Source organism: Ascaphus truei, chromosome 4 (genome assembly GCF_040206685.1).
Source record: "Ascaphus truei isolate aAscTru1 chromosome 4, aAscTru1.hap1, whole genome shotgun sequence".
Taxonomy (NCBI): domain Eukaryota; kingdom Metazoa; phylum Chordata; class Amphibia; order Anura; family Ascaphidae; genus Ascaphus; species Ascaphus truei.
In genome coordinates this window covers 192822744-192894832 of record NC_134486.1, presented here as the reverse complement: position 1 = coordinate 192894832, position 72089 = coordinate 192822744, and the positions used below count along the sequence as shown (strand labels likewise).

The following is a 72089-nucleotide window of genomic DNA, read 5'->3' as shown; positions in this document are numbered from 1 at the left end:
TCGGATCGTTGTCCTGGTAGAAACGGTGACCATCCGGGAACTCACGTGTGATGTATTCAACAATCTCAGGCACAATTTTCTCTTGGAAGAAAGCTTTATTCATGATTCCTACAGTATAACAAGAAAAGAAAAGTGCGTAAGGCACAAGCGTGTGACATACATTTTACTGTACCTTGACGATGCATCCTGGTGCACGCCTAGAGATGGCACCCCACACATGCATCTTCACTGAGTGTTTTGGACGCGGCTTCATAGATATGTGACCTTTTTTGTGGAATGCAAAGGTGGCAAATCTCTCCAGCAAACCAGTAGACTCGTCAATGAAGATGAAATCCTGGAAAGTTTCTCCACTGTCGATCCATGCCTGGGCCTGGACCACTCTCTTGATTTTGTTAACGTCCCTTATCATAGGGTACGCTCTGTAATGACAAGGAATAATTAATTTTAGAGGTACAGTACAGTTTCTTAAACAACACTTTTACCTCTTGTACTGTCCAGTACTAACCTCACACGTCCATATTTCCATCCAATTCTGCGTCTCATCTTCTTTATGCTGGTCTCGGATACAGTCAGATTGTGATTTTGCTGCAGAGTGTATTTGACCCTTAATGCACTCTTCTCATCATTCTCCTCACTTATTTTGTCGACCAGAAGATTTGTCTCCATACAAAGTACAGAAAAACATTCCGGAAAGTTACAGTACAGTAGGCCACAAGCACAGCACATCCTTTGGTGTAAAAATAGTATACAATGAGATATTGTTCTATTAATATGCAGCAATATAAAAAATATACATATACTGTTGTTATATAAATATACCGAAATAACTAAAATATTAGATACAGTTGATCTACAGTTCACAATATATAGTTCTATTAATATGCAGCAATATAAATAATATATATACTGTAGTTATATAAATATACCGAAATAACTATAAAATTAGAGAGATCTACACAATATATAGTTCTATTAATATGCAGCAATATAAACAATATATATATACTGTAGTTATATAAATATACCGAAATAACTATAAAATTAGAGAGATCTACACAATATATAGTTCTATTAATATGCAGCAATATAAACAATATATATACTGTAGTTATATAAATATACCGAAATAATTATAAAATTAGAGAGATCTACACAATATATAATTCTATTAATATGCAGCAATATATTATATATTATTGTATTACTGTATATAGTTATATTAATATACTTACGCGTTAGTTACCGTTGGTGTCCTCGTGCGTTGTCTGGTTTTTCCGTGTGCATGATAGCAGACGGTGACACATCGAGGCCAGAAGCAGCTAACCAGCGTTGGATATCTGCAATTCGGTATCCGCTCGTGTACATCTCCTTAATTCTCATGCTGAGATCCCTTGAAATCTTTTTTAACAGGCATTGCTGCGAGTAGAAAGAAATACAAACACAAGAATGTATATTTGATGTTTAGTCGATGTGTATTCAATGTGCAGTGAATCCACAAAATGTATGGTGTATTTATACGTTAATGACTCACATTAGAGTACGCCCACTTTTAACACCTGTACCTCGTCGCCATGCATAAAAGGAAAGAGCAGTGTAATAAGCGCTTATGCGGTGACTGTGAAAAAAGATACAAAATAAGTGACAGTATTATATACAATATGCTTTACATTTAAAGTGAGGGCTGCCTAGGTAAAAGGTTAACACAAACCAGTGCAAATAATACAAATAAAGGGGGAGAACCGGCACCTCTAAAATATAAAATCTGACCAAATATAAAGTCCAACAAGAATGAAGAGGAGTCCTGGGAGGAATCTTCAATGAAGTCTCAATCGGGACAGACAAACATATAAGACAAAGATAAAAAACACAAAAGAAAAAAGATCATAGTGTAACTTACAAAACAAACAAAAAGCACTGAAAGGATTGATGAAAGGATTATTACAAATTTAATACAATGTAAAATAAATGAAACAACATACACATGTATGTGGGCTAGAGACACTAATAAGGCTGTAACATCCGGTAGGGGTAAAATTGGAAACCTACTTACAGCAATGCTGAAAAGTAAAAGCCCGTAGAGCAACTTGTCTTTAAATTCGGACCAAATCCTCTGCAAAGGTGGAAACTGCAGCCTTCAGGGATCCACACCGCTGGAACAACCGCTGCTAAACCACACACAGACCTTGGAGTGAGTAGGATGTATCGCAGAGGGGAACCGGAGCTGCACGCTGTGGAGGGATCGCCTGGCACCAAGCACACAGACCATCAGGTCGCGCGATGTGTGGGTGACGTCACACCTCAGCGTGAGAGCAGGGGGAACACCCAGGAAGGCAGAAAAGCTCAGAGGAGCTGAGGCAAAGTCTGAGAGGACAGTGCGCACACGGGGGGGGGGGGGGGGGGGGGGGATGATACAAATCTAAGCCAGATAAAAAACCACCCTATATGTTTCGTGACGTCAGTCACTTCATCAGGGGCTTGATGGGAATAGGAAGTGTGAGCATATTTATACCAAAACACCAATAAAAGCAATTGTCAATACAATTACATAATAATGCAAAAATCAATGAGAATCAATCTAAACAGTGATAACATACTACATAAAACAAATAATATTAAGACATGATGATAAAAAACAAATAAAATTGAGACCTCATGGAGCCAACCAGGGCTCAATACCCCTATCTTAAAGGCACAGTATTAAATGTACATATATAGATCCAATGCTCTGAGCATAAAGAAAACACTACTAAATAGCACAAACTATCAAGACGGCCAGTACCAACAAGCGGCAAAATAAATTACATACTTATATACAAAGCAAATATCAGTCAAGAATATATATAATTGACGTTTACTTTGCCAGGAAGGCTGAAAGGTCAAATTCAATATTAAGACCATTGGGAGATAACGTTTTAAGTTCACATATCCAATATGACTCGCGTTTGCTGATACCATTAATTTTATCTCCTCCCCTCCAATTACCTGGATACATTTCTATCGCTTGGCTTTTAAGGCCCTTAGGATTTTGCTGATGGTAAATAAGGAAATGATGTGACACGCTATGTGTGGTTAGCCCTTTCCTTATATTATACACATGTTCGTAAATGCGTCTCTGATAGGCCCTCCCTGTGCGGCAAACATATTGTAGCCCACAGGGGCATTGTAATAGATAAATGACAAACACAGAGTGACAGTCAATATAAGAACGGATATTGTATACTCGACCGGTAACATTAGAATTAAAAGTGACTTGATTTGAACTGTATTTAAAAGCTGTACAATTTGTACAAATAAAAAACCTTTTTGACAAGGTTCTACACCTGATGTCTTACTTAAATTTGGGCAACTGGGGGCCAGCCTGGATTGTAAATTAGAGGCCTTCTTGAAGACAATTGAAGGTTTGGAGGGAAAGATTTGGGCCAAAGCTGGATCTCTCAGTAGGATTGGCCAATGTTTATGCAAAACCCGCCTGATATCAGGTGCCATGGAATTGTATTGGGTGATGAAGGACACCGTATTTTTCAAATTAGAATCACTCCTATCTTTTTTGTATTCCAGAAGGGTAGCTCTTTCGGTTTCCTGCACCTCTAGCAGGGTCCTGGAGATCAACTCCTCAGGGTATTGCCTATTAAAAAATGTATTTTTAAGTTCGCTCGCCTGAGACGCGAATGTCTCATCACTTGAACAATTGCGCCTCAGGCGAACGAACTGGCCCTTGGGAATGTTGCGCAACCACTGAGGGTTGTGCTGGCTATTGGCCAACACATAATTGTTGACCTGCACAGACTTAAAGTACGTCTTGGTGTGTATCAAATTATCTACGGAACTAATATTCAAGTCTAAAAAATCAATAGATTTAGGATCAAAATGACACGTGAATTTAAGATTCATCTGATTAGTGTTAAGATGTGAAATAAAAAGATTTAATGAATCAATACTGCCGTTCCACACAAAAAGCATATCATCTATGTAGCGAAGCCAGAGCACCAGGTTTGCACCAAGGGGACAGTTGTTCCAAATAAAACTCTCCTCCCAATGTCCCATAAATAGGTTTATTTATTTATATATTTATATCACTTCACGTGTAAATATTTACAGTTTCACCAATTATGGATTCACTGTTCCACTTTAGAACACACCGTAATTTTAATGCTGATCAAATATTTGATGATCCAGCTTCGGTTCCTATATTGGAACCTGATTCAAATGATTTCCGTCCGCTGATACAAGAACTTGAGAAGTTGTTGATCAGCGAGACGAGACAAATATGGGAGACAACAGCCCTTACAAAATATATTGAACACAAACGCATCCCACGTGGCTTGAGATTTAACAAACTCCCCACGATCGATGCGAACAATGAAAAGTTTATGTTAGAATGGAATAGAATTTTGGACCAATGTTCAAATACACTAATGTGTCTATTGGTCTCACATCGTAAACAAATATTGGTTACACTAGATGAGAAAATCACTGACATTCAAACTAAACTTGATTCATTTAAAGGCAATAGTGAAATTTTAACACTAGAGCCAGAGATTAAGAAAAGATTGGTGAAATTGGAAAAGGATATTATTTCTACCAAACAACATAAATTTATTAGGGATAAATTGGACTATGAGTCAGGCAATTATAAGAACTGGAATAAAAATTCTAAAGAAAACACCAATAAGAAAGTTCATAGGAAACGTTCTACGAGTAGGAATAAACATCCTCCACAGAACAATTCTAAAAACCTGAATAATAATAATAACAATAAAAATTCCAGTTCTTGTATAAACAAACCTGACCCACAGCCCCACCCGAGTATACCTATCAAACTGCCAGTACACAATAAGCAGCAATTTATTGCACAACGTATGCCAAAACCCAAAGCCACTATTCCATCTGTGGCCCGGGTTGATGACACCTTTGTTAGTAACCAATTCCAGGTACTATCTGAGAGGGAGTGTGAAGATGACGAGGAGGTCAGTAGTTATGAATCATGACCAGGGAGGTTCCAGGCGGTTCCCCTCTCCCCCCGCCTTGTACCCACATGCAACGTACAAATAAAGACAGGAAACAGGAGCTGGAGGTAAAATGGCCGCGGCTATTTATTTATACAGAAAACCTAATGGGGTAAATGCACTCCCTGCCAGAGTGTGCTCCTTTGTCAGGAAGGGGAGGGGACGGTCAGCCGGCCCTCGAACCGCTGACCTCGTGTCCCCTACGCGAGCTGGCTCTCGAGGTCATGGATAACTGACCTTGCCCACTCGTACTCCCCCCGGGCTCAAACGGCCCAGCTCCCAGTCTGGCAAGAACAAGCACCTACCCCCCAAGAGCCGCCGCGACAAAGGCAAAACTGGACAATGACCCCTCCTGCTCGGAACCTCGTCCTTTCACTCAGCACAGTATCAGTGCTGCAACGGAACAAAGAACCATTAACACGGCATACAATGCATATGTCCACATTCCTGGGAATACCCTGCCCTGCTCAACCTTCTGCTGCCATTCATTACATGATTGCAATCACTAACTAAGGGGATGGGTGGGTGGGAAATCGTCTGGCGGGCAGCCAAAGAGGATGTGCTGCCCGCCAGCCTGGCCTTAAGTAGGCCTTCCGTGAACTCCTCCCCTGTGCTGGGGAGGGAGGTGTGGGGGCGGGCCAGCGAGGGGAAGGCCGCCCCCCCCCCGGTCATGAAGCCCCCCCGCCTATGGCTAGGGGGTGCCGCTTGACCAGGGAGGTTCCAGGCGGTTCCCCTCTCCCCCCGCCTTGTACCCACATGCAACGTACAAATAAAGACAGGAAACGGGAGCTGGAGGTAAAATGGCCGCGGCTATTTATTTATACAGAAAACCTAATGGGGTAAATGCACTCCCTGCCAGAGTGTGCTCCTTTGTCAGGAAGGGGAGGGGACGGTCAGCCGGCCCTCGAACCGCTGACCTCGTGTCCCCTACGCGAGCGGGCTCTCGAGGTCATGGATAACTGACCTTGCCCACTCGTACTCCCCCCGGGCTCAAACGGCCCAGCTCCCAGTCTGGCAAGAACAAGCACCTACCCCCCAAGAGCCGCCACCGACGGGCCTATTTAACCCCCCTTAAACTAGGCCCGTACCGCCAACCATCCAGACCCTCTCGAAGCCCTCCCGGAAACTGAAATAAGTCTATCCCGCCTGGCTGCCAATCGCGCCTGGAGCAGTAGTTACTCAACCTGCCATGGTTTTTAAAGATGCCCTGAGAATCGCTTTTTTCGCTGCACTCTCCCTCACCCGGTCCCGGACATACCCACCTCCGGAGCCGCAGGCCGCCTTTACCCAGCGCTATCTGGGATTTCGCCTTTTTTACTGCTGCAGGCTTCTTACCCGCCCTCAGCGACCCCTGGGGAATAGACCCTGGCAGTGGACTGGGCCACGCCTCCTCCCTTGCTCGCTCTGTGTCGCACACTGCAAGCCTTGACGTCTTGCCCTATCTCCTCGATGCCGCCCTAAACGCGACTCCTTACCATTACCCGATACACCATATGCCGTACCTTCCACGGCGTGTCCCCATCAACCGCCCGCCGGGGCTGTTCCACCATCTGTGCAGTGCGTGATGCTGCCGGGTGGGTCCGCTACCGTGCCCCTGACCCCGTCCTTGGCTGAAGAATTGAAAGACACCAGGGTCCGGCTGATGGCTGTTGATACTGGAGTGGGATTCGCGCTGCCAGTGACATCCGGCCGTGGCCATCGTGGCCTCTCGTCAGGAAGAGACGTGGGCCGCGACTTGGTTCGCCCTTCACCCAATGCCGTCTCCACGTAGTCGAACCATGCTGGGTTCTCTGCTCTCCGAAACACATTGGCACCAACCGCGGTTGCGGTTGGCCGTCTTGGTCTCCTTGGCCCTGCCGACTCTGCAGGCGAAATCCTGACAGTGACACCGCCCGCGTCAGCAACGGGCGGCCGTGTGGCGTGCCGTGATGCCCTGTTCTGCGTCACGGTGGCTGGAAGTCGCCGCCCCTCCTTCGCGGGCCAACCTGCGCGCCGATCCGCCGTGTCCTGCGTCCCAGCGGTCGAAGTCCTCCCCACCATCACTGAGGCCCGACCTGGCCGCTGTGACGCCCTGCCTCGCGGTACCGTGACCGAGGGCTGCCGCCCTGCGTGCGGATGCTGAACTTCGCCTGACGCCTTGCACTGCAGCACCCTCCGCGCTCCTTTCCTGTGGAGCGCGGCCTCTCTGCCTGCCGCCTGTCTAGCGCGCAATGCTGCCTGGGGACTGTCGCCTGACGCGTTGTGCTGCAGCGCCCTCTGCTTCCCCTTCCCGTGGGGAGCAGCCTTAGTGCCACGTGCTGGTCTTGCTGAGAACAACGCCTGCAGCCGCCGATCCAACCATGCCTCGTCATGGTTTTCCGCCTCGACTTGAAGAAGGCACAACTGCTCTGCCATCGATGCCATGCTGCTGTGGGGGGGGGGGGGATCCTCGCTTAACTTCCGGTGCTTAGCTGGGCCCTGAGCTATTCAAGCGCTGCGTGTGCGCTTGCCTAGCTGTTCTAAGCCTATCGCCGCTACGCAGTCCCCACACAGTCACCCCTATACACACGCGCACTGCGTGTGCCCATATACATACGCGCGCGCCCTGCGTGTGCCCATATACACACGCGCACATTTCCGTGTGCCCATATACACACGCGCGCATTTCCGTGTGCCCATATACACACGCGCGCATTTCCGTGTGTCCATATACACGCGCGCATTCCCGTGTGCCCATATACACGAGCGCATTTCCGTGTGCCCATATACACACGCGCGCGCATTTCCGTGTGCCCATATACACACGCGCGCATTTCCGTGTGCCCATATACACGTGCGCATTTCCGTGTGCCCATATACACGAGCGCATTTCCGTGAGCCCATATACACACGCGCGCGTCTCCGTGTGCCCCTGCACGCGCGCGCATCTACGCGTGCCCCTATACACGTGCGCATCTACGCACGCGCGCATCTACGCACGCCCATACTCGCACACATCCACGTGCGCCAATACCCACGCGCCTCCATGTGCGCCCATACACACACGCGCCTTTACGTGCGCCAATACCCACACAGTCACCCATATACACGCGCGCCTCTGCGTGTGCCCATATACATACGCGTGCGCCCTGCGTGCGCCCGTACACATGCATTTCCGTGTGCCCATATACACACGCGCGCATTTCCGTGTGCCCATATCCACACGCACGCATTTCCGTGTGCCCATATCCACGAGCGCATTTCCGTGAGCCCATATACACATGTGCCCCTATACCCACGCGCGCCTCAGTGTGCCCCTGCGCGCGCATCTGCGCCCGCCCATACACTCGCACGCATCCATGTGCGCCAATACCCACACGCCTCCATACACGTGCGCCCATACACACGCGCATCCACGTGCGCCCATCCGCACTCGCACCCCTTCCACATGAATTAATTGGGGAATTCCGATAAAAGTAACCAAGCATAACTGCTAAACATTGTGATTCCCATTAACAAGTATTTATCCTCTAATAATTACTACAGTATATTTATATAGTTTATAATGTCACTAGATAAAGAGCTCTATTGACATCTATGTGTGCCCATACACACGCGCGCATTTACGTGTGCCCATACACACGCGCGCATTTACGTGTGCTCATACACACGCGCACAACCACGTGTGCCCATACACACGCGCACATCCACGTGTGCCCATACACACACGCGCGCATTTACGTGTGCCCATACACACGCGCGCATTTACGTGTGCCCATTTTTTTTTTTTAAGCTCGTCCCGAGCGCATCAGCGTGTGTCCCCGCGCTGAAACTTTAACTGCGGGGGCAGACCGTGAAGTGCCAACCTTGGCCGCCCACCCCTTCGCGCTTACCCCCGGCCTAGGGCCACAACCACTAAGAGCGGCTGCACTAGCCTATACATGCGTATATCTCCATAACCATATACACATGTACGTACATACCCACATACCTGCACATAACACCCATAAATACCTATACGTACATCCACATATATACCCACACACATATACATATATATATATATATATACACCCATACCACACATATATACATATACACCCATACCACACATATATACATATATACCCATACCACACATATATACATATATACCCATACACACATATATACATATATACCCATACCACACATATATACATATATACCCATACCACACATATATACATATATATACCCATACCACACATATATACATATATACCCATACCACACATATATACATATATACATATATACCCATACCACACATATATACATATACCCATACCACACATATATCCATACCACACACATAACCACGTTATTTATTTATTATAGATTTATCCCGGCCGGCCCCCTCCTCACACATACATTTTAACGACCCCACAGGTGTGGGAGGGGGGGGGCCGCGGGAGCAGCCGCATCTCCAGCCGCATGGCTGACCAGTCCACCACAAACCCCCCTGCCCCGAGACTACTAAACGAAAAAGGGGTGGGGGTGAGGAGGGGCCCCTGCCCGCGCTACACTCCCCATCGGGAGACGGAAGGCCCGCACCACGTGGGACTGCGCCCCAGCCCCCGAAAGGGCCGCGAGCAGCCGCCCGCATGGGACACACGCATGCCTCGGCCGGACCCCCTCTCCCCACAACCAGAATCCTTCTGCCCCTCCCCGCCGGGGTGCCCCTACCCATGGCAGCCGCCGCGGGGCTATGCAGATGGAGGAGGCAACCGCCCGCACAACGCTGCGGGAGCAGGTAGCCCCCCCCAGGAGAAGAAGCGGAGGAAAAACCCCGTCAGGCCCCCTCTGCCCGCCAGACCCCCTGTACCCCGAGACCACCCCTCCCCGCCTGCAGCCGCCGCGGCACGGCTTAAATCCGACCCCCCCCCAGCTCCATGCTGCGCGCCGCAGATGGAGGATGGGGACGGGCCGCTACACTAAGGGGTCCCTCTCCTCCCTGCATCCCGCCTCCCCCCTCACCGCCGATTCAAAAATCGCGACTATACAGGAGGGGGGAGTGCCCAGGATTGACCCCCCTTTCGGGGCCTTACCTTAATTTAACCTGCAGGGAGGAGAGGGACGTCCAAATCGTCTGGCGGGCAGCCAAAGAGGATGTGCTGCCCGCCAGCCTGGCCTTAAGTAGGCCTTCCGTGAACTCCTCCCCTGTGCTGGGGAGGGAGGTGTGGGGGCGGGCCAGCGAGGGGAAGGCCGGACCCCCCCGGTCATGAAGCCCCCCCGCCTATGGCTAGGGGGTGCCGCTTTACCATCACAGGTTAGCAAGCCAGCGTTCTCTTTTTTAGAGTGGCGCAAAGAAAGGGAGCACATATTTCCAGAGGTAAAAGTCACCACGGTATCCAAACCCCCTTTAGATTTATTGCTCCTTGGCAGCAAGAAAAAAAGAAAAAATGACGTAGAGGACAGAGAGGAGGCATTAACAGGTGAAATAGAGTTAGAGGAAATAATGTAGAATGTTTCAACATCAGTAAACATACATTAACAGATGTTGAGAAAAAAGTTTTGGGTAAGGGACTAACATTCGCACCGGTTTGCGGGCCGAATAGCTTTAACATCTATATAGATGTGCAGAACTTTGCCAGGAAATTGGCCTTGAAAAAGTACTTCATCAATGATGCCATAAGCAGTACTAGCAATCAAGATATTCTTACCCCAACTGACACTTCTACCACCGCCCTACCTGTTAAAACTGTTAAAACTTTTAAGAAACACTCCACCTTTAACCCTAAATTTATACAGGGACACTTCGTCAATACCTTTGTCGACTTGGTCACTCAAGATCTAGAGACATCCAGTCGCAGCTTTAAGATTCGCAAAGACAACTTGAACCAACATGAAAAGCAGGCCTTGGTTGAGTTGGAAAATAACGAATCTATAGTGATTAAACCGGCCGACAACGGTGGAGGTATAGTGGTTATGGATAAAGACTATTATATTCATGAATCCAATAGACTATTGGATGACATAACCACTTACCTCCCCCTAGCCGCGGACCCTACTCCCCATTTTCTTGCTGAGCTTACCTCACTACTTGACCATGGTTTGACTAATTTAGCCATTTCCAAGGATGAATATGATTTTTTAAACACCATCCATCCACGCATCCCCTTGTTCTATATTATTCCGAAAATACACAAGAATTTACACACACCCCAAGGTAGACCCATTATATCTGGAATTGGTTCACTTACCTCCAACCTATCACAATTAATTAATTATTATTTGCAACCTCATGTATTACTTTTAAAGTCCTATCTGCGCGATACCACCCATGTGCTTCAGGCACTGCGCGATTTGGAGTGGCAGCCGGGGTATGTGTGGGTCACCGCTGACGTAACATCTCTGTACACGGTGATTGACCATACCCTTGGCTGTCTAGCCATACGCCAGACGCTAGATATAGACAATAGTTTGACACCAGTTTTTTTTTTTTGTTTCAAATTTTTTATTAGGCAGTTACAATATTTCACCACATTACAGGTACATTTAATTTAACAGCCTAATCCAGGTTTTTACTTTTCAACTGGGGGGGGGGGGGTAAGGAGATAGACTTAACGCCCCCCCTGGCCCTTCGGGGGCTGTCGGGGTGACGTGAGTATAGAAACAGAAACGGGGTTAGAAAGAGAGAGAAAGTGAGAGTGTGGGGGGGGGGAGGAGGGGAAAGAGTGGGAGGGGGAGGGGGCATTGCTCCCCTTCTCTGTGGCTTCCCCTTTTAGGGCCTTAGTCCGATTTGTTGTGTCCCTCTACTTCTATGGGGGGTTTCGGCGCAGGAGCGCCATTTGAGTTATCCAGGGGTCCCAAATGTTATTAAAAGAGGTGGTAGATCTTTTCAAAAAGGCGGATAATCTCTCCATATCCATCACCTCTTGCACTCTTTTTATCACTGTTTGCTTGGAGGGGGGAGACACCTTTTTCCAGGCGGCTGCCACCGCACATCTAGCCGCAGTGAGGATGAAGGAGACTAATTTGCCTGTTGGTCGGTCCAGCGTATCTAAGGGCCTGGCCAACAGATAGGTCAGCGGGTCAATGGGTATTTTGAGGTCCGTGACCTCTTCAATCAGTTTTTGAATGGTTTCCCAGTATCTTTGAATTTCCGGGCATGCCCACCAGATGTGGGCCATGTCCCCCTTTTGACCGCAGCCTCTCCAGCATAAATCGGTAGCCTGGGGGTAGATTTGATTTATTCTAACTGGGGTAAGATACCAGCGAAACAGTATTTTATATATATTTTCTTTGATTGTAGTTCATATGGAGGTTCCTGAGGCATTTCCCCAAATACTTTCCCAATCCTCTGGGTCTATAACTGTATCCAATTCTGCTGCCCAATGTAGCATTTAATCGTGCGTGGGGGCTCCGGGTGCCTTCTCCAGTTCTGCACAAATTTGCATTATAAGACCTCTCTGGTGGCCTGTTTCTCTGCAGAGCCATTCGAATCCAGTGAGAGGGGGAAATTCCAACGTTGGGGATAATGTTTGAATAAAGTGCCGAATTTGTAGGTATTTGAAAACGTTTAATCCTACCATTTCATATTTAGTTTGTAGTCTTTGATAACTCAGGAACTCCCCAAAGCTCAGGAGGTCGGCAACCACTTTGATATATTTTGTTTTGAATTGATCGAATTGTCTGGGCTCACATCCAGGTGGGAATTTCGGATTTTCGTGAATTGGTGTAAATTGGGATTGAGGTGTTGTGAGCTTAAATTTGTATTTGCATTTCGACCAGGTCTCACATGTGTGTCTCATAGGGCCTAATTTGAGTTTGCTATTCTGCATGTCTTCCCTACTCAGGGACCAAAGGCAGGCTGGCAGTGAGGGCGTCCCGGCATAATGCATTTCTATCTCTAGCCAGCAGTTTTGATTTGGATTAGCGTTCCAGACCACTACCTGTCGCAGTTGTGCGGCTAGGTAGTATCTTGTGATGTCTGGGACTCCCATTCCTTCCCTCCTCCTAGTGGTCAAAAGAACCGTTCTGGGGACTCTGGGTTTCTTCCCTTGCCAAATGAATTGGAAGATTAGCTTTTGGATGTTTTTCAATTCCGAGCCGGGGATGTGGATCGGGAGAGTCTGAAAGTAATATAGCAATCTAGGGAGTATGTTCATTTTAACTGAGATCATTCTCCCGATCCAAGATATCTGGTATCCCCCCCATTTATTTAGATCTTGTTTGATATTTTGGAACAGGGCCGGATAGTTATGTTGATATAATGATTGGTAGGTCCTCGATATCTTGACTCCCAAATATTTGATACAGGAGGAGCCCCATCGATAGTTAAAGTTTAGTTTGAGGAGTTTCATCTCCGGCTCTGGCAGGCTTAGATTCAGGGCTTCCGATTTATCATTATTAATCTTATATCCTGAGATTTTTCCAAAATCTCGGAGTTCTTTTTGGAGGTTGCGTAGGGACATTTGGGGTTTGGAGAGAGTTAAGATGACATCGTCTGCGAATAGGGATATTTTGTGCTGCCTGTGGCCAATTTCTATTCCTTGGATGTCTATATTGAGTCGTATTGCCGATGCCAGTGGCTCTATGGTAAGTGCAAAGAGGAGAGGAGATAGGGGGCATCCCTGTCGAGTTCCATTTGTAATCTCGAATCTCTGGTTATTGCCCCCCGGTAATTTTACTGTAGCTGACGGGTTTTGGTAGAGTTTACGGACCCCTTCTAAGTATGCGTCTTTGAAGCCAAATTTGCGCATAGTATGGTCCAAAAATTGCCAGTTTATTCTATCGAACGCCTTCTCTGCATCTAAGCTTAACAGTAGTGCTTTGGTCCCTGTAAGGTGTACATGGTCAATAATGTTGATTATCTTCCGAGTGTTGTCTGAGGCTTGCCTGCCCGCGACAAATGCTACTTGGTCAATATTAATTAGTCTCGGTAAGATGGGGTTCAATCTGTTTGCAAGTATTTTACTGTATAATTTGAGATCACTGTTGAGGAGGGAGATTGGACGATAGCTTCCACATTGCATCGGGTCTCTGCCGTCCTTGTGTATGATAGCTAGGTTGGCTAGAGACATTGAGGGGGGAATTTGGTTCCCTTCCATAAAGTGGTTGAATGTTTTTAAAAGATGCGTGGATAGTGTGGGCAAGAATCTCTTGTAATAGACATTTGTGAAACCGTCAGGGCCAGGAGACTTAGTTATTTTTAGTGATTTGACCGCCTTTTCCAGTTCCTCTTTTGTAATCTCAGCATTGAGGACCGTGTTTTCCTCCTCTGTTAATACAGGGAGGTGACATTTGTCTAGATATTGTGTTATGAGCTCTGTTGCTATAGGTTCAGGTCGGCCGTTTTTAGATCTTAGGTTATAGAGCTCAGTATAATATTTTGTAAATTCCGCTGCTATTTTGCTGTCACTGTATTGTATCTCCCCAGACCTACTGTCGCGGCCGAGTTTATTCGAGCATTTGCCCGGTCTCGGCCGCGACAGTAACCGGGCACGCGCCGGGGTGTCCCGAACGCGCGCCGAAGCCTTGGAGGAGCGGCCCTCCGATCGGGGCTTCTCCCTCGCCTCTCCGGGTCCGCCGGGCCCCCCGGAACCCCCCACCGCCGTCCCATAGATCACGGCACACCAGGGCTCCCTCGGGGAGCCCTGGGCATGCGTGCAGAGGGCGTAGGCACCCGATGAAGCGTGACCGAGGGAGTGGGGCTAGCAAGCCGGGGCATCCCCCGGCTTGCGGAACTAGCCCTGCTCGAATAAATCGTGTCGGTAGTGTACTCTTGATCGCTGTTATTTGTGATCTTTTTTGTACCCCTCTCAATTTACTGGCCAAGAGTCTATCGGCCTTGTTACCCTTGTCATAATATTGTTGATTGGTCCATTTGAGGGCCTTTTCAACATCCTCCAGCTGAGCTTGCCTAAGTTTTGTTCTGGCCATTAGCAATGTTTTGTGTATCTTTTTTGACGGGTTATCCTTATGGGTTTGTTCTATTGTTTTGATATTATCTGTAAGTTCTTTGATTATTGCTTGGCGGGCTTTTTTCCTGTGGGATGCGATGGAAATTAATTTCCCTCTGATAGTTGCCTTATGGGCTTCCCATAGGATTGCTGGAGAGGAGACTGTCCCTGCGTTGAAAAAGAAATAGTCCTTAAGTGAGGTTCTAATTTCCCTTTCTACTTCAGGGTGATTAAGAAGTGAATCGTTTAGTCTCCAGGAGTAATTCGTTGTTTTCTCTAAGGGTATTGATAGTGTCAGGGTAATCAGGGCGTGAACGGACCAGGTGATTGAGCCAATGTCTGATTCAATGGCTGCCGCCATCACATTTTTGGTGGTTAGAAAATAGTCTATTCGAGAGTAAGTCTGGTGAGGTGCTGAGTAAAAGGTGTAGTCTCTCTGACCCTGATGTTGGGTTCTCCAAACATCCACTAGTGAGAACTCGCTCATGATTCCCCTAAACCTTTTCCCCTTGATCTGGGAGTGGGCTGTGCGGGGAGGACCCATTGTGGTTGATCTGTCTTCGGTGGGATTTAAGACCATGTTTAGGTCCCCTCCCACTATCATCGATGACAGATATCTCGGGTCAACGCCCTCGAGAACAGTTTGTAGAAATTCTGTTTGGTTCTCGTTTGGGGCGTATACATTGATAAGGGCAATTGCCGAGCCCGCTAGGGAGCCATATACCACCAGAAATCTACCCTCCGGATCCACTGTTGTTTTGACATGATTAAATGGGGTGCCTTGTCTGATTAGGATAGCCACACCCCTATTTTTGCTACTGAATGATGCAAAAAAGCATGCTGGGAACGTTTTTTGAATAAATTTGGGGGGTCCTGTGATGTGAAGTGGGTCTCCTGTAGGAATATGATGTCTCCCCCCGATTTTTTCATATCCTGGAGGGCTAACCTCCGCTTTCTATTGTTTTGTAGTCCTTTAACGTTTAGCGAACAAATTTTAATAGGGGCTACTGACATTATTACGGTGGGTTTTTTTTGTGGTTCGGGGTCTCGGGATCTCCCCTTTCCCATTAGGAGAGATCTTGCCTTTAGTTTTTGGGGGGTCGCTGTGTCTTGGTTTATTTGTTTTTTGGGGTGGGGATGTGAGCTCCTTTTGGGGGAGAATATGGCCTACTAAGAAGGGGGAAGAGGTGGGGGGAGTGGGAGGGGGCAGGGGGATAAAAATCTGCTGGGACAGGGTCAACAGAGAGAGAAGAGAAAGGATTAGGGCCTTCCTGGGCCCGAACATGGTGTTGCCAGGTCTAGGGTAGACCGGCATTTGGGCAGACTTGCCCTGTAGGGGTGAGACCGGCGCCAATGGCCGATGCGCAACAGGAGGGGTCCAGACCCTCTGTTGTCGATCTATTGCGCCTTTCCCCTCCCTGCCCCTCCGTCTCAGCATCTACACCTGTCCGAGGTTGCTTGTGCGGTGGCAGGGGTGGGTGGGAGGGATGTGAGGGGGGTACATATTAAAAAACCTTTTTCACACTTGCAAACAACTCTGGATTCTGAAATAACATTCATTTTTGGTCGTAGTTAAGGACCTGCCTATTAACATGAAGGGTTTCAGAGTCCATTTAACCTTTGCATTCAACTTCATTTTTTACAACTATCTACAACATTTAACACTTCTAATTATAGAAGTGGGGGTGTGTGGGGGGAGGGTAGGGGGGGGGGATGAGAAGGGGGTACATAGCAAAAGATCCTTTGCACATTTGCTTATTATTCTGGGTTCGGAAACAACATGCATTTTTGATTGTGGTTAGGGGCTTGACATGAGGAGTTTCAGAGTCCGTTTAACCTTTGCAGTCAGCTGCATTTTTAAAACAATACACAACAGTTAACACTTCTATTCCTGCAGCGGGACACAGTAGATCAATTTGTTTTGTTCCCTGTTTCCCATGGGGTGGGTTTTTTACCAAGCAGATCCATTTACTATTGCCTATTTGGGTTGATCCCCTCGGATCTTCATATCCCCATTTCCTTTCCACCCTGCCGATTCCTATGGGACCAGATCCAGACCTGCATTTTACCCCTGAAGGTTGTTTGGCGTTGGGACAGAGAGGGGGGGGAGGGAATGGAGGCGGAGGGCAACTGGAAAAAGGGGGGGTGGGAGGGGGGGGCAGGTGGGGGGGGGCAGGTGGGGAGAGTTGGGAGAGAGGGAGGGGGGGAAGGGGGGGGAGGGGAGGTGGAGGGGGGTAGTTGGGGGAGGCTTAGTGGTCCTTATTTTGTTTTTAAGAGTTATCTGGGGTAAGCGGTCTCCTGCAGCCTTTATAACGGACATTTCAGGTAAAATACAAAAGTATCATCAGCATTGTTCATTATGTGATCCCCTTAACGGACATAGTTTCTACGAAGAGGGGGGGGGGGTAGGGGACGGGGTATGTGGGAAACGTGAGTACCCCAAGGGGGTCAGCGTTGTTCAATCTGCTGCGACACACTGTATTCGAGCAAATAACCAGTTTGTACCTGGCAGATACCTGGAATGCGCCGCTCCTCACCTCTGACAAGCCGCATTGCGTTTGCCTTCCCAGCCACGGTTCATGCCTGGCTGACGGGGGCCTGATCTGTTAAATGATAATGATCAGGATTTAATAGGCTGCAATGCTTCGCGTGTCCACCAGATGGCATAAATTCATGAATTGTAATGCAGTATATATATACAGTACTGTATATACACAGTATATATATATATATATATATATATACTGTATAACAACAACCCTTATAACCCCTAACATACAGTACTGTACACATACAGTACTGTATATGCACATACATAAATGATACTATGGGCCGGCGGGGGCGAGATGTGTTTGCAGCAGAGAGAGATCCGCTGCTCTCTCTCTGCGCAAACATCGGCAAATTAAAAATTATTTTAAATACATTTTTATTTATAGTGTAGATGTGCAGAGGGTCTCGGGAGCTGAACCGCACTGGTTTCAGGTCCAGGGACCCCCTGCTCCCCGAGATACAGACCCCTTTATGAGGTGCCGGTATCCCTCTGCGTTTAAAGGGCCCGATAACGTGATCGCGGCCTGTAAACCAAGCAGAGCAGAGGGATACCGGCACCCCCTAAAGGGGCCTGTATCTCGGGGAGCAGGGGGTCCCCGGACCTAAAACCACAGCGGTTCTGCTCCGGAGACCCTCTGCACATGTACAGTATAAATAAAACACATATATAAATAAACACTCGTTCTTTACCTTAGCGGCTATGCGCTATGGTAATGAAGCAGCATTTCTGTATTTTTAATAATATTGTACAGTGAGCAGGGGGTTCCCTGAGCCAGAAATCTAAACTCAGGGGGCCCCCTGCTCCTGCTCAATATTATTAAAAATACAGAAATGCTGCTTCATTACCATAGCGGATAGCCGCTAAGGCAATGAAGGGGTTAACCCACCGTGCCTGCTTTATTGTGGGTAGAGGGGGTGGATGAAGGGGGTATTTGGCCCTTGGTGTGAGTTTAGGACTTTCGGGGGGGTTGCGGGTGCACTTAACCCCTTCACGACCGTAGCAGTTAATACCGCTACGGTCATGAAGGGGTTAAGCCCTCCCGCTACCCCCCCGCAAGCCCTAAACAAGCACCGTTGGGGCTAATACCCCCTTCACCCACCCCCGCTACCCACAATAAAAAAAACTCACACACAGCAGCCGCCAAAAAATAAATAAATAAATCTAAATAAATAAATGACAATAAATAAATACATTTGAAATACATGTTTATTTATAGTGTAGATGTGCAGAGGGTCTCCGGAGCTGAACCGCGTTGGTTTCAGGTCTGGGGACCCCATGCTCCCCGAGATACAGACCCCTTTATGAGGTGCCGGTATCCCTCTGCGTTTAAAGGGCCCGATCACGTGATCGCGGCCTGTAACCCAAGCAGAGGGATACTGGCACCCCCTAAAGGGGCCTGTATCTCGGGGAGCAGGGGGTGCCCAGACCTAAAACCACAGCGGTTCAGCTCCGGAGACCCTCTGCACATCTACACTATCAATAAAAATGTATTTTAAATGTATTTATTTATATTCATTTATTTATTTATTTATTTAGATTTATTTATTAATTGTGCTGCTGCTGCGTGTGATTTTTTTTTATTGTGGGTAGTGGGGGTGGGTGAAGGGGGTATTAGCCCCATCGGTGGTTGTTTAGGGCTTGCGGGGGGGTAGCGGGTGCACTTAACCCCTTCACGACCGTAGCGGTATTAACTGCTATGGTCGTGAAGGGGTTAAGTGCACCCGCAACCCCCCCGCAAGTCCTAAACTCACACCAAGGGCCAAATACCCCCCTCACCCATCCCCGCTACCCACAATAAAAAAAATTCACGCACAGCAGCCCCACAATTAATAAATACATCTAAATAAATAAATAAATACATGAAGAGAAATAAATATATACTGTATATATATATACTGTATATATACAGTATATATATAATAACAATATATACTGTATATATACATATATATATATATATATATATATATATATATATATATATATATATATATATATATATATACACACAGTATATACACACACATGATGAACCAATATACAAATACATGTAGAATGGTTATCAAAATCATACTCTCCTGCAAATAACGCTTCTCCATACAGACAATAATAATAATCCATTTAATAATCCTAACTGATCTTACAATATAAAACATAACATTCCAATCCACACAATACATTGCATTTACATTGAATAAATGATGCATAAAATCTATGCACCATATACATTCTGCAAATGAATGTTAACAATATCATTGCAAGCTACTGTACCAGTAAATACAAACACTTCCAAACAAGTCAACTATTTTATCCAATCAAGTAAACAAAAATCAATATATACTGTAAATACCAACCAGAAAACACAATTTAAAACCAAAACTAACCCTTACAATACCAAGGATTACATCTATCTAATTGTAAAAAACAGTATACATTATACACACATTGAAGCATTGCAATAAACAACATACAGTACAGTACATCCCCTGTATCTCCCTGCCTTCAGTGTAATTTGTTTAAAGCCCCCTCCCCCTAATGTTTCTGTTAAACAGATTACACTAAAGGCAGAGAGATTTAAAACCCCCTCCCCCCTAATGTTTCTGTTAAACAGATTACACTGAAGGCAGATAGATTTAAAGCCCCCTCCCCCCTAATGTTTCTGTTAAACATATTACACTGAAGGCAGAGAGATTTAACAGAAACATTAGGGGGAGGGGGCTTTAAACAGATTACACTGAAGGCAGAGAGATTTAAAGCCCCCTCCCCCCTAATGTTTCTGTTAAATCTCCCTCCCTGCCTGCATTGCTGTGAGTGCAGTGTATGTAAATGTGGGGAGGGGGGGGGACCCAATGTGCATACTGTGAGGTCTAACCACCATCACCCCCTACCCACATACCGTTACCCCCCCCCATCCTGGCCATGGCCCCTCCGCTTCTGCAAAACAGACACAAAAATTAAAACATCCAAAGTAATGTCCCCTAACCCCTTAATCACCATAGCGGTTATTAACCGCTACAGTCATTAAGGGGTTAACCCACCCTCACCCACCACTCGGGATGCCTACATACCCTCCCACACTAACCCCCCCCCCCGTGAGGCCTAACCACCCAGTCAGTACCCACAAGGGAGGCCTACCCACATACCGTTGGGGAAACACCCCCCCCCCCACCTCCAGTACCCACAATAAAAACAGTACAATGACCCACAATAAACAGCATTATATTTATTAAATAAATAACCCCCTGTGCCCCCCCATAAATACAAGATTTATTCTTTTACACACAGGGTTCATTACGCAGCCCCACGCGAGTCCCCGGTGGGCTGGCAGGGCACCTGGACAGACCTACAGTTTACCAGCAGCCCTTTTTACACAGGTTCTGGAGGCCTGCTGGTGGATCCTGCCAGCACCATGGCCACCAGGTGGTCTCCTTGGGTCACCGTGGGCCACAATTGGGTCCCCACGGTAGGCCCAAGGATGTCTGGGAGCCCCGGGTCAGACCCACAGGTGTCTGCGGGGCCTCGGGTGGTTCCCTCGGGGGTCTGGGGACTCACTGGTGCTCACTACGGGTCCGCGGTGCACCCACAGAAGTGGGACCACACATCATCATCCCCGCACCTACGGGTCGGCGGTGCCCCCACAGAAGTGGAACCACACATCGTCATCCCCGCAGACTACGGGTCCGCGGTGCCCCCACAGAAGTGGGACCACACATCATCATCCCCGCATGTGTCATCCGTGGAACCACCAGCCTGATACCCTTGGGATACCCGAGGATACCCACAGGTGGTTTCCAGAGGTCCCACGCAGAACCACGGAACCAACCCTGAATGTAAAAAAATAAACCTGGCCTATACATTCAATACATACACCCTCCCCCCCCAACACCTACAGTACAATAATGTGCAAAATAACTATTATCCAGATATGGATAATAGATTAATTGCCCATTATTAAAAACATTAACTAGCATATACAAATAAATAAAGTACTACTGATCTCATCAATACCAAGTGTCCGTCGCCAGCGCCTTCCTTCTCATGCAACTATATATATATACTGTATATATATACAGAGAAACAGAGAGAAAGAGAGAGAGAGAGAGAGAGAGATATACAGTATATATATATACACACGTTATATACACACCCATGATAAACCAATATACAGTACAAATAAATGTAGAAGGGTTATCAAAAGCATACTGTCCTACAACCAAACACTTCTCCATACAGACACTACATTAAAATCAATTTCCTTTAAAAATCCTAACTGATCTCACAATCTATATCATCACAAACCAATGAAAAACCTCACATTCCAATATATATGATGCATAAAATCTATGCACCATATACATTCTGCAAATGAATCAACCAAGTAAACAAAAATCAAAAGCCAATACATTGCAATTACATTCAGATATCAATTAACCCCTTAAACACCTTATCAGATAATAACCGCAAAGGTGATTAAGGAGTTAAGCCACACAGGCCCGATACCCACCCTTCACCCATGAATTTGTACTGTGGCTTCATCATGCAACTATATATATATATACTGTATATATATACAGAGAGACAGAGAGAAAGAGAGAGACAGAGAGATATATACAGTATATATATATATTCACACGTTATATACACACCCATGATAAACCAATATACAGTACAAATAAATGTAGAAGGGTTATCAAAAGCATACTGTCCTACAACCAAACACTTCTCCATACAGACACTACATTAAAATCAGTTTCCTTTAAAAATCCTAACTGATCTCACAATCTATATCATCACAAACCAATGAAAAACCTCACATTCCAATATAAATGATGCCTAAATATCTATGCACCATATACATTCTGCAAATTAATCAACCAAGTAAACAAAAATCAATTAGCAATCATTATTTACATCCCTAAACCTTTCACACTACATCCCGAACAATGAAACCATTAACAAATTCACGCCTAGAGCAGAACAATTAAGCCTTTGAAAAAATATAAGTACCGACAAAAATACAACCTTTACAAACCAAGCCTATCCCTGACCTTCGTGGGAACTCCATCGTGGGAACTAGCATCTCTAAACTAATACATCTCTAGCGTGGGAACTCCATCCCTACTCTGATTGGCTACCATACCACGTGACAGGTTTTCATTGACGTCACATCCTTTCTCCACCAAGCCCCTGACACATGGTATACCAGAGCCAATCAGCGTAGGGATAAAGTTCCCACGCTCTGACTGGCTCTAGTACCATGTGTGCATGACCATGTGCCTTTTCATGACGTTATCTTAAAGGCAATTGAAGCAAAGCCATTCTGATTGGCTGTGCTTTCATTCCCTTTAAGTGATGTCATCATTTTTTTTTTGTCGGCCAAAACACATGGTTTTCACGGCCCAATCAGGACCGTGGGAACCATGACGCAAAATGTGACGTCATAGGCCTTTAGAAGCCTATGTCGTCTCATTTTGAAGCCAGACGCCGCGGAGGAAGGACCTCCGGGCAAGAAAGAAGACCAGGGCGTGGCCGCAGATGGGGAGAAGACCATGCCCTGCCCCGCTGGAAGGAGATAGAAGAAAGAAGAATACAGATGAAGATGGATTACAAGTAGAAGACCCGTGGATTGATTTGGATTTTTAGTTTAATGTTTATTATTTTATGGTTTTTTATTTTATGGGTTCCTGATCGTGGATTGGTTCGTGAGTAAGCTGCGCAACGGGAATCGGTGGGGGCAAGTAATGGTAAGTTAACTAAAGAAATGTATTTTATTTAACTTGTTAATTTTTTCAAAAGGTTTTTTAACATGTGTATTTTTTTTTTTTGTGGTATATCATTTCTTGCCACTGTATGTATGTATGTATATATGTCTAGAGAGATATACAGTATACATTCAGGGTAAGAAATGATGATGTTTTAAAAGCTGGATTAGATGTGTTTTAAATTATTTTGTGTATGCTGCTATGCTTTATTGTGAGTTTAAAGTATTTTAAAATTAGATAGATGTATTCCTTGGTATTGTATTGTGTGTTTGAGGAAGGTCAGGGATAGGCTTGGTTGTAAAGGTTGTATTTTTGTCGGTACTTATATTTTTTCAAAGGCTTAATTGTTCTGCTCTAGACATGAATTTGTTAATGGTTTCATTGTTCGGGATGTAGTGTGAAAGGTTTAGGGATGTAAATAATGATTGCTAATTGATTTGTGTTTACTTGGTTGATTAATTTGCAGAATGTATATGGTGCATAGATATTTAGGCATCATTTATATTGGAATGTGAGGTTTTTCATTGTTTTGTGATGATATAGATTGTAAGATCAGTTAGGATTTTTAAAGGAAATTGATTTTAATGTAGTGTCTGTATGGAGAAGTGTTTGGTTGTAGGACAGTATGCTTTTGATAACCCTTCTACATTTATTTGTACTGTATATTGGTTTATCATGGGTGTGTATATAACGTGTGTATATATATATACTGTATATATCTCTCTGTCTCTCTCTTTCTCTCTGTCTCTCTGTATATATATATACAGTATATATATATAGTTGCATGATGAAGCCACAGTACAAATTCATGGGTGAAGGGTGGGTATCGGGCCTGTGTGGCTTAACCCCTTAATCACCTTTGCGGTTATTATCTGATAAGGTGTTTAAGGGGTTAATTGATATCTGAATGTAATTGCAATGTATTGGCTTTTGATTTTTGTTTACTTGGTTGATTCATTTGCAGAATGTATATGGTGCATAGATTTTATCTGAATGTACTTGCAATGTATTGGCTTGGTATTGGCTATGTCTTGTATGGGCAAGAGAAGGAAGGCGCTGGCGACGGACACTTCGTATTGATGAGGTCAGTAGTACTTTATTTATTTGCATATGCTAGTTAATGTTTTTAATAATGGGCAATTAATCTATTATCCATATCTGGATAATAGTTATTTTGCACATTATTGTACTGTAGGTGTTGGGGGGGAGGATGTATGTATTGAATGTATAGGCCAGGTTTATTTTTTTTACATTCAGGGTTGGTTCCGTGGTTCTGCGTGGGACCTCTGGAGACCACCTGTATCCCAAGGGTATCAGGCTGGTGGTTCCACGGGTGACACATGCGGGAATGATGATGTGTGGTCCCACTTCTGTGGGGGCACCGCGGACCCGTAGTCTGCGGGGATGACGATGTGTGGTCCCACTTCTGTGGTGGCACCGCCGACCCGTAGGTGCGGGGATGATGATGTGTGGTCCCACTTCTGTGGGGGCACCGCGGACCCGTAGTGAGCACCCGTGAGTTCCCCAGACTCCCGAGGGAACTACCCAAGGCCCCGCAGACACCTGTGGGTCTGACCCGGGGCTCCCAGACATCCTTGGGCCTACCGTGGGGACCCAATTGTGGCCCACGGTAGGCCCAAGGAGACCACCTGGGGGCCATGGTGCTGGCAGGATCCACCAGCAGGCCTCCAGAACCTGTGTAAAAAGGGCTGCTGGTAAACTGTAGGTCTGTCCAGGTGCCCTGTCAGCCCACCGGGGACTCGCGTGGGGCTGCGTTATGAACCCTGTATGTAAAAGAATAAATCTTGTATTTATGGGGGGGCACAGGGGGTGGGTAATGTATTTAATAAATATAATGCTGTTTATTGTGGGTCATTGTACTGTTTTTATTGTGGGTACTGGGGGTGGGGTGTTTCCTCCAACGGTATGTGGGTAGGCCTCCCTTGTGGGTACTGACTGGGTGGTTAGGCCTCACGGGGGGGGTTAGTGTGGGAGGGTATGTAGGCATCCTGAGTGGTGGGTGAGGGTGGGTTAACCCCTTAATGACTGTAGCGGTTAATAACCGCTATGGTGATTAAGGGGTTAGGGGACATTACTTTGGATGTTTTAATTTTTGTGTCTGTTTTGCAGAAGCGGAGGGGCCATGGCCAGGATGGGGGGGGGGGTAACGGTATGTGGGTAGGGGGTGAGGGTGGTTAGACCTCACAGTATGCACATTGGGTCCCCCCCCCTCCCCACATTTACATACACTACACTCACAGCAATGCAGGCAGGGAGGGAGATTTAACAGAAACATTAGTGGGGAGGGGGCTTAAAATCTCTCTGCCTTCAGTGTAATCTGTTTAAAGCCCCCTCCCCCCTAATGTTTCTGTTAAATCGCTCTGCCTTCAGTGTAATATGTTTAACAGAAACATTAGGGGGGAGGGGGCTTTAAATCTCTCTGCCTTCAGTGTAATCTGTTTAACAGAAACATTAGGGGGGAGGGGGCTTTAAATCTCTCTGCCTTCAGTGTAATCTGTTTAACAGAAACATTAGGGGGAGGGGGCTTTAAACAAATTACACTGAAGGCAGGGAGATACAGGGGATGTACTGTACTGTATGTTGTTTATTGCAATGCTTCAATGTGTGTATAATGTATACTGTTTTTTACAATTAGATAGATGTAATCCTTGGTATTGTAAGGGTTAGCTTTGGTTTTAAATTGTGTTTTCTGGTTGGTACTTACAGTATATATTGATTTTTGTTTACTTGATTGGTTAAAATAGTTGACTTGTTTGGAAGTGTTTGTATTTACTGGTACAGTAGCTTGCAATGATATTGTTAACATTCATTTGCAGAATGTATATGGTGCATAGATTTTATGCATCATTTATACAATGTAAATGCAATGTACTGTGTGGATTGGAATGTTATGTTTTATATTGTAAGATCAGTTAGGATTATTAAATGGATTATTATTATTGTCTGTATGGAGAAGCGTTATTTGTAGGACAGTATGATTTTGATAACCATTCTACATGTATTTGTATATTGGTTCATCATGTGTGTGTATATACTGTGTGTATATATATATATATATATATATATATATATATATATATATATATATATATATATATGTATGTATGTATGTATTTATATATACAGTATATATACACACAGTATATACTGTATATGTAGAGGGATTGTTATTATATATATATATATATACTGTATATATACAGTATATATATACAGTATATATTTATTTCTCTTCATGTATTTATTTATTTATTTAGATTTATTTATTAATTGTGGGGCTCCTGTGCGTGAATTTTTTTATTGTGGGTATCGGGGATGGGTGAATGGGGTGTTTGGCCCTTGGTGTGAGTTTAGGACTTGCGGGGGGGTTGCGGGTGCACTTAACCCCTTCACGACCGTAGCAGTTAATACCGCTACGGTCGTGAAGGGGTTAAGTGCACCCGCTACCCTCCGCAAGCCCTAAACAACCACCGATGGGGCTAATACCCCCTTCACCCACCCCCACTACCCACAATAAAAAAAATCACACACAGCAGCAGCAGCACAATTAATAAATAAATCTAAATAAATAAATGAATATAAATAAATACATTTAAAATACATTTTTATTGATAGTGTAGATGTGCAGAGGGTCTCCGGAGCTGAACCGCTGTGGTTTTAGTTCTGGGGACCCCCTGCTCCCCGAGATACCGGCCCCTTTAGGGGGTGCCGGTATCCCTCTGCTTGGGTTACAGGCCGCGGTCACGTGATCGGGACCTTTAAACCAAGCAGAGGGATACCGGCACCTCATAAAGGGGTCTGTATCTCGGGGAGCAGGGGGTCCCCCGACCTGAAACCAGTGCGGTTCAGCTCCGGAGACCCCCTGCACATCTACACTATAAATAAAAATGTATTTCAAATGTATTTATTTATAGTCATTTATTTATTTATTTATTTAGATTTATTTATTTATTTGTTGGCGGCTGCTGTGTGTGTATTTTTTTTATTGTGGGTAGTGGGGGTGGGTGAAGGGGGTATTAGCCCCAACAGTGGCTGTTTAGGGCTTGCGGGGGGGTATCGGGAGGGCTTAATCCCTTCGTGACCGTAACGGTATTAACTGCTACGGCCGTGAAGGGGTTAAGTGCACCCGCAACCCCCCGCAAGCCCTAAACTCACACCATGGGCCAAATACCCCCCTCACCCACCCCCGCTACCCACAATAAAGCGGGCACGGTGAGTTAACCCCTTCATTGCCTTAGCGACTATCCGCTATGGTAATGAAGCAGCATTTCTGTATTTTTAATAATATTGTGCAGGAGCAGGGGGGGTCCCTGAGCATTAATTTCTGGCTCAGGGAACCCCCTGCTCACTGTACAATATTATTAAAATACAGAAATGCTGCTTCGTTACCATAGCGCATAGCCGCTAAGGTAAGGAACGAGTGTTTATTTATATATGTGTTTTATTTATACTGTACATGTGCAGAGGGTCTCCGGAGCAAAACCGCTGAGTTTTTAGGTCTGGGGACCCCCTGCTCCCTGAGATACAGGCCCCTTTAGGGGGTGCCGGTATCCCTCTGCTCTGCTTGGTTTACAGGCCGCGATCACGTGATCGGGCCCTTTAAACACAGATATACCGGCACCTTATAAAGGGGTCTGTATCTCGGGGAGCAGGGGGTCACCAGACCTGAAACCAACGCGGTTCAGCTCCGGAGACCCCCTGCACATCTACACTATAAATAAAAATGTATTTCAAATGTATTTATTTATAGTCATTTATTTATTTTGATTTATATATTTATTTTTTGGCGGCTGCAGTGTGTGAGCGGGAGGGCTTAACCCCTTCATGACCGTAGCGGTATTAACTGCTACGGTCGTGAAGGGGTTAAGTGCACCCGCAACCCCCCCGCAAGTCCTAAACTCACACCAAAGGCCAAATACCCCCTTCACCCACCCCCGCTACCCACAATAAAGCAGGCACGGTGGGTTAACCCCTTCATTACACTACACTATAAATAAAAATGTATTTAAAATAATTTTTAATGTGCCGATGTTTGCGCAGAGAGAGAGCAGCGGATCTCTCTCTGCTGCAAACACATCTCGCCCCCGCCGGCCCATAGTATCATTTATGTATGTGCATATACAGTACTGTATGTGTACAGTACTGTATATTAGGGGTTATAGGGGTTGTTGTTATACAGTATATATATATATATATATATACAGTATATATACTGCATTACAATTCATTATAGGGGACGGCTTCAAAGAGAACAGCTCGCAAGCGCCCCCATGTGTTTTTACACGGCATTGCAGTATTGCAGCCAGCCGGAATAAAATGCTTCGAATCCTGCCTGGAAAATAACACTATACACTCCGGCAGAAAATGATCACAAACCTCAATACACCCGAGTATACCCGAATTCACGGGACTAGCCGAGCGAGAATAAAGTGTGTCGCCACTGTAGTTGTTATGCGTGTTACGGCAGTTCTGAGAGCTGGGGCCCCTTCGGGTCTGGTTTGGCCACAGGTGGACAGGCAGGTAGTAGACTCGGCCTGGGACCCCATAGTACTGATAAAAGGGTGGTACGGAGTGCTTCCTCGTTTTGTAGGCCCACAGTCTCGTGCTGAGCTCGTTACTCCTTTAGTGTCTAGGGACTAGTCTTACGGGGCGCTGTACTCACGGTTAAGATGAGGAGATTTCAGTCGCGTACCTCAGGCAGTGCTTACACCGTGGCTTTTGCTCCTATTCCTCCCCGGGAGTTTTTCCCCCGCGGATGGCGGAGGAAGGAGACAGGGAGGTGGAGGAAAGATAACACGAGGGGGCAGGCCATGGCTCTCCTTCAGCTGCTCTCCTCTCTCGCGTGACAGAGGGGTTGCTTCCTCTTCCTCCCAATCCCCTCCACGAGCTGGCTTCAGGCAGCTGTTTCTGGGCCTCGAGGAAATCCTGGGTATGATGGCGGCCATCTTTGTTCCACGTTCCTTCGGGTGCCTGGCTAGGAATGGTGAGGGCCGTTCAGCCGACTGTTGGGCTTGCTTCTGGGGTTCTTGCTTCCGTGGGTTCCGTGGGTTCACTTTAGTCCTGGTTTCCGCTGGATGTTTCTGGATTCATGGGGCAGCCGCCGTCAACATAGCAGGGTAGAGCCTTGCTGGGGAGAAACTGTCAACTGGGATCGAAGTAACGCAGGTAAGTTTTGGCATCTTTATCTTCGCGCTTGTTGCTGCTTTTGTCCAGCTAGCCGTTATGATGCCCTGACCGTTGGCTCTTCAGCGTCCCGGTTGTGGGCCCCGGATGTGTCTGAATCCCATGCTGGAGGGGGGTCAAGGCCTATAGCTTTGGCCAGGCGGGTCATCTTTGTGGGGTGCCTTATTGTGTGGCATTTTCCGTTGCGGTTTACGATTAATTTGAAAGGGAAGCCCCATTTATATTTTATGCCTTGTTCCCTCATCAGTTCCCGCCGTTTGTCGACAGTAAGCTTTGATAGGTCATTGTAGACCTGGAGATGGTCGTCTCGGAATGTGATGGGTTCCTTCACCCTGCTGGCCCTCATGATTTTGTCTTTGACCGTATAACGGTGGAGGCGCGCTATGATGTCCCTCGTTTTTTTCGGGTCATCTGAGCGCGGTCCTATGGTGCGGTGGGTCGTAGAGTGCATGGATATTGTCAAAAAGATAGAGGGTTACGGCTCCCAAAGTGGCAAAACTAGCAAAAAGGTTGTAATCGCCAACAGTGGACAGCTTTAAAGTGTCCCCCTTTTGTTTGTTTTTCATCTCCAGGTCTTTTACCTCGAGGTCGTTGCACAGTGATATGAAGAGATCAGTGAGGTATGTCTGCAGCTGGCCGGGGAGAACAGATTTAGGGATGCCTCTTAACCTGATATTCTGTCTTCTATCACGATTTTCGTGATCTTCTAGTGTGTCCTTCAGGTTACTAACCTCCAGTCCCAACCTGAATATCTCCTCCTCTGCGACTGTTTGTGCCTGATGTGTTTCCCCCATCTTGACTTCCATGGCGGTCGTGCGTTCCGTTAGGCCATTAATGTCCTGGCGTAGCTCCGCTACTACTGCGCGCAGGTCACTCTGGTTAGAGACGTGCAGGTCATCCAGCATTCCCTTCATCATGTCCTGAATATATGTTCGGGTGAGGGTCGTCTCTAGGTTATGGGTGTCCTCTCCTCGGTTGTGCTCCAGGGCCAGCGGCCTTGCACCTCGTGCGCTCGTGGAGCCGACGCCATCTTGAGATTTGCCGGCCGCCTCAGCATTTTTTTGTGAGGGGGAGAAGTATTTCGTCACCCCTTGTGCAGGTTGTGATTTTTGTTTAGCTGCCATGCCTGCTTGTTCGGGCAGCTGTAGTTAGTATTTTGGGGGCTGGGGGGATAGGCACTTTTAGTCTTGTTTAGCTAGTAGGGTCTGTGGAGCTCCTGTCTCACACAGCCATTCCTGTTGGCGTCCTGGACACGCCCCCTTTGACACCAGTTTTAAAAGATTTTATTTTAGACTCCATTAAGTTTTATCTCACACATAATTATTTTTCATTTAATTGAAAATTTTATTTGCAGACTTGTGGTACGGCCATGGGACCAGATTTACACCAAGTTATGCCAACCTATTTATGGGACATTGGGAGGAGAGTTTTATTTGGAACAACTGTCCCCTTGCTGCAAACCTGGTGCTCTGGCTTCGCTACATAGATGATATGCTTTTTGTGTGGAACGGCAGTATTGATTCGTTAAATCTTTTTATTTCACATCTTAACACTAATCAGATGAATCTTAAATTCACATGTCATTTTGATCCTAACTCTATTGATTTTTTAGACTTGAATATTAGTTCCGTAGATAATTTGATACACACCAAGACGTACGTTAAGTCTGTGCAGACCAACAATTATGTTTTGGCCAATAGCCAGCACAACCCTCAGTGGTTGCGCAACATTCCCAAGGGCCAGTTTGTTCGCCTGAGGTGCAATTGTTCAAGTGATGAGACATTCGCGTCTCAGGCGAGCGAACTTAAAAATAAATTTTTGAATAGGCAATACCCTGAGGAGTTGATCTCCAGGACCCTGCTAGAGGTGCAGGAAACCGAAAGAGCTACCCTTCTGGAATACAAAAAAGATAGGAGTGATTCTAATTTGAAAAATACGGTGTCCTTCATCACCCAATACAATTCCATGGCACCTGGTATCAGGCGGGTTTTGCATAAACATTTGCCAATCCTACTGAGAGATCCAGCTTTGGCACAAATCCTTCCCTCCAAACCTTCAATTGTCTTCAAGAAGGCCTCTAATTTACAATCCAGGCTGGCCCCCAGTTGCCCAAATTTAAGTAAGACATCAGGTGTAGAACCTTGTCAAAAAGGTTTTTTATTTGTACAAATTGTACAGCTTGTAAATACAGTTCAAATCAAGTCACTTTTAATTCTAATGTTACCGGTCGAGTATACAATATCCGTTCTTATATTGACTGTCACTCTGTGTTTGTCATTTATCTATTACAATGCCCCTGTGGGCTACAATATGTTGGCCGCACAGGAAGGGCCTATCAGAGACGCATTTACGAACATGTGTATAATATAAGGAAAGGGCTAACCACACATAGCGTGTCACATAATTTCCTTATTTACCATCAGCAAAATCCTAAGGGCCTTAAAAGCCAAGCGATAGAAATGTACCCAGGTAATTGGAGGGGAGGAGATAAAATTAATGGTATCAACAAACGCGAGTCATATTGGATATATGAACTTAAAACGTTATCTCCCAATGGTCTTAATATTGAATTTGACCTTTCAGCCTTCCTGGCAAAGTAAACGTCAATATTTTATATATTCTTGACTGATATTTGCTTTGTATATAAGTATGTAATTTATTTTGCCGCTTGTTGGTACTGGCCGTCTTGATAGTTTGTGCTATTTGGAAGTGTTTTCATTATGCTCAGAGCATTGGATCTATATATGTACATTTAATAATGTGCCTTTAAAATAGGGGTATTGAGCCCTGGTTGGCTCCATGAGGTCTCAATTTTATTTGTTTTTTTATCATCATGTCTTAATATTATTTTTCATTGTGTTTGTATTTTTATTTGTTTTATGTAGTATGTTATCACTGTTTAGATTGATTCTCATTGATTTTTGCATTATTATGTCATTGTATTGACAATTGCTTTTATTGGTGTTTTGGTATAAATATGCCCACACTTCCTATTCCCATCATGCCCCTGATGAAGTGACTGACGTCACAAAACATGTAGGGTGGTTTTTTATCTGGCTGAGATTTGTATCACCCCTCCCCCCCCATGTGCGCACTGTCCCCTCAGACTTTGCCTCAGCTCCTCTGAGCTTTTCTGCCTTCCTGGGTGTTCCCCCTGCTCTCACGCTGAGGTGTGACGTCACCCACACATCGCGCGACCTGATGGTCTGTGTGCTTGGTGCCAGGCGATCCCTCCACAGCGTGCAGCTCTGGTTCCCCTCTGCGATACATCCCACTCACTCCAAGGTCTGTGTGTGGTTTAGCAGCGGTTGTTCCAGCGGTGTGGATACCTGAAGGCTGCAGTTTCCACCTTTGCAGTTGATTTGCTCTAAATTTAAAGACAAGTTGCTCTACGGGCTTTTACTTTTCAGCATTGCTGTAAGTAGGTTTCCAATTTTACCCCTACCGGATGTTACAGCCTTATTAGTGTCTCTAGCCCACATACATGTGTATGTTGTTTCATTTATTTTACATTGTATTAAATTTGTAATAATCCATTTATCAATCCTTTCAGTGCTTTTTGCTTGTTTTGTAAGTTACACTATGATCTTATTTCTTTTGTCTTTTTTTATCTTTGTCTTATATGTTTGTCTGTCCCGATTGAGACTTCGTTGAAGATTCCTCCCAGGACTCCTCTTCATTCTTGTTGGACTTTATATTTGGTCAGATTTTATATTTTAGAGGCGCCGGTTCTCCCCCTTTTTTTGCCATGCATAAAAGGTTACACACTTTGCAAAAAGGTTACACACTTTGCATAGCCTCCCACTCAATGATCTTTATCTGAACTTGCCCTTGTCCAGATACTGCATTGTGCCATCTGCTTCCATGGATCAACCCCGATTCTACGGACGCAGGAAGCCACTAGCCTCTGCCGTGCCTGTCACAGAAAAAGCGAAAGGCGGCAGCCGTTTCCAAGCCAAGGCTGAAAACCGGGCCTGTTTGCGGCCCTCGAGGACTGAGGACTCGAGTTGTGCAGGCCTGACTGACTGTTCTGTACACCATCCTACTATAAATGATTGACTTTCTGTACTTTAATAAAGGAGATGTTGCGTTTTGTATATTTTATGATTAAAGAATTTTTTTTGATAACACCATGTGACTGTTAACCATACTGACTGACTGTAAATGTTTTAACTTTCTGTACATAAATGTTTTCACTAGCAGTAAACCATACACCTGTTGATGTTTTGAATTGCTGTATACTTAAAATGTTTTTACATTGTACAGTATTTGTAAATAAATGTTTTTGTACTTCACCAATAAAAGAAAATGTTGATTTGTTTTAAATTGTTCCATTGTCTCCTTTTATACTGTAACAATATACAGTGTTTCTAGAATGTACAGTACTGTCCAGGCATACTTTACTGTATACTGTAGACATGCTCAGTACTGTACATCACAAGAGTATTAAAACAATACATGCTGTACGGGTATAGAATACACATATGTACTGGAATACATGTAGAATAAATGCATACTTTTTATTTTCTCGGGTTTATTATACAGTATATATAAAAAAAAGTGTTGTATACAGTCTGAAAACATCAGCATACTGTTTCAGGTATTCTATCCTGATCAATAACAATGGCCACAAAACTGTAGACTCCGGTACGTGTTTTTTTAAATCCGATTCAGCAATATGCAGGCATTGTTACACAAAGCGATATTATCCATCGAAATCCCTCCATTTGCCGTTTTCCGCATGAGATGACAAAGTTTTCTTTTCTGAGGAAAAACAAAAGTAAAAGTTTTACTGTAATGGTCAATCCCCTGTTCACATGCGCATGCGCCTACCGTCGATGTGATGACACGCATATGCGTTTCAAGAAGGTTCCAATGCGCATGCGTCTAGCTTTTCACCAATTGTGCAGTATCTACTGTAGAAGCCGCTCAACCAATGATATTGCTTATAGGAGAATCGCTTGACTTTTGAATCGCACTGATATTGATATTTTCAAAATAAAAAAAAAACAGAATAAATACGCAACATTACTCACCTTAGAATTTCCCAATCAGCTGGCACCGGGCCACTGCCATTCCCATATTCTTGATCATACACGTCGTTGACAGGTGACAGCGGGACTACTACACCTGTAGTCAGCTGATGAGGCTGGAAATCGCTTAGGTACATGCAAGCTTGCTCGAAACTGTATGCGAAATCCGGCACAGGCTGCAGGTATCCGTGCGTGGACAGACAGCAAGGGTTGTCACTGATGGTCGGACCGTTATTGGAAGCCGGTGCTGGTACTGGCGCATTGCTTGCCAGCGACTGACGTTTCTTACTTGGTTTTAACATGACCTTTCGCCTTTTGCCGTCTGCATGATCATAGATACGGGAAAAACCCGGTGATACACACCAATACCCTCCAATAAAATCGGGATCAATATTAAAAAACCATGGATCGCTACATAACTTTTTCCTTATTGCACGCTTCCACACATGAGGATCTGACGAAAATTTGTAAAAGTCATAGTTTTCGATAAAATACTGATAAATTTGAACAACTGTTGCCATCTTATCATCTGTTGCATTAATCATGGCCCACATTAAATAAGCGTAAGTTCTGTCGGGTTTTTGGTACACGGGCTGCACTTGTGCACTCATGGCGGGACTCTCTGGACAATAACCAGACCAGAAACTGGTGCTTGTCTTTCTTTAATATGAAAAACCTAAATTGATACATTATTGTAACCTCTTCCTTCAGTCCCAAGGCCAATTTACAATAGACCACTGTGGTATCTTTTTGAAACGAAACACCTGCAAGTCGACACATTACTGAAGCACATGCGCATTACATGTCATGAATATCTGCCATCTGGCGGATACGCGAAGAATTGCAACCAATTAAATCCGAACCATTATCAATAAACACATCAACCGCGCATCAACCGCAGCTGTGAATGCAACATGAATGCGGTGAAGTGCGTGGCATTCGAAAAAAAATCCTGGAAAAATGCGGTGATGTTGGAGAATAAAAGGGGCCCCGGCTTTAGGTACCGCAGGCTACTACAGAAAGTTTTTCCCTCAGTATAGCGCCATTGCCAAACCCCTGACTGACTTGACCTAGAAGCGACAGTCTGTGCTGGTAGTCTGGTCTCCTGCCTGTGAGGTCTCGTTTCAGGCATTAAAGACTGCACTAGCCAGCGCTCCTATACTTGCTGCTCCAGACTATGCAAAAAACTCCCTGGTGCAGACTGATGCCTCGGACTATGGCATTGGGGGAGGAGGGCAGTGAACACCCAGTGGTGTATCTGAGCCGCAAGCTGCTGCCCAGAGAGGTGGCATATGCCACCATTGAGAAGTGTCTGGCCATAGTGTGGGCTCCAAAGAAGTTACAGCCTTATTTGTATGGCAGACATTTCACGGTAATAACTGACCACAATCCTTTGTGTTGGTTACAGAGGGTGTCGGAGGAAAATGCTAAACTTTTGCGATGGAGTCTTGCCTTACAGGAGTGGAACTTTACCATCCAGCACAAGAAGGGAAGTGAGCATGGTAATGCTGATGGCCTTTCCCGCCAGGACAGCCCTCAGGACTTACTAACTTCAAGAGCTGGCAGGTCAGCCCAGCCACTGGACGGGGTGGTCCGGGCAGTCCCTGCATCTTGAGTGGGGGAGGTGTGACGGGGAAGGAAGGGGTTAAACTTATTTGCTATGCATTACTGTGTTTGCCCTGTCCCAGCCATTTTTATCCCCCATTTGTAGGCCATTCCCTACCTGCAAGGGTAAAAGACAAGATGCATTGCTTGCCATACCCTCTAACCGACACATGATGGCAGATCTTAAATGTAAGGCAGGAGGTATTTTTTTGTAAGTCCAAGCAGGAATTACTTGGACATCCAGCTGTGATATGGGTGTAGGGTTTATTGGCTCAGACTATTATAGTTGGGTTTGACTGCATAAAAGTCAACATTATACCTACATGTCTTTATTCTGCCTACCCACTCCCATTGGTATCTCCAGGGGTTATTAATATTTATGCCTTTGGATGGAGTTGCTGCGGGTTTGAGCACCCCAATTCCTTTACATACCCTCTAACCGACACATGATGGCAGATCTTAAATGTAAGGCAGGAGGTATTTTTTTGCAAGTCCAAGCAGGAATTACTTGGACATCCAGCTGTGATATGGGTGAATGAGCTGGGGTATTTTTATGATGGAGCCTCAAAGGGATCTAGATGATTAGCATCTCCCTGTCTAAAAGAGTGTCATTTATGAAATGACCCAGAAACCCATTATATATACATGACTGGCATTCTGAGGTATCACAGATGACAGTCTATTGACATCTCTGGGTCAAAAATCAGACTCAGTGGTGCCAAGATATGGGTGTAACCCAGGTATGCTAAGTGGCATGGGCGTCAACCTGGCACATGCGCCCTGCCCACCGGACAGCCCTTTTGATCGGTCTTATGAACTGTGGGTAACTTGGCTAGTCGTGGGTTTTTTTGTTCCCACGAGGGAATTGGATCCACATGTTAAAGATAGCTTTGGGCAGTCTATAACTGTAGCTCCCCAGGTATCCCCAGTGTGATTCCTGAATTTTGATCCATGATGTAAAGATGCAAGACTTTGTTCCTGCACAGCAGCAACCAGTCCAGGAGTGAAGGGGTTAATAACAACATAACCACAGGACTTTTAAACCAAGGTTGCATTTCTGGTGCTTGCACGCAAAGGACAATTTCTTTCGTTCCCTTATCCCAGTAAGTGTTGTTTTAAGTGTATTCTGCAGATGTCGTGTGTTTGTCTATTAAGGAAATAAATCACAATTTATTTTGCAACTTGTTCTGTTCAATCAAGTACCCAGAAATATAAATGCGTTGATAAAGTTGGTGTCATCGTGACATCCCCACAGTGCCTAGGGGCTCTTGGGCACCCAAGGAATCAGGTGTCCACAAGAAGCTACCCTCCCACGTGTGTGAGACAGCACTGCCCCACTAAGGTGTATTCTTGGTGCACTTGATGAGATGAGGCACCTGCCGGGTTGTCTCCCACCTGGTAATACGCCACAGCAGAAGGTAGGATCCACTTATCCAATGACGGTTGTAGTCAGCGACGAGTCCATCTCCGCGTTGGGTAGTATCCAGCTGGAGGGTCCCACACTGAAGACAGTCTCTCATAGATGGTTGCTGGTCTGGTCCCAGACAAACGGAGGGCAGGATGCATCCGCGTCCTGGCTGTATCCCTATGCTGCTACTACAGGGGCAGAATCTCTAACTGATGGGCCTGTCCCTGCAGGAACCACAAGCTCTAGCGAGTCGAGGCCTAGCTGGTGACTAAGGGGGTCTCTGGACTAGTGCAGGGGTCACTGACACCCTGCACACACATACATATCCTAGACTTATGGTAGCCCAGCTCCGACTGGCATGCTCCTCAGTGCACAAAATGTATCTATTTTGGGACACAGGAGATGCTGCAGCCCTATTGACTGTACTGGGCCATGTGTCCTGCAGCCCCACTGGTTTCTGGGAGTTGTAGTCTCCTTCAGTCCTTCTCTATTGTCTGTGTCACAGGAGACAAGGGTTATTAACACCTTTCCCTACCGGGATCATTTGATTGAGCAAGACACAGCAGTAAAATAAATTGTAATTTATTCCAGCATTTGACATAAACACAAAGTACCACAATTTACACTGAAAACACACTTACAGGGAACGGGGCTAACAAAATAAATCTTCCTTAACATGAAAAGTTAACAAACAACCTCTGAAGGAGCCCTTTCCAATGACCGGGAGGTACTCATGAAAGTCCTGGAATGCAATCCCAGCCGCAACAGTTACGTCCTCAAAAAGCATGACTTAGAAAATTTCTTGAGTCAAAAACTCTGAAGCCGTCTCGCGGCTCGCCGGTTCCTTACAGAGCATTTTTTTAAATTTGCCGCTGATGGTTTGGCGCTTGGAATCTGAGGTCCTGATTGGCTGCAAGGTTTCTTATAGGTTTTAGAGTCCCATTCAGAAACCACTACAAACAATCAGTGCGTGGGAATTCTCCTGTCAGCCTATCACCGATTTGCCGGTATACTGAAGCCGGGTGAGTACAGATTTGGATTCTACTAAGGGGCATGCGCCAACCTGGCACCTCTGCCTCTTAGCATATCGAGCCCACCTGCTGTCCAGGCTCTGCAGAGTCTGTATTACTGTGTTCTGGTCGCTATAACCCTGCAGTTCTACAGGAACTTTACAGTCTATGGGGGATAATAATTAATGGACTTAAGTCCGGGACAAGGAGTGGCTCAGTGAGACACTGACTCTGGCACTGAGCTTGAAGCAAGGGAACCTGGTTCAATTCCCCGTGTCGGCTCCTTGTGACCTTGGGCAAGTCACTTTATCTCTCTGTGTCTCAGGCACAAAAATATAGATTGTAAACTCTACAGGGCAGGGACTGTGTCTGCAAAATGTCTCTGTAAAGCGCTACGTAAAACTAGCAGCACTATACAAGAACAAGAACAAACTATTATTATTATTATTATAAGTAAGCGTTAAGAATGTAAACAATATTAAAGAATCCATTTGCAGCATGCATCAATTGATGTCAATAGAAAGGGGGGGAAGAGGATGAGGTGGGGAGGGGGGAAGAGGATGAGGTGGGGAGGGGGGAAGAGGATGAGGTGGGGAGGGGGGAAGAGGATGAGGTGGGGAGGGAGAAAGAGGATGAGGAGAATCTGTGTGTGATTGTCACAAATGATATCATAGAGTGTTGGGCTATATCATTTTTTTTCACTTTACATAGCCACGGTCTTAATCGCCTGATCTAATTGGAGCATCATCTGCAGCTCTGGATGAGTAAAACTTTTGCTATAGTTAACAGTTAAATATATTTTCTCCCTGAATATGGATAAGTGGCTTTTAAAGGCTGGTGTAAATTCTGCAACTGCTAGCTCATCAAATGATGGTCCATCAAAAAAAGTACAAAAGTTGCACAACATTGCTTAAAATACTAAAACAACAGAATGTCCAAATGTGCAAATGGAATCTTCAAGTAGCAAAATAATAAAATATAAAGAGAATATCTTAAACTTGGATTTTCTTGGACAATAGTTAATCATGAGCAACAACCACAGTGTGTATTATGTTCTGAGATCTTGGCCAATGACAGTATGAAACCAAATAAACTCACGTGCCACTTGGTTACCAGGCATCCAAAACACAAAGATAAAGACATTGCCATTTTTAAGCGACATGAAGAATCGCAGAAGGCAAGTGCAAGTTTCATGAATAAATATGTGACAGTATCATCAAATGCTCAGAGGGCATCTTAAGAAGCAAAAAAGCAAAAAACCAGGCTCGCCACCGTGCAACAGTGTCAACTTCCAGCCGCAAGAGCTGCTCTGCCTCCGCGTCCGGAGTGCAGGGAGATGACACGCCTCTTCTCAGAAGCAACTGCGACTATCAGAATGTCCACTGTCTACGGAAGCCTCAGTTGGACAAAAACAGGTAGGGATGGAGCAACGCGTTTCGCCGTCATACACGGCTTCCTCAGGCTTTTATCTTTATTAAATAGTATTGTGTTTAATTAAATAATATATGTACTACCTTATCTCCTTTGAGATTATAGGTTCTTAGTATTGATATTGGCCATCATCACACCACCCCACTAGACGCATTCATGGTAGGGTTAATTAGTTCTTCATTTTAATAGCTTGTGTTCAGGATATATTAGAGGCGCTACTTAACTGTTCTGTGTTTCTTTTGATATATATATATGTAACGGGTATTCCCGGTGAATACTACGCTACTGCCGTGCTGTGTAACCTGCATGGCGCTCAGGAACCTAAGTCTCTGCTGTGGAGCCTGGGGGCCCAGACATATATCTCTAGTCTGTAGTGCAGCGCCTCCACCTGGGAGGACTCCCAGCAGAGTGGGAGAAGGCCCTCACAGGAAATAATCACATTAACCAAACAGTGGCAAAACAGAACTGACTTTACTGCATATAATTGGTTATCCACAATAACAGGTGTCCCTCCCAGGAGGGGGGACACTACACCTGGTGATTAGCAAATCAACTTCCCCCTTACACCGAGTGATTTCACCCCGTGTCCATAAACCCTTACACAATTGGTCCACACCCTTTGAGGGAGAAAACACATATGACTGCGCAGTCACTAGTCCTGTAACATTATCAAACAGTAAAGTTGGTGCACTTGCTGAACGAGGTTACCTGCCAAGCACTCCAGTGCTCGGACCTGCAATCGAACTTCACAAAGGATCGATAGTCGGACGAACACCGCAACCACCATCTGGGAAGATTCCACTTGAAAGGCCTTGGCCACGATAGCGACAGTCTAGGCCCAACTCGCTGGCAGCAAGCGTAGCTTTGGCTGGGTCGATTAAGAACTTGCTATAAAGTAAGGGTAATGTCCCTAACTGGGGCCGGTCCCTACAATACTCCGCTGTAGTGACTCAGGGCTATGTCGGGCCTAAGGGGCTACTTGCCTAGTGCAGAGTGTCACGGACTCCTGCACACTACCTCATTCGCTTGCAGCTCCTGACATCAACTGAACTGCGTATGCAATCACACGCATACGTCTATCCCTTGCAGGGAGATGCTCCAACCCTATTGGTCCACATGGCGTCACATGGGGCGCCCCGGCTACTCATGGGAATATGTCCCTAACTGATGAGGTCAGCTCCTTGCGCGCGTCTCCTGCACATGCGCAACTATGCCGAGCAATATTCACTGTGCCCGGCACTCTGAGCCATCCCAACCTTAACAACCCCATTGCGGCCTTAGCAACGGCCTGCCCGCGTTCCCAGCAACAGCTGTAATGCGAGAAGGGGGAACCTGGCTACATCCTCCCCCTGACGAAAACTCCAACGTCCTGTAATCTTTGTACATATTTATAATGTGCCATATTTGATACCCCATCGGTAGATACCCGCATACGAATATCAATTGGTAATCTGGCCTTTCTCCCAAACATCATAAAGTATGGAGTATAACCTGTGGATTCGTGCCGAGTAGGCATGGGCCAAAGCTTCCACATGCTTGCTCCACTCTCCCTTTTGGGAATCCTTTAGTGTGCCCAGCATGACTAGCAGTGTCCGATTCAATCGTTCCGGGAGAGCATCTCCCTCCGGATGATAAGGGGTAGTCCTTGATTTCTGAATATTCAACAGAGCCAATAGTTCTTTGATCAATTTGCTCTCAAAGTCTCGTCCCTGATCCGAATGCATTCGGTTGGGCAGGCCATAATGTACGAAATACTTTTCCCACAGTATTTTAGCCACCGTGGTAGCTTTCTGATCTTTGGTGGGAAAAGCTTGCGCGTATCGCGTGTAATGATCGGTTACTACTAGTACATTCCCTATACCCTTCGAATCTGGCTCGATACATAGAAAGTCCATACAGACCACATCCATAGGGCCAGAGCTTTGAAGATGCCCCATGGGGGCAGCACGAGTGGGCAAAGTCTTTCGGTGAATGCATCTCAAACAATGTCGGCAATGCTGTTCAATAGACTCCCTCATTCTGGGCCAGAAGAACCTGTCTCGTACTAAACCCAATGTCTTATCCACCCCCAAATGTCCATGCTCGTCATGTAATGATCGTAGAACTAAGCCTTGCAGTCGCCGGGGTAGGAAGAGTTGTCGACGATCCGGATGATTATGAAACGAAACTACCCGATAAAGGAGCCATTCACTAATTTAAAATGTGTCCCATTCTCGCATAAGCAGGCCTACATTTGGGGAAGGAGCTCATTTTATTAAGGAAGAATTATTGTACCGTAAGGCTTGTCGAACAGCTGCAATCGCTGGATCACTTGTCTGTGCTTGTACCAACTCCTTCCAATTGAGGATACTGTTTTGAGTTATGCCCATGCCATCAGGGTGACAGTAAGCTTTTGGAAGGCCTTGTGGTTGACAACCCAAAGAATCCACGACCCTTAACTCTGAGAAGGCTACTTTATTATTTACGATAGCTGCCGTAGAGCACATGGCCCTCATACCTGGTCCCGGGATTTCTTCCCAAGGCCCATCCTCTGAAATCTCATCTAACCCTGGTCTTCTAGAGAGTGCATCGGACCCTATATTGAGGGGTCCGGGTTTATATCACAGATAAAATTGGTACGTAGCAAGGGCGGCCAGCCATCTATGACCGGCCGCATCCAATTTAGCGGTTGTCTGTACATAGGTCATGGGGTTGTTATCTGTTCTGACCTCGAAGGTAACTCCGTAGAGATAGTCATGTAACTTTTCAGATATAGCCCATTTAAGAGCCAGAAACTCCAATTTATGAACAGGATAATTCTTTTCACTGGGGGTCAAACTCCTACTGGCATAGGCCACAGGTCGCAATCCATTGGGGTACTTCTGATGTAGTACCGCTCCCAGTCCATTGAAACTGGCATCTACATGTAGAATGTAAGGCTTATCAGGATCAGCATAAGCCAGTACTGGAGCTTCCGTTAAGCTCTTTTTGAGTACGGTAAATGCTTCTTCACAGGCTATGGTCCACCTATCCCAAAAGGTGTTCTCGGAGTATTCCTCTATTGGCTGGGTTTTTCTGGATATACTTTCAACAAGTTGTTTAACACAGCCGCTTGCTTTGAATATCCCTCTACAAATCGCCGATAGTACCCACAAAACCCGAGAAAGGACCTGAGTTCCATTACATTCTCGGGTCTCGGCCAATTTACTACCGCTTCTACTTTGGCCGGGTCAGTGGCCACTCCATCTGCCGATACAATATGTCCCACATATGTGACCGACGTTCGACAGAACCGACACTTGTCGCGCGAGAGTTTCAATCCTTCTTGACTCAATCGATCCAATACCTTCATCAACCGTGTCTCGTGTTCTTCAAGGGAGGCCCCGAATACAATTATGTCGTCCAAGTACACCAGACATTCGAGGACACATGTCACCAATCGTTTTCTCCATAAGCCATTGAAAAGGGGCTGGGGCACCATCTCCTCCTTCACACCATTTGCATAGACAGTTGCGGTAGTGTCTACAGGATCCACCGGGTACACTCTACCCAATCGTTGCCCTCATTCCAAGGACACTGTATGAAGTGACGTATTCTGTATGATCACCTCAATCTTCCTAGGAATTCTAGATGACCACTCCCGTATTTCTGGTACCATACGATATCCCCAATGGAGTTCCGCTTCCGGAAGGGTTTCTAGCGAGAAATATTGATCCTGCTTATAACGTTGGGGTAAGCGATCAGAGCCCACACACACTGTACTCCCCCTGGCGGAATCTTCAGTATCCCGGGTCCTAAATTAGAAATATCACCGTACTCGTCCTCATATGCCACCAGATAACATTCTTCTCGTAGGCCCGGGGCTAAGTCCAAAGATTCCAATGGTAGTTCACCGGCTTCTTTTAGGAAGTAACGAATCACGGACCGTACTATGTCTGCATTGGTGCCCAGTATGATGGGTGCTCTTGGGTGTTCTCGTACTTCAGGGCAGACCAGAGATTCCACCAACATAGGATGTGACTTGTTAGTGTTCAACTGAAGGATGTCTAACTTGACCGCCACTATTCCATCAATAGGGTCATCGTCTTTGCTCAGTCCCCACAAAGTCATCTTTTCAGCAGACTGCAAGGGCAGGTGGCTAAGATGTTGATCATAGAAGGGCCGATTTATTATGGTCACCTGGGATCCGGTGTCCAGCAAGGCTGAGGAGTAGATCCCTTCCACAACAATCCTGATTAGGGCCATGGGTCCTACTCGGCAATAACCGCCTGATGGCAAATTGTTAGTTACAACAGTCTCTTGGGAGTCTTCTGCGGCCCACTTAGGTAAGGCCGAGGAAGAAGAGAGAGCTTGCTTCACCCGTACCATGTAGGTTTGACTGACGGTATAGGGTTTCTGAGGATTAGGGCAAAACCTGGAGATATGTCCATTTTCTCCACAGTTGTAACAACGCATGCCCTGAGGAGATCTTGCTTGGCCGGAGAATCGTGGAGGCGATCGATACATATCAGGAACCTCTACGTCTTTCTTGATCCCCCGATCTTTAGGTATAGTGGTTTCTTTGGTATCCTCCTTGCGATTATCCTTGCCTTTCTTACGGGTGTGAAAATGCAGCTGAACTTCATGCTTCCTGATATACCGCATTAACTCCACATAGTTAGGGGGGGTGACAGAATCAGGGGCACCCCGCATTAACATGGCTGTGGAGTCCAACGGGAGCGAACACTTGAGTAACTGCTTGTATCTATGACTGTACACTTCCTTGGCCATCACAATCTTTTTAGACAGCAGAGTTCCTACAGACAGCTGGAGCTTGCGAGCGAACTCAGATAAGTCTACTCCTTCCTTTTGGTGAAGAGCTTTGAATTTCGCCATCAACTCATCTTCGTCGTCTTCACACACATAGGATTGCGTGAGCATCTCGACCACCTCTAAGGCCGTCACCTCTCCTTCCACTTCCCGCTGGTTCCGGACCAATAGCGCAGCTGGGGGTCGTAGACTCTCCAGGAGCCATTGCCGTTTTATAGCCTCGGTACACGACCATTCAGCTAATATTTGGACAGCATGATCCTTCCAGGTTTCAAATCCTTCTTCTCCGGCAGGTGTCGGCAGAGTCCCAGAAAAGAGCTTTAATTTCCTGCAATGCTGTGATTGAGAAGCGAGAGTTATAGTTTCCATAATTTGAGATGCGGATAGGTCCGGGGGAATTCCTCCAGAGAGGGGACCACGGTCAGCCCCTACATTAACAGTGGGAAGGGCTTGAGCATTTGTTGCATATGCATTCAGGATAGGAGACGACGGTGCTTGTCTCGGAGCCCAACTAGGGACTCCTTCAATAGCACTAGGGGAAAATGTCACTTGAGAGGGGCGAGAAACATGGGCAGGTGTACTACTCGGAATAGGAGCTATCGTCTGCCATATGCTACTACGATGGTCATCTGCAAACATGTCAGTAGGGGAATAGCGGTCAGCGGTGAATATCTCTCTTATTTCAGGTAGAACGGCAAATACAATGGAATAGCCTCCGGGCGGGGCCTCGGGACCTTGTAAAGTTGGTGGCACATGGTCCCGATTTATCTCACGCCCAGCCGTAAATAATATAGCACACAAGTCACAGGTGGGGTCATATTCCCGTGCCCCTACTCGCTCCAAAGGGTGAACCCCCAACGACATCTCTAGTAAGGCCCGTATTTTACTTGCTGATGCTATAATTGGAATGTTCCCTACAGCTACTACTGCACCGACACACTTTATTCGAGCAAATACCCAGTATGTACCTGGCAGATACCTGGAATGCGCCGCTCCTCACCTCTGACAAGCCCCGTTGCGTTTGCCTTCCCAGCCTGGGTTCATGCCTGGCTGACGGGCGGCTGATCTGTTAAATGATAATGATTAGGATTTAATAGGCTGCAATGCTTTGCGTGTCTACCAGATGGCATAAATTCATGAATTGTAATGCAGTATATATATATATACTGTGCAGTATTGCAGCCAGTGGGAATAAAATGCTTCAATCCCTGCCTGGAAAATAACCCAATGCACTCGGGCAGAAAACAGTCACAAACCTCAATACACCCGGGTATACCCGAATTCGTGGGACTAGCCGAGCTCGAATAAAGTGTGTCGCCAGTGTACATGACTAGAGGGTTCTCTGAGCTTGAGGGCCCACGCATGGACTTCCGGGCTGGACGGGGAAAACATAATGAACGATTTGGGGTAGTTATACACAAGCTACTAGGCACCCCAGGTATCTATCTCAGCAGCGCCTCCAAATGTAACGGGTATTCCCGGTGAATACTACGCTACTGCCGTGCTGTGTAACTTGTATGGTGCTCAGGAACCTAAGTCTCCGCTGTAGAGCCTGGGGGCCCAGACATATATCGCTAGTCTGTAGTGCAGCGCCTCCACCTGGGAGGGCTCCCAGCAGAGTGGAAGAAGGCCCTCACAGGAAATAATCACATTAACCAAACAGTGGCAAAACAGAACTGACTTTACTGCATATAATTGGTTATCCACAATAACAGGTGTCTCTCCCAGGAGGGGGGACACTACACCTGGTAATTAGCAAATCAACTTCCCCATTACACCGAGTGATTTCACCCCGTGTCCATAAACCCTTACACAATTGGTCCACACCCTTTGTGGGAGAAAACACATATGACTGCGCAGTCACTAGTCCTGTAACATTATCAAACAGTAAAGTTGGTGCACTTGCTGAACGAGGTTACCTGCCGAGCACTCCAGTGCTCGGACCTGCAATCAAACTTCACAAAGGATCGATAGTCGGAAGAACACCGCAACCACCATCTGGGAAGATTCCACTTGAAAGGCCTTGGCCACGATAGCGACAGTCTAGGCCCAACTCGCTGGCAGCACACGCAGCGTTGGCTGGGTCGATTAAGAACTTGCTATAAAGTAAGGGTAATGTCCCTAACTGGGGCCGGTCCCTACAATACTCCCCTGTAGTGACTCAGGGCTATGTCAGGCCTAAGGGGCTACTTGCCTAGTGCAGAGAGTCACGGACTCCTGCACACTACCTCATTCGCTTGCAGCTCCTGACATCAACTGAACTGCGTATGTAATCACACGCATACGTCTATCCCTTGCAGGGAGATGCTCCAACCCTATTGGTCCACATGGCGTCACATGGGGCGCCCCGGCTTCTCATGGGAATATGTCCCTAACTGATGAGGTCAGCTCCTTGCGCGCGTCTCCTGCACATGCGCAACTATGCCGAGCAATATTCACTGTGCCCGGCACTCTGAGCCATCCCGACCTTAACAACCCCATTGCGGCCTTAGCAACGGCCTGCTCGCGTTCCCGGCAACAGCTGTAATGCGAGTAGGGGGTACCGGGCTATATATATATATATATATATATATATATATATATATATATATATATATATATAATTCCTTTGTTTTTGTTCTGCACTTGCTATGGGTTGTCCGCAATCAGTATGTTTATCCACAATCTCTGGATTCTATTACCATCCAGTTAATTTATGCTGCACCTGTACTGATTAGCTGACACCCTATATCAGGTTCAGTCTTTTCCTGGTGGATCACCCTTTGACTTAGCGCTCTATGCATGAAACGTGTTAGGGGATCCGCCAGGACTATCCCGTCATATTTTTTTTATCAATAAATATTTTTTATGGTCACATAGTCTAGCTATTGCTTTCCTCCGGCTATGCACTGTTTTTTTTTCTACTTTGTGGAATCTCCGTCTGCTGATTGCTATACCAGGGAGCACGCCGGTGTGCTGCATCTGCTCTGCTCCTCCTTCACTTTGGCTCAGCTCAAGCTGGATGCTAGCGTTGGGATTGATGTGATCATATGTTCCGGAGCCCTTCGTGCTGATGGATTTCATGCCGGCTTTTCATCTGGACGTTTCTTGCAATCGTGAGTGTTTAGACAACAATTCCTGTGCTTACCTGCTTAGCCAGTTATCAGTGATCCTGTTATTGCTATATTTACGGGACATTTACCTCCGTCATACCCCTCCCCCCCTTGGATTTAGGTGGGTATAGAGACATTATCACGTTACTACCGGCATCAGTACATTTCAACACCATAGGTATTACAGAGGCTATATACCTTAAGGCAGGGTTGAGCAAACTTTTATTGTCGAGCCCCCCTTTTAATCCATGAAATTTCTCGGGCCCCCCGTGCCTGATGTAATCAAAATCACATGACGTGAGCGCACGTGAGCTGATTCAGCCAATGAGGGCGAACCAGCTTTGTAACGCCCCCGCCACACGTCTACAAAAACGTATTTATAACACAAATTACATCACTTAAAAAAAATATTATGATATTTGTCTAATAGCATCCCCAATTCTGCTGTATTATTAATCTCTCACTTCCCACCACATAAGGACCTCTCACCCCTCTTCCACAGTCTCATACTCCTCTCCCAGTCTCTCCCTCTCCCTGTATTTCTCACTCCCCCTCCAGTGTCTCTCTATCCCTCCCCACAGTGTCCCCCCCACAATCTCACTTTCTCCCTCCCCCTAGTGTCTCTCTCCCTCCCCCTTGTGTCTCTCTCCCTCCATTGTCTCTCACTCCCCCTTGTCTCTCACTATCCTTCCAGCCATTGTCTCTCCCTCCAGCCATTGTCTCTCCCTCCCCCAGTGTCTCTCTCACACTCTCCCTCCAGCCATTGTGTGTCTCTCTTCCTCACGCCAGTGTCTCCTTCCCTCCTGCCAGTGTCTCTCTCATCCCCATGTCACTCTTTCACCCCCCTCCCCATGTCACACTCACTCTCAACCCCCCTCCCCATCTCACACTCTCACCCCCCTCATGTCACACTCACACCCCTCCCCATGTCCCAGTCTCACACTCCCTCCCCATGTCCCAGTCTCACACTCCCTCCCCATGTCCCAGTCTCACACTCCCTCCCCATGTCCCAGTCTCACACTCCCTCCCCATGTCCCAGTCTAACACTCCCTCCCTGTTACGCCGGTGCTGCCCGCAGACCAGACCCGTCCCCTAAGCTGAAGGGGGAAGTGGTAATACATGCACCCGCAGCAAAGGGAGCGTGTCCAGAGTGTGGTATGAAGCGTTGCCAGGCCAGGTGTAGTAAGGTAGACAATACTTGCCGGTACTGGTTGTAGAGATAGAGTGATGAATGCCTTGCCGAGGTCAGGGAGTGGAGAGTGGAGATAGGTCATAGTCCAAGCCGTGTTCAAGGGGTTACCAGAGTGAGCGTTGTCAAAGGGGTGCCGAGATCGAGAGCCAGAGAGGGTGGTCGTACAAGCCGCATCAGAACCTGTGAAAACACTGAGAGAATCCAGAAGTACTTCCATACAGAGACTATGTCGAGCGACGAGTGATGGGAAGCACAGGCATAATAAAGCTGGGCAGGCCAATGGGAAAAGGGGGCAGGCCTGGAGGACTGCAAGGAGTCTTCCCTGATAGGAGGGAGGTGTTACAGCCCAGCTGAGTGTAATCCTTGATTTGCATGGAACTGTGTGATGCTTGGGGGCGACGCCTCACTGCAGGAGCAGTGGTTAAAAGTGCTCTGTTAGGCGTGTGCTCTGTAAGCTGGGAATGCATGCACATAATGTCTGGGGCTGGCGTGCGTGTAGGTGTGCATGCAGGAGGGCGTGGGCGCGCCCGGCGCTGAGCAGAGGACTCGCCGAAGGGAGTGATCCCGCGACGGCGGCAGGGGCGAGGACCCGTGGAGGCCGGTAAGGCTAGATTGTTTTGTGTGTCCAGGGGCTCGCTGCGGAGAGGGAGTGCTCTGTGTGGGAAGCGAGAAGAACGCCGATTCCTGACAGTACACCCCTCTTCAGGAACGGCCTCAGGACGGTCCAAGAACGGTTTCTCTGGAAACTTTTTCCTGAAGGACTTAAGAAGGGCCGGGGCATGAATGTCCTTTGAAGGTACCCAGGATCTCTCTTCAGGGCCAAAGCCCTTCCACTGCACCAAGAACTGGAGCTGACCCCTGGATAGACGAGAATCAAAAAGAGAGTGAATTTCGTATTCCTCGTTATTTTGTACAGTAATGGGATCCGGTTTACGAGTCTGATCCGGAAAGAAGTGACTGGAGATGAATGGTTTTAAGAGGGACACATGCAATACAATGGGAATCTTCATACTGGGTGGTAGTTGGAGCCGGAATGCCACAGGATTGATTTGTTCACAAATAGGGAAGGGTCCCAGGAACTTAGGTGCCAGTTTAGGAGATGGTAACTTGAGGTGGATATTCCTAGAGGAGAGCCATACCAAATCCCCTGGTTTGTAACTGGGCGCCGAACGACGATGACGATCGGCCTGTAGTTTCGATCTGCGGGAGGAGTTGAGAAGGGTAGACTGAATCCTGGACCATGCGGTTTGGAGGGAAGAAATGCGTTCATCTACGGCTGGTACTCCAGAAGGAATGTTGGGGATGGGAAGACAGGGAGGGTGGAACCCATAATTTATAAAGAAGGGTGACTCCCGGGTGGACTCGTTTTTTGCAGAATTGACGGCATACTCTGCCCAAGAGAGGAGTTGAGCCCAATCATCCTGGAAATCGGATATAAAACATCTCAGGTACTTCTCCAGGGATTGATTGATTCTCTCCGTTTGTCCATTGGACTGAGGATGATAGGCGGAAGAGAAGGAAGAAGAGATGCCCAATCTCTTCGTGAAAGCTCTCCAAAATTTGGATACGAACTGAGAACCTCTGTCAGAAACAATGGACGAAGGGATACCATGAATCCGGAAAAACTGCTCCGTAAAGATATCAGCAAGGGCGGGGGAGGTGGGTAATCCTTTAAGTGGAATGAAATGGGACATCTTCGAGAACCTGTCCACGACCACCAAGATAGTGTTCATTCCTCTGGACTTGGGCAACTCCACGATGAAGTCCATAGAAATGTGGGACCAGGGGCGGTTGGGAACTGGAAGGGGTAACAGAAAACCCTGATGCTTTTGACGGAGAGTCTTTATTTGAGCGCACGTGGGGCATGCGCAGGTAAACTCCAGAATATCTTGAGACATCCTTGGCCACCAGAAATTCCGACGAATGACATCAGTAGTCTTCTTAAAACCTGGATGACCTGCAGATTTAGAGGAGTGACCCCAAGACAGGATCTCTGGAACAAATTTGGATGGTACAAAGAGTTTGTTGTCAGGAACGAACAAGTCCTTGGGAATGCGTCTCTGGGAGTGCAAAATCTTGTCAAGATTCTTGAACGTAGACGTGGCAAGAATCCTCTCATGTGGAAGGATAGTCTCCAACGACTCCTCTGGCCTCCCTTCAGAAGAATGTATTCGGGAGAGTGCGTCTGCCTTTACGTTCTTGGTCCCGGGTATATAGGACAGGTGAAAATCGAATCGAGAAAAAAACAGAGCCCAACGAGCCTGTCGTGGACCAAGGCATCGAGCGTTCTCTATGTAAAGAAGGTTCTTGTGGTCTGTGAGAATAGTAAACGGCTCTTTTGACCCCTCCAGCAGGTGTCTCCACTCTTGAAGAGCCATCTTCACGGCCAGAAGTTCCCTGTTACCCACGTCATAATTCCTCTCGGCAGACGAGAATTTCTTGGAAAAATATGCACAGGGATGTAACTTATCGTGGGGCGTGGGTCTCTGGGAGAGAACGGCACCAGCGCCGCAATCAGAAGCGTCGACCTCCAGGACGAAGGGAAGTTCGATGTTGGGATGACGGAGAATAGGTGCAGATATAAAGGCTTCCTTGAGTGTCTCGAAGGCGGAGATGGCCTCGGATGACCAAGCAGAAAGATCAGCTCCTATTTTGGTGAGCGCAGTGAGGGGTGCCACAATGGTGGAAAAACTCCGTATAAACTTACGATAGTAATTAGCGAACCCTAAAAAACGTTGTATGGCCTTGAGAGAATTGGGTTTTGGCCATTCAGTGACAGCTTGAAGTTTACCGGAGTCCATCATAAACCCCTCATCGGAAATTATATACCCCAGGAACGGAGTAGAGGTCGTATGAAAGGTGCACTTCTCCAGTTTGGCGTACAAATGGTGTTCACGGAGATGGGAAAGGACGTAGGAGGTGTGGCGTATATGGTCCTGGAGATCTTTGGAAAAAATCAGGATATCATCCAAGTATACAATAACAAAAATATTGAGTACCTTACGAAAGACGTCGTTGATGAAATCCTGGAACACAGCGGGAGCATTACATAAGCCGAAAGGCATTACCAGATATTCGTAGTGTCCACTACGTGTGTTGAAGGCCGTCTTCCATTCATCCCCCTTCCTGATGCGCACCAGGTTATAGGCACCACGCAGATTCAACTTGGAAAACATCTTGGCCCCCTGTAATTTATCGAACAGTTCGGTAATAAGGGGAAGGGGGTAACGATTTTTAATAGTTATCTGGTTTAAACCCCTGTAGTCGATGCAAGGCCTCAACGACCCGTCCTTTTTCTTGACGAAGAAAAACCCAGCACCTGCTGGGGAATTGGAGTGACGAATAAAGCCTTTCTTGAGATTCTCCTGGATATATTCATCGATAGCGTGAGATTCTGGTAACGACAAGGGGTAGGTCTTGGACTTGGGTAGGGAGTAACCAGGAACTAGATCGATTGGACAATCGTAAGTCCTGTGTGGCGGCAAGAGGTCTGACTATACCTTATTAAAAACGTCCCGGAATTGATGGTAAACGGAAGGTAGAATAACTTCAGGAACAGAGGTATTGGCCAGCAGTTGATGAGTCTCGCCTGACCTCGACCTCCAGGAAATGGGAGCGGAGGCAGTCCAGTCAAAGAGAGGATTGTTAAGCTGTAGCCAAGGAAGACCAAGCGTGATGGGTATCCCAGGAGCGTAAATGGCATCGATAACTAAGGTCTCCTTGTGCAGATGTGAAGACAGAAGCAAGGGAGCCGTCTCTAAGGAGATGTGGGCCGGGGTAAGAGGACGTCCATCGATACCGACGAGTGCGATGGGAACCTTCTTTCTCACTAGTGGTATACGGTTTACCCTGGCGAATTCAAGTTCCACGAAGTTTCCTCCAGCTCCTGAGTCAATGAAAGTGGCGGTAGAAGTCTTGAACGTATCGTCTGAAGAGAAGACTGGAAATGTAAGTTTCTTAGGGAGTTCATTTTTTTGAAGGGGACGTGGAGACATTACACCCAGAGAGGGCCCCTCTGTACTCACTGGGTGTTCCCGTTTCCCATTTCCCGGACAGGTGGACACTCCCGAACCAGATGTTCCATGGATCCGCAGTAGAAACACAATCCCCCGGCGTGGCGGAACTGCCGTATCGGTGTGCGGATGCGTTGTACCCCCAATTGCATTGGCTCTGGCAACTCCAGTGCAGGACGAAGAGGTGTGGTAGTACTTGGGGGAGCAGGAGTGCTGCTGAGAGTACTGGGGAACGGAACTTGAAAGTTATGAAAGCGAGTGCGCTGACGCTCTGAGCGGCGTACCTGGATGCGTTGATCCACTCGGATGGCCAAATCAATCAGGACCTCCAGTTGATCCGGCCTGGATTGGCGAGAGAGTTCGTCCTTGATGGGATAAGCAAGGCCTTGCCAGAATACTGAGACGAGAGCCTCTTGTCCCCAGTTAGTCTCGGCTGCTAGAGTCCGGAATTCCACATCATACTGTGTCACCATCCGCCGTCCCTGAGTGATCTGAAGGAGAGAAACAGATGCCATCTCCTGACAAGCGGGGGAATCGAATACCCGTTGAAACTCGGCTTTAAATGCCGGGTAATCTTGGGTAAGGTCAGAACATCGCTCCCAAACCGGGGAAGCCCAAGCCAGGGCGCTGCCAGTGAGGAGGTTATAAATGTAGGCTACCTTCTTGCGATCAGTATTGTAGAGATGGGGGGCCATTTCAAACTGCACCTCACACTGGTTTAGGAAACCCCTACAATCTTGCGGTTCACCTGCATAAGGCTTGGGGGGAGGAATCCTTACATCTGAGCTGCTAACTGCGCTTGTGGAGTGGGGGCTTACATCTGGCGGGGTCGCGGTCGGTACCCTGTCTGAGAGTACTGCGACCTGGCGTGTAAGTGCCACAATTTGATCTGCCATGGCCTGGTTTTGCTGAAGCAGATTAGAGAGAAACTGCTGTAGTTCGGTCTGGTCTGCGTCTTGTGGGCTCGACATAATGTTACGCCGGAGCTGCCCGCAGACCAGACACGTCCCCTGAGCTGAAGGGGGAAGTGGTAATACACGCACCCGCAGCAAATGGAGCGTGTCCGGAGTGTGGTATGAAGCGTTGCCAGGCCAGGTGTAGTAAGGTAGACAATACTTGCCGGTACCGGTTGTAGAGATAGAGTGATGAAGCCTTGCCGAGATCAGGGAATGGAGAGTGGAGATAGGTCGTAGTCCAAGACGTGTTCAAGGGGTTACCAGAGTGAGCGTTGTCCAAGGGGTGCCGAGATCGATAGCCAGATGGGGTAGTCGTACAATCCGCATCAGAACCTGTGAAAACACTGAGAGAATCCAGAAGTACTTCCATACAGAGACTATGTCGAGCGACGAGTGATGGGAAGCACAGGCATAATAAAGCTGGGCAGGCCAATGGGAAAAGGGGGCAGGCCTGGAGGACTGCAAGGAGTCTTCCCTGATAGGAGGGAGGTGTTACAGCCCAGCTGAGTGTAATCCTTGATTTGCATGGAACTGTGTGATGCTTGGGGGCGACGCCTCACTGCAGGAGCAGTGGTTAAAAGTGCTCTGTTAGGCGTGTGCTCTGTAAGCTGGGAATGCATGCACATAATGTCTGGGGCTGGCGTGCGTGTAGGTGTGCGTGCAGGAGGGCGTGGGCGCGCCTGGCGCTGAGCAGAGGACTCGCCGAAGAGAGTGATCCCGCGACGGCGGCAGGGGCGAGGACCCGTGGAGACCGGTAAGGCAGGATTGTTTTGTGTGTCCAGGGGCTCCCTGCGGAGAGGGAGTGCTCTGTGTGGGAAGCGAGGAGAACACCGATTCCTGACACTCCTCATGTCCCAGTCTCACACTCCCTCCCCATGTCCCAGTCTCACACTCCCTCCCCATGTCCCAGTCTCACACTCCCTCCCCATCTACCAGTCTCACACTCCCTCCCATGTCCCAGTCTTACACTCCCTCCCCATGTCCCAGTCTCACACTCCCTCCCATGTCCCAGTCTCACACTCCCTCCCCATGTCCCAGTCTCACACACACTCCCCATGTCCCAGTCTCACACTCGCTCCCCATGTCCCAGTCTCACACTCCCTCCCCATGTCCCAGTCTCACACTCACACCCCCATGTCCCAGTCTCAAACTCCCTCCCCATGTCCCAGTCTCAAACTCTCTCCCCATGTCCCAGTCTCACACCACCATGTCCCAGTCTCACACCCCCATTGTCACGGTAGCTTGTGATAGGTTATAATACACACCAAAATATCTGGGTTGAATTGAACATGACTTAGATATAATAAATATAGTTTATTCCTTAAAGAAGGTGAACACACAAGATGATACAAATAACAGACAAGAAATAGACACTTACTTAAGGGTTGGACAATGAAGCATTTTAACACCCGATTGGATCACTGCGCTATGACAGGCATCTAGAGGGAATTAACCCCTCAGCAGGTACTATTACCTTATATACCATTTAGTCTGCAGTCACTCTGCTTAAGCAAAGAGCTTACTGATATGGATAAGCAGAGCCACTCAAGACTATCTACATACATATTTCTACCATGGATACTCTCAGTAGCTCTGCTTAGAGCAAGTAGGTTTATACCTGATGACATTGTATCAGTGTACACATTAGCCACTGCCCTATCTAGTAAGTGACCCTGTGTGTTTACCTTGAGACCACGTGAGTACATTGATTTATCCTATCCTTTAACCAGGGTTGTTAACATTATATATACATTTGACCCTGATTTGAGCATATGCTTTTTGGGGTACTTAACCCTTCACCGCACAACAGCTTAACCTGGTTTGACCTACTGCACTTAACATTGATCTGATCCGGATTTGCACATAAGACAGACCTGGGTGTTTAACAATAGTCATTATTATCTGACATATGAAGGTACATTATTACCCCGTATTTTAACATCCTATTAGGATTTTTCATGTATACCCTTAAATACACTGGTATATAATTAGGATGTTCATCACCATGTGAGTGGTCTCTGGCACATGATATGATTTCCTACCTGGAGTAATATCATACTGACCACCATTTAGTTTTGATTCCTCCCTTCATACCTACGTTTGGGGGAATCATATATATACCATATTAGAATTTGTGTTATTTGTTTGTTGTGTCAGTCAGTCCAATTTTATTTTATTATCTTGTAAACCATTAGAGAATATTTTTAAATTACATCATCATTACACAACAAGGTGCGCTAACATAGGGGCCTTTTCTTCTCCTTCCTTGTTCTAACACAAGGTTCAGTTCATATCTAACTCAGCCCTAGCACCCAGTTTTCCCTAAGTGACTGTTGCAGTAGTGACCACCAACTCCCCTTCCCCTTGAACTTATATTCACAAGTAAACATAACAAAGGCTATAGTTTATTTAAAATACAATATAAGTATTAGAAAATACAATTTCCAAAAAAGAACAATCGTTTTTTTAAATTAACATTATCACAGAAAAAAATCACATACAGTACATCATCGCAGACTCATATGTAAATAATTGGGACAAAGTATCTTGGTTTTAATTAGTTAATAATAATAGCATGTTCTTGTATAGCACTGCTACTTGTACACAGCGCTTTACAGAGACATTTGGCAGGCACAGGTCCTGCCTCATGGAGCTTACAATCTAAGTTTTTGGTGCCCGAGGCACAGGGAGATAAAGTGACTTGCCCAAGGTATTGTATTGTATGTCTTTATTTATATAGCGTCATTAATGTACATAGCGCTTCACAGCAGTAATACATGTGGTAATCCAATAAATAACAGATAATATAAATAACAGATCATGGGAATAAGTGCTTTAGACATTAAGGAAGAGGAGTCCCTGCTCCGAGGAGCTTACAGTCTAATTGGTCACAAGGAGCCGACACCAGGAATTGAACCAGGCTCCCCTGCTTCAAACTCTCACTGCCAGTCAGTGTCGTTACTCACTGAGCCACTCCTTCTCCCCTAGTTGGTTTTAATTAGGTATTAATGCAGCTTTATGACAATGTAGCACTTCAAAATCACCTACAGATGTAGTTTGACTAATCTCCCCAGTGACAAGGGAAAAATTACAGTTTGTCACGGAAACGTGTAAGGTGCAGCTTTAGCCAGCCACAGCAGCAACATTAAAGCTGCAGTCCAAGCAATATCCTACATGTGTGTTTTTTTTTTTAATAAATAAGTTCTGTACTGTGAGAAAATATTTTTAGCATTTTTTTAAACAAGAAATTACATTTTTAATGTATTATAATGTAACAAGCTACTACAACTCCCAGCATGCCTCGGCGGGCCGCCGCGCCTGGACGCCGGGGGCACGGGTTTCTGCCGGGTAATGTAGTTTTAAGCAGGTGGTCGCTTCGCCATTGCTGTGGCTGGGACTGTAGAAGCTCCCGAGCGCTCCCACCAGCGGCCTTTCCTGTTCGGGGTGAGCGAGGGCACGGCCAGCGGCAAGTCCACCGTGTGTGAGAAGATCATGGAGTTGCTGGGGCAGAACGAGATGGATCACCGGCAGAGGAAGGTGGTCATCTTAAGTCAGGACCAGTTTTACAAGGTGCTCCGACCCGAGCAGAAAGCCAGAGCTCTCAAGAGGCAGTACAACTTCGACCACCCAGATGCGTTTGATAATGATTTGATGCAGAGCACGCTGACCAGTATCCTGGACTGGCAGACAGTGGATGTTCCGACTTATGAATTTATCACTCATTCTAGGCTGTCACAGACCACCACAGTGTACCCCGCAGATGTGCTGCTTTTCGAAGGGATCCTCGCCTTTTATAACAAGGAGATCAGGGACATGTTCCAGCTCAAACTTTTCGTGGACACAGACTCTGACGTCAGGCTGTCCCGCAGGGTTCTGCGCGACATGAAGCATGGGAGGGACCTGGAGCAGATCCTCACTCAGGCCTCGTTCAGGGTGCCAGAGGCAGGAGTTGGAGGGAGGGCGTTCGGGAGGGAGGGCGGCAGTCTGCTGGGCGATGTGTGTTCATCCTCCCAGCAGACTTTTTCAGGAGTTGAGGAGGCGGGTAGGGGGCGGGGCTATAGACGGCAGGTTAGGGATCCAAGTTGCAGTCTTGAAATCATTCTCAAGAATGATTTCATTGGCTGCCTAGGTCCCAGTGACGCTGCTGCAGCTTCAAAAAACGAATTTTTTGTTTATTGAAACTGCAGCCAGCGTCAACTCCCTACTTCGGAGACAGTGCAGCTGCTACCCTGACACCCAGTATTCAATTTGAATACATTGTGTCCCACGGCAGCTCGCACGTCAGCACGCCCTCCCTCCGAAGCCTGCACCCTGAATGAGGCATCAGTACACCACCTTTGTGAAGCCGGCCTTCGAGGAGTTCTGTCTGCCGACGAAGAAATACGCTGACGTCATTATCCCACGAGGGGTGGATAACATGGTTGCCATTAACCTGATTGTACAGCACATTCAGGACATCCTGAACGGGGATATCTGCAAGTGGCAGCAGGGGGCCGTGAATGGCCGTTATCAGAAGAGGACCTTACCGGGGCAGGGGGATTCTGGAGGGGTGCTGGTGCCGGGGAAACGCACTCACCTGGAGTCCAGCAGCCGCCCGCACTGATCCCCCATCTTCTGCCCGGATCATGTTACAGGTACTGTCCCACATGGCAGCGTCCGGTCAGCGAGGCCCCTCTGCCTCGCCCCAGTCCCTGTTCTGGCTCCCTCACTCCTCCGCCCGTGTGTCAGAGCAAACCAGACACTTTCTTTTTTCCTTCCATTTCTTGGCCCAAGCATCAGGCCCATGAAGAGGACACTGGGAACAGACCCCGATAGGGTGAGGATTTGCCCCCCCCCCCCTTCCAGCAGAGAAGAGGGTAACCGAACCAAGCAGGTGGGCTTCTTTAACCCTTTCTGCGCCCGACGGCCATTGAAGGGCAATGCTGACTTGAACAAGGCTCCTATAGATTTACTGGAGCGAATTAACCCATTTGCTGCCAAAGGGATCTGCAACACTATGTGTTCCTGGCAGTGAAGGGGTTAAGGAAATGTGTGTAGGAGGAATTATACCTTGTGAATTGCAGGGGGGGGGAGTGTTGTGCTCCTCCTGGTTAAGGGAAAGAGAGATCTGCAGCGTGGGGGAGCACTAATGCGTTGTGATGTTATACACCCCTCAGTCATTTTGCGCAGTCCGAGTGACCGCAGTGCTCTGCGAATAGGCAAGTTATAGTTGTGTTGTTGTGCTGCTATTTACTGCACCTTTAAAAGAGTGTGTGTGTGTGTGTGTGTGTGTGTGTGTGTGTGTGTGTGTGTGTGTGTGTGTGTGTGTGTGTGTGTGTGTGTGTGTGTGTGTGTGTGTGTGTGTGTGTGTGTGTGTGTGTGTGTGCTGCTTGTGCTGTTGCTTACACACGTGTAAATATCCAAGATAACATATCTGTGTGTTGCTGGTTGTGGTGCCCGTGTTGGACCAACATACAAATTGTGTTTTCCATGAGCAAATGAAGTCCAGTTTCCAGGACCTATAGCCACAGAAGCCCATGTTAAAGGAGTTTTTGTGTTGGCCTAAGATAAGGTATAACAGGCTGCAAAAACAAATAGGTACACACTTTTATATATGTATATACAGGCATACCCCGCATTAGCATACGCAATGGGACCGGAGCATGTATGTAAAGCGAAAATGTACTTAAAGTGAAGCACTACCTTTTTTCCACTTATCGATGCATGTACTGTACTGCAATCGTCATATACGTACATAACTGGTGTAAATAACGCATTTGTAATAAGCTCTATAGTCTCCCCGCTTGCGTACAGCTTCGGTACAGGTAGGGAGCTGGTATTGCTGTTAAGAACATGCTGAAAGGCGCATGCGTGAGCTGCCATTTGCCTATTGGGTGATATGTCCTTACTCGCGAGTGTACTTAAAGTGAGTGTCCTTAAACCGGGGTATGCCTGTAGTGACTAATATCTATAGCATCTTAGTGAATGTTATCGCGAGTAAACAACTAAAGGTATAATATTGGGTAGCTTCATATTATTGATCTATATATTAAATCTCTTCCTTTTAACTTGCAAGTGCAATAGCCAATGTTTTGGCGTAACCCCCTCCCACCCCCCCCACCCCCCCGACAGAAAAACCCTCCGTCTTTATACAAGTTCCCAATATTGAGCAATTGCAGTGAATGTGAATTAATAGATCATGCAATTGGCTTATTCTCCTCATTTTAATGTCCTTCACGAGAACTCAATGAGCCATTGATACAGCAGCACCTTTCTTTGGGTGCCTATGGGTTTGTTTTTTTTTGCAAAGGACTGTCAGCCTATAATGTTCAGAGCTGCGAGTTAAACGGAGAACTTTGGGAAAGTGACACTCTTACTGTGCAAATGTATAGATTTATCGCCACTCCCGCTGCACAGGGTGAGGGGGGATACTTAGCTTTTAGCAGAGGCAAAGCCAAAGTTTCCAAGTGGGACACAAAGCTACGAATATTCTACACTGACTGTCAGAGGTGAAACGGAAAATACAATAACGCATCGTTTTACAAAACACATCGGGCTCTTTCCCCTCTGGTACAGTATGTGATAACCGTTTCTACAAAGATTCACCCCCTTCCCTCATACCAATACATTCAATGTGTAGAGGTCAGTATTCTAAATGTTATCTATAAGTGCGCTTTCAAGTTTTATGTATTTGTTTGTACACTGCTCGAATCACGCGCGTCTTCTACAGAAACAAGAATTTAATCGTTTATTAAAAAAGAATACGTTCTATAATGTAACAAGCATTTTCTGTTTCTATAGCAACCATTTAAAAAGTCCCATCCCCTTCTTCTAAAACAGGCTTTGGCACACTCTTTTTGAGCCCTACCCTCTCTCTAGCAGTGTGCCAATTGTATCTAGTGACTGCCTGGTCACATAATCTTCCCCACAGAACTTTGACATACAGTACTAATATGCAAATGCATTCCACTGACTGCAGAATACTCCTCTGCAGCCATTTAGTGAACCCCCAAGTCGCAGCTTTGCCGATCGATCACAGGAGAACAGATCGATCGGCAATTTAGCTAATTACTTATTATTGTGGGGATTATATTGATGCACATATTAAAGGGGGAAAAATAAAAACGGGCTGCTTGGACTGCTGCTTTAATGATGCAATCCCACATGAGGCCCAGATTCACAGAGGTCTGCAAATAACAGAACTTTATCAAAATCATTAATGGGCAGTATATTACCAGAGGTTAACGTATATGCACTGCGGTAATTATATGCAAAAATCCCGCCATTGGATATCTCATTAGCATAGGCTTAATGTCATGTTAAGTTAGCACTGCTTTGCCTTAGTTTGAAATACTGTAACATCTCACATTACTCCTGTCGACACCCTTAAATAGGAGTTCTGCTGGAGAAGACAGAGAGAGAGAGTAAGATTCTAATGTAAGTCATTTGAATGTACTTGGCATATTAAAATGTACATATTTCCCAGATATCTGAGGTGTGTTCCTTTTTGTGTACAGGTATTTCTCCATGCAGTGTGCAGCCAGGTCCCCGGTTACCTATCTCACATACGCTGTGCGGCTGAGTTGTGGTGGCGATCGCGTTGCCGACGGGTCATCTGAGGTGGGGGTTAGTGCAGGGAGCGCTCTGGAGGCCCCGCGGAGGTATGCGAGCGTTTGGCACCGCCATGTTAGGGGTGCTGGCGCATGCGCAGGCAGCGGCGGGCGTTACATGTCCCATTTGGCAGTTAGTTTGAACGCGAAGGCTGGCCAATAGGAGAAGGGCTCTAGGCGGGGACTACATATCCCATGAGCCTCTGCAGAGTCACCTGGCCTCAGATGGCCAATAGGGTTGCGTAGATCTGGCTGAGAGGAAAGGGAACTGTTGAGCAGGGACCACGCTAGCCAGAGGAGGCTGGGAGAGCAAGGGAAGAGGAGGTGTGTGAGTGCAGGAGGTCAGTGACCCACTGCATAGGCCAGTATTCCACCTTAGGCCCCAGTGCAGGCCCTGAGACATCCTTAGTTTGTGGTTGCTGCAGGAACAGCCATTGACAGGGACCTTGCCTGATTAGTGTGTAGAGCTAGTCAGGGACTCAGCGCTGCAGTGAGGAGCCTGCCATCATAAGTCTGGGCTCAGGCTATTAGAAGTGCCGCTTCCTGTGGAAGCCTTCCCTGCGGTGTGGAAGTTCTCGTGAAAGACGATGCTGGATCTGTGGATCCTTTGTGAAGAATCTGCGACCAGCACAATCTCTCACACACACTGACTAGTAATGAATTACACTGACCAGCAAAAATTCTCACACATGTTGATAAACATAGACTCACTCAAAAACTGACTGCACACACTCACACTAACCATCCCAGATTTACAGACACATACTGACAGCACACTCACACACACTGACCAATATGAACACTCTCACTCTCTGAACAACACAGACTCACACACACTGGCTAGCAATGTCTCTCAGAAAAACATTGACTAGCACAGACACACAGTAACAAGCACAGACTCACACACATGGTGACTAGCACTGATTGAAACACACACAAACTGAATACACATTAACTGACCTACACACAGTAGCCTGCAACAACCAATGGGAGGGGCTGCAGAGAGGACCAGCCCAGATGAGAAGCCAGGTAACATCTGGCTGCTCACAGGTGCCCTCTATGGCCAGATCTGTAGCTGCAGCTTCCTCTCTTTCTGGAAGCTGTCTGTCCTAAGCTTTAAAATCAGACCAACCCAGGAGGCAATTGCGTGCCCCCCTGCCCCTGTGGGAAATGGCACATGGTGAACATCTGCAGAATTGAGTCTGCATAGAGGTGAGACAATGCGCAAACAAAGATCTCTCCCTCCCCCCTCAACGACTTCTTCCCTGAACCCCAGCATCTATTTCATACTGCTCCGTGCATACAGTAAGATTGCTCTGGAGAGAGGAGGAGGATTGAAGACACCGGGGAAACAAGAGCTCAAATAAAAATAAGTGAAAAATTGCAAACAATGTTCGAGTGAGCGAGATATCTCAGTAATGAGGGGGCTTAACTCAACATAAAAGCATGCATCACACAAACAATTAGCATAGGAAGTGGTAGACCACTGCTCAACCTTAATATTCAAAACACATAAGTAGACAGATAGTGGTGCAAGGGAAATAGAAGCATACTATTTGTAGGAATGATCCAGAGTGACCACAAAAAGAATTCCCATAGGTTTGCACTCAGCTTAGTAATATATCAAAGTAGATGGAAACAAATTTCCAAACCATATGGGAGACCAGAAGGTTTAAAAGACAAAACAAAAAATTATTTATTATATACTTATATACTTAACTCTTCTAATTGAAAACACAAAATATTTAAATATTTACTTATATATAAAATCATCTAAAAGAAGTTGCGACGGAGTGTGCCAACAGAATAGTGGTTAGGTATAATACTCAGGCATTTGCCTGTGTTACATATACACACAGGAGCCCAAAGTGTTAATATGGTCACGTGAATACAAGGCTCTTCAATATATGTCTGAGTGTAATCAGATTAGGTGGCTCAGATATCAGTATAAATAGGCTCAAATATGCCTAGGTATTCTGGCCAGATAAGCTGTGTATATAGGCTTCAGTAAGCCATAACCATCTCTAGTGCGTCACCAGACACTATGCATTTATATTCCCATAATAGTTGTACTCCCCAAGATGGAATTGAGTAATCTCCTTAGGTCTGCATTATGCCTGTAGTGCGCATATTGTCACGGTAGCCCGTTCATACAACCAGTCAGCTGCAGGACTTCCGGCGTTGCCTCACGCTCTGTCTCCTACTCCAAAACAGAAACCGGCTGACGTCATGGATCTGTGCGTCGCCTGGACTTGGAGGAGAAGGTAGATTCCACCGCCCATGCTCAAGAAAACCAGGCCCAAGAAATCCATGAGCTAAAAACTCAAGTTCAAATAATCTTTGAGAAATTGGAGGACACAGAAAAACGGCCAAGACGTAATAATCTGTAGATCAGAGGAGTGCGGGAAGAAGTGGACAACGGTTAACTAGATACATATCTTACCCGGCTTTTTACGTCTCTTGTACCAGAAATATCGATAGATAAACTGCAGATGGACAGAGTTCACAGGCTCCCTAGACCTAAAAATCTTAACCTAGCAAAGCCACGGGATGTGATCACACGTCTACATTATTTCAGTACCAAAGAGGAGATATTAAGAGCTGCTAGATCCGCCCCAAAGATCGAGCAAGATAATGTTCCACTTCTCATCTTCCCTGATTTGGCACAAATCACACTGAACAAGTGGAAAATGTATGCACAAATCACCAACACACTGCGAAACAATAAAATCCGCTATCGCTGGGCTTCCCTGCAAATTACTGTTCTTACCAGGAAACAATGTATGTTTTTCTCTCGCCAGAAGAAGGCGAGAAAAAATTGAGATCACTGGGTTTACTTGAGCCAGAAAACCTGGAGGCTTACAAGCGGGATCGTCTTTCACCCAAGCCACAGTGCCCGGCATGGGAGAAGACTCCAACTTCAAACAAGTGAAAGCTTGTTCTGAAGAACAAGAGCTGACTAATCACTAAAAATGTATCTAAGATATGCGATATAATCTGGTCTCAAGTTACAAGTGGATGCATTGTCCACTCCATAAATGTTCCTTAAAGTTAATTAAAGGTTTTGAGATATCCGAAGATTGCCTGCCAATCTGAACCACTCCGAAAGATCTGAGCTGATTGCAAAACAGGAAACAACAAAAGACAGTGTTTTAAGATGAGACGCACTCTGAATATGGTTATAGATTGATGTACTGATTACCTCAGTAATGTTTTTCAAAGTTAAGCATAGGTTTTGAGATATCTCGAGAGTGCCTGTCAGTTTGAATTACTCTGAAAGACCAGAGCTCAAAGCCTGTTAGGAACTAACTTAATATTGTGAATAATAGTGAAACAAGGCTCAAACAACTCAAAATGTGAACAATAATAATCAGTGCAACTAATAATAAGTGCAATCTACAATATGTGCCAATTAATAAACTTCAAATAAAGACAAATTTATAATAAATGACCCTGCTCAAACCCTCTGGTGGGACCTGTTTCACGGGTTCCAAAAAGTGTGATAGATCTCATACAATCCAGGAGGAGCATATATGGGAAACAAACAAGAAGAAAACAGTGCAAAATTTAAGTGTAGATGTATTAACAATGGGGTAAATAATAAGGTGTAGTCTTGGCTCTGATGGTATGCCTACTCACAAGATGTCAGAGGTAAAAATGTGTATACCCCATGGGTAGCAGTCCTATCTGCTATACGCATTTTTACCTCTGACATCTTGTGAGTAGGCATACCATCAATGAATGGATAGCCCACAGATAACCAGCACAGATAACATTCCAATAGACACTGTTTATAGTATAGCTTTTGCTTGCTTCATTCATTGTAACATCGCTGGAAGAAGAGATCAGTGTATCTCGAAAGCTCGCACAAATAAAAGCATTTCATTAGCCACAGAACGGTATCATCTATTTATTTTTTGATTATTGAAGCTCGGCTAACACGGTACTGATACCTCTACATATATATATATATGAAAATCAAACATTGTAATTATTTACATCACCTTTTCTTTTCTCATTTTTTTTAAACACACACACACAAACACACACACACACATATATACTGTATATATATATATATATATATATAACAAAACAAAACAGAAAATATTAAGGAGCGCCTACTATAACAACCTGCCTAACTGTGAGTAGGTCAGCTACTGTGTTGAAACAACCTATGGGGTGGCCAGGGGGGGTAGTACATATAAAAAAGAACCTATGTTGCTAAGATAACACATATACTATACAAATAACTTTAATAAAAAATGCCGTAAAAAATGAAAAAAATGTATATAAAAAATATTGTAAAAATTAAATTAAAAAACCTTTGGATAATACCAAAACCTTAAAAAACATAGAGTACCGTTCCAATAAAGTGCATCCAGGTAACGGCAGCCTGTTTGAAAGGGGTCACAACTCCCTTGTAGATACCTATGAAAGAAAAAGAGAAAAAAACAGGCGCACACCTAGTGCATTAAAGTAAAACAAACAGTTTATGGAACATTAAAAAACAGACAAATGCCCACTCACAAGTCAAACGGTAATATAAAGCAATTATGAGATTGGCTCTCATATGCCAGTAGTAGCGTCCGGATCAGCAATGGAGTCTTGTCCTACACACATGTGGCGCAGTCTCCTTCACCGGAAGTGACGTCCTCCCGGTCGTGCGCCCCGCAAAAGGAAATCCCTCCAGGAACCAAAGCCTTCGCCTGCTTACTTCTGGCTGCTGCACCACCAGGAATAGTAGAGATATGCCCGCTCTTCTTGTCTGGCTCGCCGCTCACAAACTGCATTCGTAATAGTCCGTGATACACTGTATTCAGTGGGAAAGTGCCTCCTCCGTCTTAGCCACGCCCTACGCGTTTCGTCATCAAGGATGACTTCATCAGGGGTTACCCATTGGTTGTGACCCCACAGTATTTATAGCAAGGTTAATTTGCATACATAATTGAAAAAACAATTAAATCGTTAATTACATGATTTGAACCACTCCATAGATTTGATATTTCCTTGTTGTATTAATTACTATGGAAAGGTTATGAAGACACCACTATTTTTGCAAAAGATGAAACATAGCTCATTTGTAACTATATAAAGATTGTTAATTTTTAATTTTTGTATACTTCAATTGATGATCAGACAGTAAAGGATTAAATTATGATAGATAATCGAAATAATAATTATATTTGAATTTAGATACCAATTGTGATATCCAGATTGAATATACTATTTGTATTTTAACTTGTATATTGTAAAATAAAATAAAATATTGATGAAATTCTACAAAGTTAAATTAAAATGTTAATTTTAAATTCAAATTCTCAAGAGTTGGAGAAAGCTACTAACAGTGAATACTAGACTACCCAGTTTTCCCAATTAGTCATTAACATATCTAACAGTAATTATTCTGTTACATGATGAATCCAACAATGTTTGAATACAAATGTATACCTGTTGTTGATCCATTATTGAGAAAATAATGGATTGTTATTGGAGTCAGAGGTACAGCAATAGTTGTTACTTGTCAAGGACAGAAGAAATATCAAAACGATATGTAGATATATATGTGTGTTGTAACTAGTATTATCAAAGTATAATAATATATACTATAACATGTGTTTGTGTAAATGTAAAAAGACTGTAATAATATATGTATATTGATGTAATAATATATACTATAACATGTGTTTGTGTAAATGTAAAAAAACTATAATGATATATGTATATAGATGTGTGAATTGTGAAATATAAGTGTATGAATGTAATTATTAAAATAAAAAATGTAAATATATTGTATAAATGATAAACTAAAAATGGTGAGACCAATAGCTGGACATAATGAATTATCCAATGTATGTGAATGTAAATAAAAAATATTTATGTGTATAAATGTTACTGTAGAATAATAAAGTATTATATGTGAATAAATAAAAAAGTGAAAAAGCAAGACCAGCTCTGGACCTGAACAGACACATCAGCAACATGATGCAATAAGGTATATGATACACCAAAGTTGAAGTTATTTTAAAGATTGTATTGGACAATGCATTTAAAGACCTGACATGTCACTGTAGTTCAGAGGGAGTGCTGCCAGAGCACTCAAACCAGACCTCCGAAGGATCACCCACTTTGAGTGATCACACTATAGTGCTAATGTCCTAATTAGTGCTAATGTGTCCCTTTGGGTGTAATGTATCCAAAATGTACATCCAGTAAGTCTCCCTCATACACAATCTTTTGAAATGATCCCCACCCATAAAGGTGGGAGGGATAGACTCAATGCCCATAACTCGTAGGGACCTTGGATCTTTTGAGTGTTCGTTACAATAATGGCGGGAGAGATTGTGTGTTTGGCACCCATTTATTATGTTTCTTCGGTGCTCTAAAAACCTCGTGCTTAGGGCTCTTGATGTGCGGCCTACATATTGTAGACCGCACTCACATGATATCAAGTAGATAACGTATTCACTAAGACAATTAATGTACTCTACTATATCATGTGAGGTGCCATTAGAGTAAGATTTAAATTTATTTGTTTTAATCAAATGTTTGCACGTTAGGCATCTGCTTCTCCCGCATCCAAAGTTCCCCTTAACCCTAATAGGAACAGAACCATCCATTCTAGAATTATTGACTACCTTAGATGTTTTTAATTTGCTAGGAGCAATCATTGTTTTGATACTCCTCGCTTTCCTAAAAATAACAGGAGCATATTTAGGCAATAGATGACCAATTTCTGGATCGCTGACCAGAATGTTCCAATGGTCATTCATTATTTTTTTGATCTGTTTGACAGACTGGTTAAATTGTGTAATAAATTTAGGCACCGATCCATGGGATGTAACCTCATTTTTAATTTTTGTTTTTCTTTTAGATTTTTCCAACAAAGTTGTACGATCCAGTAAGCTGGCATCTAAAAAAGATTTATTAACAATTGCCATATCGTAGCCTTTCTCCTGAAACTTAAGTGAAAGATCTGTGCCCTGGGCATAGAAATCTTTGTCCATTGAACAGTTGCGTCTTAATCTGTGGAACTGACTCTTTGGAACATTATCTAACCATTTTTTATAGTGATTGCTACCATACTGTAGGTAGCTGTTTGCAGCCACAGTTTTGAAATGCGTTTTGGTCTGAATAACATTCTGAGGACCCACAAATAACTCTAGATCTAAAAATACTATAGTATCTGGGTGAATGTTATATGTAAATTTCAACCCCATCTTGTTATCATTGAAGGATTCCAAAATTGCCTCCAAGGTGCCCCTCTCACCATCCCAAATAATAAGAATGTCATCTATGAAGCGGCCATAGAAAACCAAGCCCGCCCCCAGCACAGCATCCCCCCACACATGGGTACTCTCCCACAGTCCCATATATAGGTTAGCATAGCTGGGAGCAAACTTGGCTCCCATGGCCGTTCCACAGATTTGCAAATAATATGTATTTCCGAATAGAAAATAATTATGATTCAACATAAATTTAATGCATGCTAAAAGAAATGACCGTTCTGAAGGGTGCAAACTGGGATCTAATTGTAAAAAGTGACTAATTGCCTGGATACCTTTTAAGTGCTCAATGCAAGTGTAGAGTGAAGATACATCACAAGTAACCCAGTAACCCAGTGATAGGTATCCTTCCACTTGATGTCAGAGATGGAGTCAATGACATGTAACATTAAATTTATGTTGAATCATAATTATTTTCTATTCGGAAATACATATTATTTGCAAATCTGTGGAACGGCCATGGGAGCCAAGTATCTCCCCTCTGCCCCCCCCGTCCCCATAACTCCAGAAAACCTCAGACAACCAATCAATAAAATGACTTTATTTCAATAAAAATGTTCATTCGGGGAGGACTTCCGGTGACATCTCAGAGCATGGTCGGGTTATAGGACTCCCGAAAACCCTCGCCGCTAACCTGCTCATTTACGCACCCACCGCCACCAAAAAAAATCTCCAAAACACCCCCAAAACATACAAGAACAGTGGACCATGCCTCCCCCCCCCTCTCCCCTCCCCCTTCCCCCCCTCCCCCCCTCCCTCTCCCCCCTCTCCCCTCCCCCCCTCCCCACTCCCCCCTCCCTCTCCCTTCTCCCCCCTCCCCCCCTTCCCCCTCCCCCCTCCCCCCTCCCCCTCTCCCCCCCCTTCCCCCCCTCCCCCTCTCCCCTTCTCCCCCCCTCCCCTCCCCCCCCCTCTCCCCTCCCCCCCTCTCCCCCCTCCCCCCTCTCCCCTCCCTCCCCTCCCCCCCTCCCCCTCCTCCTCCCCCTCCCCCTTCTCTCGCCTCTCCCCCCTCCTCCTCCCCCTCTAAGGTTATATTTTCACGGCTCGTTAAAGGCCCGCTTACCCCCACCTTTCCTCATGTGTCCGCCTCCCCCTACCCTTACCCAGACAGATTGTTCCGACACCTTTTTTGCTGCTCACCAGATTCCAACCAGCCTCCAAGAACTAGGTGCCAGGCCTATTCAGCGTCCCCCTCCCCCCCCGGACCCCCTCAGGGGCCCCAGGTCCACCCGCTCTTGTCGTGGGAAATCCAAGAGCCTCGGAGCTTATAGCTCCGAGAAAGCTTCTAGACTCCAAATGTCTGCTATAAAATTAATATCGCTCAACGTTAAAGGTCTCAACTCAGTCCAAAAAAGAAAACTGGCACTTATAGCGTTTAAAAAAACAAAAGGAGACATCATCTTTCTCCAAGAAACCCACTATAACTCCCCTGTGCCACCAAACACATTCAAAACCGTATTCCCCCAAGCATTTTTTGCATCTTCCCCAAGCAAAAAAAGAGGGGTGGCTATTCTAATAAGGAATAATGTCCCCTTCGTCCTCACCAAAACTCAATCTGATCCAGAGGGTCGATTTCTAATACTTCAAGGCACCCTTGCGGGCTCCCCCATAACATTGGCCAACATCTACGCCCCTAATGAAAGCCAACCCTTGTTCCTCCAGAAACTACTTGACTCACTGGAGCAACAGGCCCTCTCTTCCCTAATTATCGGAGGGGACTTTAACATGGTGGCCTCCCACACGCAGGATAGGTCAACAACCCCTAGCATCCCTCCCCCTGCTTTTCCAGCTACATCCCACACTGCTCAAGCTCAAAAGAAAGCCAAAAAATTTAGGGACATAATGGCAGAATTCTCCCTCACAGACATATGGAGGGCACAGCACCAGGGTCAAAGGGACTATACCTTCTTCTCCTCCCCCCATCAGTCCTACTCGAGGATCGACTATTTTCTAAGTACCAGCAACATCCTCCAGGCATCCTCCCACTCAAATATAGGCCCAATCACCTGGTCTGACCACGCCCCCATTGAACTCACTCTCTCTCTGCCCTTCATAAAGAATAACCCATACAAGTGGAAGCTAAACGACTTCCTGCTCCACTGCCCAGAAACAGAGATGTTAGTTAGAGAAAAACTCTCTATCTTTTTTCAAATTAATAAGGGGTCAATCTCGGCCCCAGCAATGCTGTGGGAGGCCCATAAGGCCTCAATCAGGGGCGACCTAATCTCAGTCGCGGCCCATAAGAAAAAAACGAAACTCAAGCTTCAAAAAGACCTTACAGATAAGATTGCGCAACTTGAACAACAGCATAAGCACACAGCCTCCAAAAAAATATTCAAACAACTAAACCAAACTAGAGCAGCCCTCAAACACACCCAACTTGAAGAGGTAGAGATAGCACTGAGATGGTCCAGACAAAAATTTTTTGACAAGGGCAACAAGGCCGATAAGCTCTTCGCCACTAAACTCAGAGGCACCCGAGTTAAATCTCTAAAATCCGCACTAAAAACGGTCAAATTTCATATATGGAGAAAGAGATAGCTCAGGAATTTGCGGATTTTTATTCGGACCTCTACAACTTACACCCCCCTAACCATGACCCGACATCCCTCGAGACAATTACACAATACCTGGAGCACTGTAACCTCCCATCCCTCTCGAACAAGGAACTAGCTGATCTAAATAAAGAAATCTCCCAGGAGGAACTATCAGGAGCCATTGGTTCTCTTAAATTAGCTAAAACGCCCGGCCCGGACGGGTTTACCAACGCATATTATAAAACATTCTTGCCGATTCTCTCCCCCTACCTCTTAGATATGTTCAACTCTTTCCTGCAAGGGGAACCGATCCCCTCTACAATCACCGCGGCAAACCTGGCAATTATCCACAAGGAGGGTAGAGACCCTCTCCTTTGTGGCAACTATAGGCCAATCTCCCTTCTGAATACCGATCTAAAACTCTATAGCAAGATCTTGGCAAACAGGCTCAACCCAATTCTCCCATGGCTCATTCATATAGATCAAGTAGGATTTGTGTCAGGTAGACAGGCCTCTGACAACACCCGCAAAATTGTGGATATAATAGACCATGTGCGCCTCACAGGAACCAGAGCGATGATCCTTAGTCTTGACGCAGAAAAAGCGTTTGACAGAATCAAATGGTCCTTCCTAGATCAAACTATGCTGAAATTTGGATTCAGTGGCCCCTTCCTGCAGGGGGTTAGAGCCCTCTACCAAAACCCAACAGCACATGTAAAAATTT

At 45.9% G+C, this 72089-nt stretch overlaps 1 pseudogene; it reads left to right on the top strand.

The window, feature by feature from the left end:
* Nucleotides 1–47755: 47755 nt before the first annotated feature.
* LOC142492349 (uridine-cytidine kinase 1-B pseudogene) lies at nucleotides 47756–58582 on the top strand (annotated as a pseudogene).
* Nucleotides 58583–72089: the final 13507 nt, after the last annotated feature.